General features: G+C 38.4%; 1 long non-coding RNA gene across 1 annotated transcript; it reads right to left on the bottom strand.

Annotated features, from left to right (window-relative positions):
• Positions 1 to 27,620: 27,620 nt before the first annotated feature.
• LOC140746659 (uncharacterized) lies at positions 27,621 to 29,009 on the bottom strand. The gene is made up of 2 exons (XR_012102793.1): positions 28,455 to 29,009; positions 27,621 to 28,277 (listed from the first exon to the last, which is right to left on the bottom strand). It is a non-coding gene; the product is annotated as an uncharacterized LOC140746659 (long non-coding RNA).
• Between the last annotated feature and the right edge of the window lie 43,080 nt (positions 29,010 to 72,089).

Genomic DNA, 72,089 nt, shown 5'->3' with positions numbered 1-72,089 from the left:
GATTGAACATACTTGTATAGAAATAAAAGATACTAAAGGGCAAACTTAATGCCTGATGGCATTCTCTACCAGTCAATTTCGGCGGTATATTCTTTACGTTATTCTTCGTTAGGCGCACCATGACGTTCGATTTTTGAAGCGGAAACGATATCTACGCCAGAGAGTTACGTTAGAATGATAATATTAAGATATTATCGATTTATCATAATTATGATGATATGATGTAATAGTTTTTTTTATTTCTAATATATTTTTAATTAGGAATTTCAAAGAAGTATTAATTTTTATGGGCATAATTTCTTTATGATTTAGTAATGAAATTCTGTCTAAATCCGATTAACCGATTTCAACATTACCTCGCAAAGACGTTGGTAGAAAAACTAAAAATAAAAACTAATCATTTTTGCATGAGCAAATTACCGACATAACAAAGTAAGCAATTTATTTTAGAACACTATCATATAAAAATATATATTAACTTTTATATTTGATATACTTAAACTGGTTTTCCCTTAAACATCTTCTCCGGTTTTGTATTGGACTTGCGTGCAACTGCACGTCACAAAATATTCAATCGGCGACATGAAAGGGGTTGTAAATTGCAATTTATTTCGCTTCCGCTGCAAATACTGTTTCATAAATAACATCATAAGGTACTTTAAAATGTAGGAGACATGATTTTACATTTTGTATGTGTTTTATTGGTTAAAAGCTTCCGTTAGCTCTTTTATGCATGGTTTTAGGGTTCCCTACAAAAACAAATAATTCGCCAAGTACGAGTCAAACTCGCACAAGGAGGCTTCCGTACCACCAAATGTTCATTATTTTTTACTTATATTTATTCATTTTATTATTTTCAATAATACTTAGTTATATCACACAACGATAGATGGCGTTGGGGTGATTATGAATGATACGCAATCAGCGTATAATAAAATTAAAATAACTATATTAAATATGTTTTATGGTTCTTATTTGTATTTATTACTAGCTGACCCGGCAAACGTTGTGTTGCCATATAAATAAAAAAAATGTTAAGGGTGAACAACCCTTATCACTCAGGGGTATGATTTCTATGATTCTTTGGTATGAAATAGTTAATACTGGTAACTTTTTTAATTAGGGATGACTGAGAGTGTTATAAACGTAGGAGTAGACAAATATAATCCGAAAGCTTCGAACTGCTAAGCTATCGGGAGTTACACGTGTTATTGTGAGTCAACCATAAAAGATAGACATATGCTGTCGTGGGATAAGTTTTATATAATTTTAAGGAGAACATTTCCGTCATACATGATTTCTGTGTAGCTTTAACCATTTAGGTTGCACACGCGACGGAAGCTTAAAAAATGGAGTAACTTCTCCCGTTTTCCCAACATTTCCCTTCACTGCTCTGCTCCTACTGATTGTAGCGTGATTAAAAGTATACTATACTACTCATACCAGCTCAGGAGTATGAAAAATAATTGTACCAAGTTTCGTTAAAATCCGTCTAGTAGTTTTTGTTTCTATAGCGGTTATACATACAAACAGACTGACAGACAGACAGACAGACAAAAATTTTACTGATTGCATTTTTGGCATCAGTATCGATCCCTAATCACCCCTTGATAGTTATTTTGGAAATATATTTCATGTACAGAATTGACCTCTCTACAGATTTATTATAAGTATAAATAATACCAGTTAATAGTACACGGATTGTAAACATTTCAACCGTCTTCCTAGTACGGTTTAACAGTTAGATCGAAAAATGCCGAAAAAATCCGGTTTATTGTATGGAGACTCCCTTTAATATTCAAATTTATTTTATTTTTAGTATTTGTTGTTATAGCTGCCACCGTTATGCATCCTCTGTAAAAATTCATGTGTCTATCTATTACGGTTCCAGAGATATAGCCCTGTGACAGACGGACAGACAGCAAAGTCTTAGTAATAGCGTTCCGTTTTTACCCTTTGGGTACGGAACCCTAAAAACGGAACACTTATAGGATAACTCTTGTTTGTCCGTTCGCCTGTCACAGCAAATTTGGTCCAAACTACTGAACCAAATGTGTTGAAATTTTAAACTCATATGCATTTCAGTGACCCAAAAATAAATGCATAATGTAAACAACTAAATATTGAATTGCAATTTGGGAATAAAATATCTTAAAAAGAATATGAATATTGACCATCCCTCTTCCTATCTTCGAAACTACTGAGGCTATAATGTTGAAATAAATATGTAAATAGTTTATTACTACATAGTATAAAACAAAGTCGCTTTCTCTGTCCCTATGTATGCTTAAATCTTTAAAACTACGCAACGGATTTTGATGCAGTTTTTTTTTTAATAAATAGAGTGATTCAACTGGAAGGTTTGTATGAATAATACAAGCATAACATACAAGAAAACAATGATAATTTTACAGATTTCGTAAATAAATACATTTTTTTGGGCTTACATTGGAAACGCTGGCAGAACCCTACAAGATAAATTAAAATAATGTTCTACAGTATTGTACACCTTGAAAATATCTATCTGGAGGCACGGTAGTGCCTCCGCCAAATCGAGCCAAAAGAAGCGGCATGGCCGTACCATCCTTTTCCCAAAGCAATTCGGCCCATTTTTGACCCCCTGTAACTTCGTTGCATATGAAGCTAGAAGCCTGAATTTTCAGGAGCCAAGCAAGTATTGTATAGACACGGTGTATTACCAATTTCATTTAATTTGAACCAGTAGTTTAAGAATTACAAGTAGTCAAAGTTCGTAATTTTGTCACTCACTGACTGACCGATCATCAAAATGTTAAGGCACTTCTAGCAGACATAGAAGGTTAAGATTGAGAATACAATTAGTGTTTAGTATATAACTCACGGAAAAACTAAAATATTTTGCAATTTCTGTCCGGTTATCTAGATACACCAAGTACATAAAATAACTTTGTATCCTATATAAGTATTACAAAGTTACATTTGCAGTTAATGAATCTGTGTTCCTGTCCGCGAAATGTACGAGTAGTAGGGGAGCCCATGATGCTAAATGGGTAGAAACTCGAGCGTCGTTTGGACCTATACGATTGTATAGATTACACTTTAGTGAGTGAAGAAAAGTTTTTTTTTTTTATAATATAAGAGTAGCAGACGAGCATGCAGTCCACCTGATGGTAAGTGGCTACTGCTGCCCATGGACATCTGTAATCAACCCCAGATAGGATTAGATATTCCTACCTGAGGTCGGCCACAGATGCGCCGCTACCCCTGAGGACTAAGCTGGAATGCCTCGGAAAAGTCTTTCTCCCTTACCACACCCTTCAAACCGGAACACAGCAGTACCTAACACTGCAGTTATTAGGTAGAAATAGGTGTGGCGGTGGTGCCGCCGGAGTCGAACCACAAAGGGTTCTACCACCTTCAGGATATGTTGATTCATGATATGTATGATGTTTGTATGATATTTTTCGATTCACGGTGGGAATAGCTTCTAGAGGATTCGAAAGATGTAAAAAAAAATGAGTCAGATGGACATACTCAAGGCGCAGCAGAAATATATTTATCTGCTGGTTTGCAGCCATACGAGAGGTAAAAATGAAGAAAAAAAATTACACCATTGCATTAGATTTTCAAAAGGGGATACTAAGTTACCCCAGGTGAGTCGCCCATTCGAAAGACTGACGATTCGATTCAAAAGACTGTTAGTGACTCTTCGAAAATGCAAAAAAAATTTCGTTATCTTGACACACTCGAGGGCGTAAAATTATTATACAGGAAATTCCAGCTGATGTTTTACTTCTCATAACCCTTCATCTGACGATTTAGTGGAGGGGTCTTTTTATACCGACGATTTGAAAAAAAAATGTATTTTCCATAAATTTTGGCTTTTTCTTTAGTTTGTTATACACCATTACTTTCCAGGGATTCATGCTAATAAGTGACGCTATCAGATAGTGTATGTACATATTCTCTTATTAAATGACTGTTTTTTCACTACATCAACGTGTGGTATGATTATGATGTAACCCGTTTTCTAGCATTATTTTCTTTATATTTAAAAAAAATACCGCCCTCAAGTATGTCCAGGTAACGACTTTTTTGCAACATTATTACTATTTACTAACGCCACCCTCAAATCTTCAGATTGTCATAAATTTATTGTTTTCAGCATGTAATTAAGCTGCTATACATTTCACGATATTTTCCCCGTGCGAACCCCCCAAATGGATGGTTTAAGATACTCTATAGGATGTAAGGTATCTCCCATATCTTAATCTGCCGCGTTCGAGTCACTCTCGAAATCCCCTCTTGGGCTCCCCTACTATTATTGGCGACGTCAATTGTTTTTATTCTCGAGGCAAAAGAAGTTTTCAATTCCAACTTCAATTTAACTTCAATACAAATAATGGGTGATGTGCGAATCGAACTCGTACACTGAGGGTTCCGTACCAAAAAAACATGCGTTTTACTACTAATTTACTAATTGATATTATAGCAGCCATAGAATGCATTGTGAAAATGTCAACTGTAACATCTATTACGGTTCAATAGATAAAGTGAAAAACGCCAAAAAATAGTAGGTCCTTATATGTTTGACCCTGTAGTTCCTGGACTAAAAACGAAAACTGCTCCCCCAGGGCAGAGCTCGATCGGGGCATCGCGCTTGGAGGACTTCGGTTGCGTTCCGTCGGAGATCCCGGAGTTCTCCAACAAACATTGAGGACGGCCACCGGGGGGTTTTAGTGCGGTAAAAGTCCCACATAACCCCGCGTCACTTCCACGTCATCGGGTACCTTTTGAAGATTTCCTCCTCATAAAGAAAAAAAAAACTCTCCTTTATTTGAAAGTTTTTCTTTTTATTTTTAGTACTTGTTGTTAAAGTGGCCATCATTATACATATTCCGTAAAAAAATTAAGTTTCTAATATTAAGGTTCCAGAAATAGAGCTCTATGTCAGACAGACAAACGGACAGCTTAGTAATAGGTTCCGTTTTTACCCTTTAGGTACGGAACCCTAAAAAGTAATATAATATCAAAAACATTCCGAATTTCTGACAAATGTCATGAGAATAAAACTATATGGTACGGCTTATGTGCCTAATCAGTTAAAACGCAGATTAGCTTGCCCATTACCTAAAGTACAAAACGAAGATTGTATCAATTTTCACCCCTTGACGTCGTTTCGTGCATGCCATGATGCGTCGTCATGTCATGAATTTACGACAAACATTGCATATTTTCAAGAAACAATATCGCTTTGCTGTGCTTCCTTCCAAATGAATGGATTATATAAAACCTGTTTCAACCCTTACTTAACGACCTTAAGTAATGATTTTCCAAAAACGGTGAAATAAGTGTCCTATTACTTTAATCAGAAAGCCAAATATTAATTTTCATAGACGTTACTTCAAAATCGGCTTACATTTAAACAAACTTTTAACCACTGTTTTACCCACATAGGGGTAGATTTTCCATAAATGGTGCAAAAAAATCTATAATTCCCAAACAGAAAGCCAATTGCAAATTTTCACAGCCCTTGCTTCCAAATTGACGGATTTTAAAATAAAGTTCCATCCCTTATTAAACGACCTTAAGGGATGATTTTCCAAGAACAATGAAATAGATGTTTAACTATTTTCTACCAAAAAGCCAAATACCAATCTTCAAACAGATTACATCAAAACTGGGGGACTTCCATACAAACTTTCAACCCCTTTTTTACCCTCTTAAGCGTAGATTTTCCATAAAAGGTAGTAAAGAAGGTCTATTATTACGAACCAGAAAAATAAATGCTATTTTTACAGTCCTTGTTTCCAAAATACCGGATTTTAAAATAAAGTACCATCCCCTATTAAACCACCTTAAGGGTTGATTTTCCAAAAACGGTGAAATAGGTATTCTATTATTTCCAACCAGAAAGCCAAATGCAAGTTTTTACAGTCCTTGCTTCCAAATTAACGGAGTTTGAAATAAAATTCCAACCCTCATTAAACGACCTTAAGGGATGATTTTCATAACACAATGAAATAGGTGTTTAATTATTTTCTACCGAAAAGCCAAATACCGATTTTCAAAGAGATTACATCAAAACTGGGGGACTTTCATTCAAGCTTACAACCCGTATTTAACCCACATTAGGGTTGATTGTCCATAAACGGTAGAAATTAAGTTCCACTATATCTAACCAGTAAAGCAATGGCTAACTTTCATAGTGCTGGCTTCCAAATTGGCAAATTTTAAAATAAGCTGTTAATTTGACCACCGTAAGGGTTGATTTTGGAAAACTCTTAAATAAGTTTTTTATTATTTTAAATTAGAAAGCTAAATATTAATGTTCATCGAGTTTGCTCTAAAACTGACGGACTTTCATACTAACTTTCAATCCCTATTGAACCCCCTTAACGGTGGAATATCCAAAAATACGTTCTTAGTGCGCATCTATGTTATAAAATGAAGCTACAGTCCAAATTTCATGATTCTAGCTTCAGTAGTTTAGTCAAAACCTTGATTAATACGTTTTGAACGTGAGTATCTTTTCGCTTTTATATTTCGGCGCTCAATATATTTCGTTGGATAACGATGTAAACAGCGTGTCTAATATGAGCGCCGACTTCAGAAATATGTGCTAAACCAACATTTATTTCAATTATTTTTTACTTTGTAGTGACATAGAAGTCGGTTGTATTTTTTGTTAAAAATTTTTTTTCACCCTTTTTAGTGATGACATACTAACATTTATATTAATACAATATAAAATTGTATAAACGTGATCATAAATGAAGGTAAGGTCTGAATTTACATTGATTGAAACAGCCCGCTCGCAGGGCGCTGCCGCGCCCTGCTCGCTTAGTTTTATATTGTCTTATACGTTCCAACCTAACCTAAATAGTCAATGATGAACTGGCTTTGCAATTTCATTAGAACCTACACCAAATATCTTCAAACACAACTCAATTATTCCCATCGGTTGAGGAGTTACATACTTTGTCTCCAAGCCACATTATCAAACCCTTAAATGGTCAATGATGAACTGGCTTTGCAATTTCATTAGAACCTACACCAAATATCTTCAAACACAACTCAATTATTCCCATCGGTTGAGGAGTTACATATTTTGTCTCCGAGCCACATTATCAGACCCTTAAATAGTCAATGATGAACTGGCTTTGTAATTTCATTAGAACCTATACCAAATATCTTCAAACACAACTTAATTATTCCCGTCGGTTGAGGAGTTACATATTTTGACTCCGAGCCACATTATCAGACCCCTAAATAGTCAATGATGAACTGGCTTTGTAATTTCATTAGAACCTACACCAAATATCTTCAAACACAACTCAATTATTCCCATCGGTTGAGGAGTTACATATTTCGTCTCCGAGCCACATTATCAGACCCTTAAATAGTTAATGATGAACTGGCCTTGCAATTTCATTAGAACCTACACCAAATATCTTCAAACACAACTCAATTATTCCCATCGGTTGAGGAGTTACATATTTTGTCTCCGAGCCACATTATCAGACCCTTAAATAGTCAATGATGAACTGGCTTTGTAATTTCATTAGAACCTACACCCAATATCTTCAAACACAACTCAATTATTCCCATCGGTTGAGGAGTTACATATTTTGTCTCCGAGCCACATTATCAGACCCTTAAATAGTCAATGATAAACTGGTTTTGCAATTTCATTAGAACCTACACCAAATATCTTCAAACAAAACTCAATTATACCCATCGGTTGAGGAGTTACATATTTTGTCTCCAGAACCCGCTCTGATCATTATCATATTTAAATGGGACCAACTTGTAGCAATTGTACACACACGAAATGAAAGGCATTATAATAGGTTCATAAACAGCGAAGTTATGGCTGTTATATTTACATGGGTGGAGGAGTTCCCCTCATTTTCTCCAGAACCCATCGATGGATCCTAACCATATTTAAATGGGACCAACTTCCAGCTCGTCTCTATACAATAAAAAAAGAATTATTAAAATCGGTCCACTAACGGCGGAGTAATTCGTGTACATACATAAAAAAAAAAAAAAGATACCGGCCGAATTGATAACCTCCTCCTTTTTGAAGTCGGTTAAAAACTAAAAATCTGACTGCTTAAGATTATTTTACTGTAAAGCAGCCTATGTTACTTACACAATTTAGACGAATCCAACAAGATATCACATGTAAATATTCAGTTAACGGTATGCCAAAGAAAACACAAACAAAATATATACGTCGACAAACATTACACTTTACCGTAGGATAAAATCAGTAGTCCCATTCCGTCTCAAAGATTTCTCAGCAACAGGTAGACAACAATGAAGTTCGTTTAGAGGGTAGAGTGGCGCAAAGGGTGGGGCTGTTGTAAGCCGACCGGAAAATCTTAGGCTAGCGACGTAGAAAATTATGACGGCTTGTTTGAAATATTTTCAAATTCGTATTCCCGCACGCAAATTGGTTAAGTTCTTTTCAAGTAACTCTTAAAAAGTTTGATTGGAAATTGAAGTAAATGTCCTTGAACCTATTTTTACTAGCTTTTATTGTATTATTATTGGAAAACACCGTGACGAAACCTGCATACCTGAGAGATTTACAAAAAAACAATCTCAAAGGTATTTGAATTAATTTAGAAATTTGTTCTGGTCTGGGTGTTTGTGTATTCATCTTTGTATGATCCATGGCACCAACTAGACGGAATCCTAGTGGGGCTGTGAGTGTCTTTAATTTTTAACCGCTTTGTAAGTTCGTACGAATGCGAGGGTTGAAATCTTGCATCTTAATTTTAAACCAGTTATTCAAACGATTGAGCTGTAATTTCGCATACACGTTTAGTTTGGATAATGCATAATGATGACGCCATTCTAAATCCAGTAGGAATTGTAGACCAATTGCTTTTCATGCACATTACATGGGTATCATTTTACAGGATTTTTTAAAAGTATACGAAAAGTAAAATAACATTACTTAAAAACTTATTTTTAAAACCTTTTTTATATAAATTTCACGCTAAGCAATTGCCCGCTTTGACATGGCATTATTGGTAGATGTTGTGTGGGTAGAGAATCCAATGAAATTTTCCAATTTATAAGCATTTTGCGTCGCTACTTACTTGAAAATAGACATTATCCCCTCGTTATATCTGAGGCATCTAATGAGCGATGGCGCAAATATTCTGCGTATTTTTAAGGGTGCTTCATAAGCTCCAATTGATTGAACCTTTTTAAGAGCTTGTAACGACTCAAGCACTCATTACATGCCACCTACGCGATGTATTCTGAGAAATGAAAATGATTTTTGTGATATTGAAATGATACTGCCGTGACTTTGTGCGTAGCTGTAGCTACATATTTTGTACGCTCCACCTCGAAATTTAGATAACGTCCGGTTCGTATACCACAAAAGATTGTAGGTTGCGGGTTCGTCCACGCTTTCCTAACAATATATAGTATGTATGGGCTGTATGGTGTGTAAATATACTCGTAATAATTTAAGATAGCGAGCATAGTTTGAAAAATACAAAAGCAGCCAATTGGTGTGTCGACTCAAGTCGCTCTCGCATGTGTGTGTCAATGCGCTCGCGTTTCGCTCACTTTTTTGTGTTGTTTAGTGGGCATATAACGTATCTATAGTTTGAATATATCATTACGTGTTTGATAGTAAGAGATATGACCCAATCCTCTTCCCAGCAAATGAGTAGATAAAACCACCAACCTTGCCCTCCAACTCGATCTGCGTACTCGAATTGTGTCAGGGGTGACGCGCACGACGCTTTCACGGGGCTCAAGGAAGTAAGCACGGCCTGATCTTCCTGAGGAGCTTTGCACTTTACAATGCACACGCGGTAGCACGACTAGACCGTGGAAAACAGGAGCGAGAGCACGTACAGAACGTCTGTATGTTCTCGCCGAGCGCAAGACGACGACTGGTCGCACGAAGCGACATTGACAAGACAACTGCGGTGAAATATTTACCTACCCTAAAGCTGACAAGAATTGATCATATTTATTAAGGATTGAACATACTTGTATAGAAATAAAAGATACTAAAGGGCAAACTTAATGCCTGATGGCATTCTCTACCAGTCAATTTCGGCGGTATATTCTTTACGTTATTCTTCGTTAGGCGCACCATGACGTTCGATTTTTGAAGCGGAAACGATATCTACGCCAGAGAGTTACGTTAGAATGATAATATTAAGATATTATCGATTTATCATAATTATGATGATATGATGTAATAGTTTTTTTTATTTCTAATATATTTTTAATTAGGAATTTCAAAGAAGTATTAATTTTTATGGGCATAATTTCTTTATGATTTAGTAATGAAATTCTGTCTAAATCCGATTAACCGATTTCAACATTACCTCGCAAAGACGTTGGTAGAAAAACTAAAAATAAAAACTAATCATTTTTGCATGAGCAAATTACCGACATAACAAAGTAAGCAATTTATTTTAGAACACTATCATATAAAAATATATATTAACTTTTATATTTGATATACTTAAACTGGTTTTCCCTTAAACATCTTCTCCGGTTTTGTATTGGACTTGCGTGCAACTGCACGTCACAAAATATTCAATCGGCGACATGAAAGGGGTTGTAAATTGCAATTTATTTCGCTTCCGCTGCAAATACTGTTTCATAAATAACATCATAAGGTACTTTAAAATGTAGGAGACATGATTTTACATTTTGTATGTGTTTTATTGGTTAAAAGCTTCCGTTAGCTCTTTTATGCATGGTTTTAGGGTTCCCTACAAAAACAAATAATTCGCCAAGTACGAGTCAAACTCGCACAAGGAGGCTTCCGTACCACCAAATGTTCATTATTTTTTACTTATATTTATTCATTTTATTATTTTCAATAATACTTAGTTATATCACACAACGATAGATGGCGTTGGGGTGATTATGAATGATACGCAATCAGCGTATAATAAAATTAAAATAACTATATTAAATATGTTTTATGGTTCTTATTTGTATTTATTACTAGCTGACCCGGCAAACGTTGTGTTGCCATATAAATAAAAAAAATGTTAAGGGTGAACAACCCTTATCACTCAGGGGTATGATTTCTATGATTCTTTGGTATGAAATAGTTAATACTGGTAACTTTTTTAATTAGGGATGACTGAGAGTGTTATAAACGTAGGAGTAGACAAATATAATCCGAAAGCTTCGAACTGCTAAGCTATCGGGAGTTACACGTGTTATTGTGAGTCAACCATAAAAGATAGACATATGCTGTCGTGGGATAAGTTTTATATAATTTTAAGGAGAACATTTCCGTCATACATGATTTCTGTGTAGCTTTAACCATTTAGGTTGCACACGCGACGGAAGCTTAAAAAATGGAGTAACTTCTCCCGTTTTCCCAACATTTCCCTTCACTGCTCTGCTCCTACTGATTGTAGCGTGATTAAAAGTATACTATACTACTCATACCAGCTCAGGAGTATGAAAAATAATTGTACCAAGTTTCGTTAAAATCCGTCTAGTAGTTTTTGTTTCTATAGCGGTTATACATACAAACAGACTGACAGACAGACAGACAGACAAAAATTTTACTGATTGCATTTTTGGCATCAGTATCGATCCCTAATCACCCCTTGATAGTTATTTTGGAAATATATTTCATGTACAGAATTGACCTCTCTACAGATTTATTATAAGTATAAATAATACCAGTTAATAGTACACGGATTGTAAACATTTCAACCGTCTTCCTAGTACGGTTTAACAGTTAGATCGAAAAATGCCGAAAAAATCCGGTTTATTGTATGGAGACTCCCTTTAATATTCAAATTTATTTTATTTTTAGTATTTGTTGTTATAGCTGCCACCGTTATGCATCCTCTGTAAAAATTCATGTGTCTATCTATTACGGTTCCAGAGATATAGCCCTGTGACAGACGGACAGACAGCAAAGTCTTAGTAATAGCGTTCCGTTTTTACCCTTTGGGTACGGAACCCTAAAAACGGAACACTTATAGGATAACTCTTGTTTGTCCGTTCGCCTGTCACAGCAAATTTGGTCCAAACTACTGAACCAAATGTGTTGAAATTTTAAACTCATATGCATTTCAGTGACCCAAAAATAAATGCATAATGTAAACAACTAAATATTGAATTGCAATTTGGGAATAAAATATCTTAAAAAGAATATGAATATTGACCATCCCTCTTCCTATCTTCGAAACTACTGAGGCTATAATGTTGAAATAAATATGTAAATAGTTTATTACTACATAGTATAAAACAAAGTCGCTTTCTCTGTCCCTATGTATGCTTAAATCTTTAAAACTACGCAACGGATTTTGATGCAGTTTTTTTTTTAATAAATAGAGTGATTCAACTGGAAGGTTTGTATGAATAATACAAGCATAACATACAAGAAAACAATGATAATTTTACAGATTTCGTAAATAAATACATTTTTTTGGGCTTACATTGGAAACGCTGGCAGAACCCTACAAGATAAATTAAAATAATGTTCTACAGTATTGTACACCTTGAAAATATCTATCTGGAGGCACGGTAGTGCCTCCGCCAAATCGAGCCAAAAGAAGCGGCATGGCCGTACCATCCTTTTCCCAAAGCAATTCGGCCCATTTTTGACCCCCTGTAACTTCGTTGCATATGAAGCTAGAAGCCTGAATTTTCAGGAGCCAAGCAAGTATTGTATAGACACGGTGTATTACCAATTTCATTTAATTTGAACCAGTAGTTTAAGAATTACAAGTAGTCAAAGTTCGTAATTTTGTCACTCACTGACTGACCGATCATCAAAATGTTAAGGCACTTCTAGCAGACATAGAAGGTTAAGATTGAGAATACAATTAGTGTTTAGTATATAACTCACGGAAAAACTAAAATATTTTGCAATTTCTGTCCGGTTATCTAGATACACCAAGTACATAAAATAACTTTGTATCCTATATAAGTATTACAAAGTTACATTTGCAGTTAATGAATCTGTGTTCCTGTCCGCGAAATGTACGAGTAGTAGGGGAGCCCATGATGCTAAATGGGTAGAAACTCGAGCGTCGTTTGGACCTATACGATTGTATAGATTACACTTTAGTGAGTGAAGAAAAGTTTTTTTTTTTTATAATATAAGAGTAGCAGACGAGCATGCAGTCCACCTGATGGTAAGTGGCTACTGCTGCCCATGGACATCTGTAATCAACCCCAGATAGGATTAGATATTCCTACCTGAGGTCGGCCACAGATGCGCCGCTACCCCTGAGGACTAAGCTGGAATGCCTCGGAAAAGTCTTTCTCCCTTACCACACCCTTCAAACCGGAACACAGCAGTACCTAACACTGCAGTTATTAGGTAGAAATAGGTGTGGCGGTGGTGCCGCCGGAGTCGAACCACAAAGGGTTCTACCACCTTCAGGATATGTTGATTCATGATATGTATGATGTTTGTATGATATTTTTCGATTCACGGTGGGAATAGCTTCTAGAGGATTCGAAAGATGTAAAAAAAAATGAGTCAGATGGACATACTCAAGGCGCAGCAGAAATATATTTATCTGCTGGTTTGCAGCCATACGAGAGGTAAAAATGAAGAAAAAAAATTACACCATTGCATTAGATTTTCAAAAGGGGATACTAAGTTACCCCAGGTGAGTCGCCCATTCGAAAGACTGACGATTCGATTCAAAAGACTGTTAGTGACTCTTCGAAAATGCAAAAAAAATTTCGTTATCTTGACACACTCGAGGGCGTAAAATTATTATACAGGAAATTCCAGCTGATGTTTTACTTCTCATAACCCTTCATCTGACGATTTAGTGGAGGGGTCTTTTTATACCGACGATTTGAAAAAAAAATGTATTTTCCATAAATTTTGGCTTTTTCTTTAGTTTGTTATACACCATTACTTTCCAGGGATTCATGCTAATAAGTGACGCTATCAGATAGTGTATGTACATATTCTCTTATTAAATGACTGTTTTTTCACTACATCAACGTGTGGTATGATTATGATGTAACCCGTTTTCTAGCATTATTTTCTTTATATTTAAAAAAAATACCGCCCTCAAGTATGTCCAGGTAACGACTTTTTTGCAACATTATTACTATTTACTAACGCCACCCTCAAATCTTCAGATTGTCATAAATTTATTGTTTTCAGCATGTAATTAAGCTGCTATACATTTCACGATATTTTCCCCGTGCGAACCCCCCAAATGGATGGTTTAAGATACTCTATAGGATGTAAGGTATCTCCCATATCTTAATCTGCCGCGTTCGAGTCACTCTCGAAATCCCCTCTTGGGCTCCCCTACTATTATTGGCGACGTCAATTGTTTTTATTCTCGAGGCAAAAGAAGTTTTCAATTCCAACTTCAATTTAACTTCAATACAAATAATGGGTGAAGTGCGAATCGAACTCGTACACTGAGGGTTCCGTACCAAAAAAACATGCGTTTTACTACTAATTTACTAATTGATATTATAGCAGCCATAGAATGCATTGTGAAAATGTCAACTGTAACATCTATTACGGTTCAATAGATAAAGTGAAAAACGCCAAAAAATAGTAGGTCCTTATATGTTTGACCCTGTAGTTCCTGGACTAAAAACGAAAACTGCTCCCCCAGGGCAGAGCTCGATCGGGGCATCGCGCTTGGAGGACTTCGGTTGCGTTCCGTCGGAGATCCCGGAGTTCTCCAACAAACATTGAGGACGGCCACCGGGGGGTTTTAGTGCGGTAAAAGTCCCACATAACCCCGCGTCACTTCCACGTCATCGGGTACCTTTTGAAGATTTCCTCCTCATAAAGAAAAAAAAAACTCTCCTTTATTTGAAAGTTTTTCTTTTTATTTTTAGTACTTGTTGTTAAAGTGGCCATCATTATACATATTCCGTAAAAAAATTAAGTTTCTAATATTAAGGTTCCAGAAATAGAGCTCTATGTCAGACAGACAAACGGACAGCTTAGTAATAGGTTCCGTTTTTACCCTTTAGGTACGGAACCCTAAAAAGTAATATAATATCAAAAACATTCCGAATTTCTGACAAATGTCATGAGAATAAAACTATATGGTACGGCTTATGTGCCTAATCAGTTAAAACGCAGATTAGCTTGCCCATTACCTAAAGTACAAAACGAAGATTGTATCAATTTTCACCCCTTGACGTCGTTTCGTGCATGCCATGATGCGTCGTCATGTCATGAATTTACGACAAACATTGCATATTTTCAAGAAACAATATCGCTTTGCGGCATGATGTCGCTATGTGTCACGATACGTCGTTATGTCGTAAAAAGGCATATGTTTTAGCCCTAAGAACAAGTCTGAAAAGATGTTTCGAATTTTACTACATAGTTAATCTGCATATTATTATCTTCTAGCTAATCTTGAGACTAACTAGTTAATGTGTATGCTAACGTATTCTGCAATCTAACGGTAACATAGACAAAATAAAATAACTGTCGTGAGGTAAAGCAACTGTCACCGTATTATAAAATAATAATAAGTTTGTTTCCAAGGAAACAAATGTTTAAGCAAATTTCGCCCTTGTTGCGCTTAAATAAATGTCTGTATGAAAATAAGCATACATATAAAATTTTACAAAGTTCACAATGTAAAATCCTTAATAACTTTTAAACGGATTACCCTAATTACACAATTCTTTTTGCTCTATCCGTTTTAGACCTAAACCTACCAAATGTCATTAAAGACAAACCAATATCTACACAAACAAAAAATCATGTTTTCAACTTACGTAATATTTGAAAAAAAAAATACACCCTCTATATTATTCCACTACCTCATAGTGTTGCTTATAAGGATAAAATTATTGAAAGTAATGATAAATGACAAAGTAAAGGAAAAGCCTCATTTTTAAGAAAATTCAAATTTTTTCATAATAATTTGGCAGTTAAGTTACCGCCATTCATTAATTTAAACATTTCGCATATTAACAATTTTTTGACCTTATGTTTTAAATCATTCGAAAGCGGACGTTTTGTTCTCCAAGAATTTATATTTTTATGTTCGACTTAGTTAAGCTTATTTTTAGGACCATTATTATAGATTTGTAAATTGCTATGCGTTTGTACTCGTAACTTGCTATGCATATGCGGAGTTTACATACAGATGTAAAGTTGACAATTTGCGAGAATGACTTTTTCGAGTCAAATCCGAGTGATTACTTAACAAAGAGATATTTAAAACCATATTCAACGTTATTACGAAGTTGTAAACAACAAAAAATAAGAATTTACTAATTAATCAGTTATCTATTTTTATTAAAAAATAAATCCTCGGCGAGTACTTAGTTGCCAACCTATTACTTTCTCATACTAAGCCGTAAGTCATGGCCATAACATCGAAGAATTAGTTGATTAACCAACAAATTCTTCAATTTTATGACTTATGTATAGTCCTAAAGAATTATACATAAGTCATATGTTATGTATAATCCTTAAGGATTAATATGCCAAGGTATGAAAATATATGTATTTTCTTCAAAATTTTCCTTTTACTTTAATTTGTCACATAACATTACTTTCCAGAATTTTATCCTTATAAGCGACACTATCATATAGTGGAATAATATAGAGGGTGTATTTTTTTAAAACTGAACTCGTTCGATTCCAGGCCAAGGAAAATGATATTTTAAAAACTAATGATGCAGTTATAGTTTTTATCAAAATCGGCCTCGTAACCCCTTTCAGCACTTTTCGCTAATGCACCTTTCGATATTGTTCGGTGAAAAATATGGTCTAGCTGAAAATATGTATTATTAATATACTTTGCAAGTAATAATTTTAAAAATAACTACAGGTTGAATGCAGAAGACAAATACAGACTAATAATTTAAGTATGATTTCGTTATTGGTGAGTAAACTTACTGAAAAAGGATTTACTGTTAATTTCCTAAAAAACGGTTGCACTATTAGTAACTCTATGGATAATATCATCGCAACTGGCCACAACGTCCATGATATACATAAATTTAAACAATTTGTCAAATCACCGATGTGTAATTTGACAATGTCAAATAAATATTGGCATAGCAGACTAGCCCGTACTAATCCGGAATATATGCGAATTTTAAAGAATATTGTGACTCGTCTTGATGATGTGAACATTACGACGGATATGTCGACTAGTAAGAAACCATTTCCAAAACTCTGAACGGGAGCGAACGATATACTGGAGATCGTACATACAGGTTTATGTGGTCCCATGGAAGCTACTTCATTAACGGTTCAAGGTACACGTTATTATTTATCGACAAATATACTCGAATGACACATGTTAATTTTCTCAAACATAAGAGTGAGACTTTACGAAATTTAAAAAATATAAAGTTCGCGTTGAAAAGGCAACTAGCAAGTCGAACAAGTGTATGAAATCAGATGGTGGAACGAAGTTTTGTAATAGAGCTTACGATATTTTTTTGTCAACAAATGAAATTCTACATCAGAAGGCGATATATAGTATATACCACCAAACAGAATGGTATGGTTGAAAGAGCTAACAGAACTATTATCGTAAAATCGAGAAGTCTATTATAAATTGAAGCGAATTTGAGCAAGAGCGTTAAATACTGTGATTTATATCAAAAACCGGAGTCCAACGAAGGCAGTGAAAGACTGCGTGCCACTACAAAAATGGTCTGGGAAACGAGTAGATGTTACCCATTTATGCTTATTTGGATGTGCAGCATATACTCTTATACCAAACAGAAAAGACGAAAATTAGATGCAAAGTCAAGACCAATGATTTTTGTCGGATATTCATAAGAAGATTGCAATCTCTTCTAGCTTCATATAATCTTCAGATTCTGCCACTTGGGCCAACTCACCATTTTCCAAATTGCACCCCGTCTCTCCTCGATCTCATGATTGTCTCTTCACCTGGTAACGTCGATACACATGGGCAAATCACTTCTTCTTTTTCATATCACGATCTTGTGTATTTATCTTATCATATTCGTACTTCTAAGCGTAGATCGCAATATCTCACACTTCGCAGTTACAAGGGCATCGACTTGGAGGCATTGCGGCGTGATGCTGATGCTATTGACTGGACACCACTCGTAAATAGCGTCAGCATAGACGACAAAGTGCGTGAATTCAATCACCAGATTCTCAAACTCTATGACAGCCATGCACCTCTTAAACGCGTTAAAGTTAGGCATGCTCCAGCTCCGTGGCTTACCTCGGATATCAAAGAGTGTATGGCCCTTAGAGATAAGGCCAAAAAGAAGTTTAAACGTTGTCCTTCCGAGCAGAATCTGGCCACGTTTAAGCGCTTACGGAATCGCTGTAGTCGTCTGTGTAGGGATGCAAAGAGACGCTATTTCCATGACTCTCTTGTCAACCGTAGCTCCGCTGAGGTTTGGAAGTTTCTTAAATCTGTAGGAATTTGCAAGCCTGCATCTATTGTTAATAGTGGCTTGGATCTAAACCAATTAAATAAATATTTCTAACTCTTGCCTTGTTGTTTGGATCCCGTCACTAAAAACAAAACATTATTTACACTTACAAATATCCCCAAACCATCTTGTTCACCATTTAGCCTCACGGTAGCTACGGAAGAAGACGTTAAAAAATCAATTAAATCTATAACTTCGACCGCGGTTGGAAATGACAATTTGTGCTCAAAGATGATCTTATTAATCCTTGACAATATCCTTCCTATAATGTCCCATATATTTAATTTTTCTTTATCCTCCTGTACCTTTCCTGTTGTCTGGAAGCAGGCGAACATTACCCCTTTGCCGAAAAACACGAACCACGTTTCTTTTTCGGATTTCCGTCCTATCTCTATCCTGCCATTTCTTTCAAAAGTACTTGAGCACATTGTCCGCAAGCAACTTTCCACTTTCCTAATTAATAATTCTCTTCTTAGCCCCTACCAGTCTGGTTTCCGGCCCGGTCATAGCACCGTAACTGCGCTGCTGAATGTCACTGATGATGTTCGGTGGGCAATTGAGAACAAATCTCTTACCGTACTGGTTCTGTTAGACTTCAGCAGTGCTTTTACTTCCGTAGACTTCGACATCCTTTCTGGAGTTCTCAGTTCCATTAATGTCTCATCTTCTGCCGTTACATGGCTTAATTCTTATCTTCGAGGACGATCACAGCGAGTCCGCCAAGGGGAGTATTTCTCGGACTGGTGTGAGCTCACTGCTGGTGTTCCTCAGGGTGGCGTTCTCTCTCCATTACTTTTCTCTATTTTCATAAACTCCATTACAAAAATTATTTCCTCAAATTTCCATCTTTACGCAGATGATTTACAACTATACCGTCACTTCACTGTACCTAACGCCGTTAGCGAAATTAATGTATTGAATAATGACCTCTCGCGGATAAGTGAGTGGGCTAAAGCATTTGGCATTTTGGTAAATCCCAGAAAATCACAAGCTATTATTATTGGTAGTAAATACCATCGAAATTTACTAAATTTTAGTACATTACCAACCATAATCATTGATGGCGTTCAAATCCCCTTATCTAACACAGTACAAAACCTTGGTGTTACTTTGGATGCTAATTTATCATGGGATACACACGTGCGAGAAGTAAGCCGCAAGGTCCACTTCTCTCTACACTCGCTTAAATGTCTTCAAGGTTTCCTGCCCTTTAAAACAAAAATTTCCCTAACTCAAACTCTTATTCAGCCGATATTAGACTACGCGGACGCTTGCTATTTGGATGCCACAGAGGAGCTATTAAATAAACTTGAGCGCTTGCAAAATCTCTGTATTAGATTCATCTTTGGTTTAAGGAAGTTCGATCGTGTCTCTCATTTTCGCAAGGATCTCAAGTGGCTCCCAAGTGATCCGTTCTCGCAGGAATACTCGTATCCTCTGTCTCCTTCATAATATCCTGAAAAGTCCATCCTCTCCCTCGTATCTGAAACACCGTTTTTCGTATACACGGCCTTCTCTGGCACCCTGTAGATCCCATCTGAAATCCCTCCTTAACTATCCTTCTCACAAAACTTCTTTCTACTCCCACTTCTTTTCCGTTCATGCAGTTAGACTGTGGAATTCACTTCCGCCTCATATTCGTCTCACTAACAATGTTTCTTTGTTTAAACGAAAAGTAAAAGAGCACTATTTATCTCTTTCATAATTAGGTATATATGTGTATTTATATATTATGTTTATATATTATGTGTATTTATTTGTATATATTTATATGTCTTTGTTATCTATTTATTTTTGTGCACACTATGTTTGCCTATTACATAAACTTTCCGACCATAGGGGCTGCTGGAAGAAATTTCAGGTTGAAATAAGTAGTCCTCTGTACTACATCTCTTTTTAATGCCGTATTTTTGTTATGTTTTCTGTGTACACAAATTTGTAAAAAAATAAAAAAAAAAAAAAAAAAGATATCGATTCTTTAATACGAAGACACGTGAAATCACAATCAGTCGAGTTGTTAAGTTTTTAGACGATGTTTTTCCTGAGGATAACGGGAGTAATTCCAGTTGTCAAAATATTAACTTTTTCGATTTAATTTATTGTCATGTTCGAATGAAAGTGATGATGAATGAAAAGAGTACATGACTGATGCTGGTGTTACAGGTGATATCGGTGTACGTGTGCCTGCGGTTACAGATACAAGTGATGTAATGTAAGTAATGTGACTAATGCTATGACGGATGTAAGCGAGTCTGAAGTAATGGAACGTGAATCTGTTGATATAAGTAATGATAGTAATAGGCGTTATCCTGTTAGAGAGAGGAAATAAACTGAATTTTACAACTTTTTAACATATGATTTAATTTCAGAGAGTGGTCCTGTAACGGCCTGAGTGTAGGCCTGATCGTAATTTGTGCTAAAATAAAATCAAACTTGAGTTCTTGTTGGACCTCCGCGTGATAGCATGCTTATAGATGACTGAGTGATTATTTGAGACCAAAAATAATGTATTTTAAAATTATTGCAAGCGTTTGGTATGTCCGTTTGTAAGTCCGTGTCAACTTCAATGGAGGTTGATTTGAAATAAACAAAAGGTAACTCAGATAGTAACAGTAGTCTACCGTGTCAGAGTTTAGTGGGGAGATTCAACTATTTAGCCAGTTCCACGAAAGAGTTATGTTTGGTAGTATTTATGTACAGTTTTGTTATAGGTGGGTAATATAGATAAAGGGGGCGTATTGAAAGAACCTTTTTAATATAAATTGTAATCTATATTACTGGTTGTGTATAAAATGATATTGTTCGGTGACTCAAGATTAAAATAGAAATGAATAAAAACGTGGTCTAGCGGAAAATATGTTTTATTAATATACTCTTCAAATAATAATTCTTACAATAACTACAAATATTACCTACAAAAAAGAACGCTCATTCTCGTAAGACAGTGAGGGGGCTTTAAAAAAATCTGTTGCTGACATTCAAGTAATAGAAGGTCCCGGAAAGGAAAAAAAGTAGGCATACCTACAAAAAGGAATGAGATGCCATCAAAAACACTGCTTGTAAAAAAATCCAAGCCTCGCCATTTAGCTCTTCCACCGTAAAAAGTCGTGAGATCCATGGAATCCAAGTCGGTTGATTCATGCAGTCTCTACTTAAGAGACCTTCTGTCTTAAGGTATTATCTCACTATCTAACCTAACAAAATCTCATGGGACCATATCAATATTAAAAATATTTTATGTTTCAAATAAATAGATTGGACTTGGCAATCGTAGTAATGTTACTCGTGTGCTGCGATATGATGCGATTAAAACAAAATGTGAACTGTTTGTGGTATCACCGCTTCCAGTGGCACCACCGCTAGATCAATTTTTGCGTCTTAAGCGCTGCTATGTTCTAGTTTCAAGAGTGCGGTAAGGAAGATATACTATTCCGAGGCGTTCCAGCTTAGTCAGCTTCCTCTATATTACAAAAAAAAACAATGTATATCAGAAGAAAGAAAGAAAGAAAGAAAGAAACATTTATTCGGATAATTGCAACACAAATGAGATACTATAATAGAGAGAAACAAAAAAAAATAACAATAACCTAAAACAAAAGAAAAAAATAATAAATAAAACAACAACAAAAGGACAATAAAATGTACAATCAGTTTTTACAATAATATGTGTTGCAACGACCACGAAAAGGGACAATCTCAGCATGTGCCACGTGCAGGTAAACTGCGTCATGGCTCTGATTTTCAGTTTGCCCCCTGCGTCTGGGCTGCTCGGACGGCTGACTCACACATGCCGTCTGTGCCTTTTTATTTGCTAGTCTTTTTTATCGTTATGATTCATAGAATTTGTGTTATTTGTGAATTGACGAATACTGCGTAAAATGTTAATTATTATAATACAATTTGTAATGAAAGCAATATGGTGAGTATTTCAGATTGTAGTATCTTTTAGTGTATAAAAATATATAATAATATTTGAGTAAATCATCCCAAATACCACTTGTTATTCCCAGAAAAGTTCAGCAAGCCAGATGGGAATTAAACATGTACCCCCATGTTACGATAACCCAGTGGACCACTACTATCACTAGTACCGCGCCCGAAATATGATAACCTGCTACGATGCCTAAGAGCTATAAATTTTGGGTAAGTAAGGAAAACGTTATGTAAATATCTCAACTATTTTAAAGTCATATAATGTGTTATGCTTAATATAATTACTCAATTTGGAATTAAATTAAAATTAAAAGTTATTTTAGTTACGATTTTGTTTTTGACTTTCAAGTAATATAGCTTTATATGTATACTTAAATCTTTGTACTGTTTTTAGGCTGCGAAGAGGCGGAGGCAGGTTATTCCAACATTTCGTGGTGCTGTACCGGAAGCTACCCCTGAAGGCAGCTGAGCAGTATGACGGGTACCATAATTTATCCGGAGCTGACCGGGTTCTATCATTTAAATAATCCCTAGCCCATGTCAGCTTATTGAATAGATATAAGGGTTCCTTATTTTTTATAACACCGAATATAAATGTGGCTAGATGTAGTTGCCTGCGGAGGTCCATTTTTAAAATGTTAGCGGCATTAATATAAGGAGTTACGTGAGAGCGCGGCGGAATGCTAAAACAAAAGCGTGCACAGGCGTTTTGGACTCGCTGGACGACTTTCTTTGTCCGTGTCAGTAGTCGTGGCTCTATGAGGGTATACGCGTAGCTAAACTTAGATAAAACAAGGGCTTCACATACGTTGATGCGTAAGGTCCCACTGAGGTAATTTCTCATACGGTAAAAACTTTTAATCTATAAAAGCAATTACGTACAATATTATTTATGTGCTTCTCGAATCTAAGGTTTTCATCCATGACTACCCCCAGGTTACGTGCCTCTGATACCCTATCTAATAATTTTCCGTTTAAAATAATAGACGGATTTTTACCACTAATTTTGCGAACCTGTGTAGTTGTTCCCATGATCAAAAACTTAGATTTTTCCGGATTTAATACTAAGGAATTGCGTTCAGACCACAGAGAAATACGATCGAGTTCCGAGTTTAGTCTAGACACTGCCTCATCTGTGTCACAAGGTTTAAATGAAGTATATACTTGTATATCATCCGCGTATATGTGATATCTACAATATTTTATATTATTTATCACATCAGCACTGTACAGTATAAAAAGGAGAGGTCCTAAAATAGACCCCTGAGGAACTCCTCGTCTTATATTTTGAGATGTTGATTGACTTTTTATACCGTTATTGCTATTTTGAAGTTCGACCTTCTGAGTTCGGTTAAAAAAATAACTGTTAAACCAATTTACTGTTTGAACACTAAGGCCATAGAACGACAGTTTTGTTATCACAAGTATATGTATATTAAATTAAATTAGTTTGTTTAGTACGATTGCCAAATCTTATCTATTTATTTGAAACATAAAATATTTTTAATATTGATATGGTCCCATGAGATGTTGTTAGGTTAGATAGTGAGATAATACCTTAAGACAGAAGGTCTCTTAAGTAGAGACTGCATGAATCAACCGACTTGGATTCTATGGATCTCACGACTTTTTACGGTGGAAGAGCTAAATGGCGAGGCTTGGATTTTTTTACAAGCAGTGTTTTTGATGGCATACTAATATTACTAGCAAAAAGCGCAGCTTTATAAGGGCTCGCGTATCGTGAATGGTATATTCAGTTTAAGATCCTATATCAAAGATGATGTGGTCACTTATTAATTAACAATAAATTATTAAATCTACCTTTCGTCAGAAGACCTATGAAGAGCAAAGCTACCTTTGATCCAGAACCAGAACCACTTTAAATGCTTGTGGTGGATAACTTATATTAGATCCATTTTTTGGGATTGTAATTTTTTTGATATTTATCCTTGGTATCTTTTTACTCTTGAATTTAAACTCCGCCATACTTATAAAATTATTGCGTCTGATTTGCAAAAAATATTTTTAAGTATATATAGGTATAAGCTATTGTGGATGTCTGAAACGCAGTACATTATAAGCTAATCTGGAGTCTGTTACCAATCAACAAGATGGTGAATGACCTTTATTATTCTCTTCATGTCGATTTGGGTCATTTATCAGTGAATGTTGAATTCACCACGACTTCTTTAATTTACTAAAGCTCCGAGGGATACATTCCGTAAAGCTGCGAATGAGCTACTAATTAATTCTATTAAATAACATTTTTATTAATTGTTAAATTAACTATTAAATTTATGAATTAAATTAATGAATTATGTGTGTGGCCTGCTCAATTAGTTTTGTATTTTCTTTTATGTTTCTACCTAACATAACCAATTCTATACAATACAGGAACGAATTTCCGTAAAACACAATGTGATAGTCGCTAAATTGTAAATTTGTCACTGGGCTTTTTGTCACAAACAAAGTATTTTTTGACGATGGAAATGAAATTTGCGGATGGATTCTAAACGGGTAGTATTTAAACGAGTGACTGCAAATAAAAGTTTTGAACGACAAAAATAATGAATTTTGGTTATAGTATTACTAAGGGAGCAACTGACTGCGAGTGACGAGAAATCAACAGAACAGCAACTTACAAACATTAATTTGAGCGACCTAATATTTTTCTAAGTGTAAACATTACGTCCTGCGTTTTATTCAATATTTAGCAAATGTTTTTTTTTAATACCGAGCAGCATTTTATTTTAAATGAAGTGTTTCGAATACAAAAATCACTTTGAAAAATACTATAGTAAGTAGAATATTGTGTGCTCATGTCATTGATCATGAATAAGTGTAAGGTCTGAATTCATACAGATTGGGCCCACCCGCTCGCTGGGCGCTGTCGCGCCCTGCTCGCTTCGTTTTATATTGTCTTATATGTTCCAACCTAACCTAACCAATTCAATTTTTTTTTTATTTATTTATTTATTCTTAAAACACCATTACATCTATCCTTACAGGCTAAACACCCAATACGATAGAGAGGCCTTATTTTAAATACTTAACTAAATTCTTACCTACATTCCTACTTCATTAAACATATTATATGAAGCACAACTATTGCGAATTCACTCAAGTTGCATGAAAATACGTCAAGTTGTTCATGCGCCTGGTTGAGTGTACAGAGTGCTCGAGTAAGAGGTGACTTAGCCAATAGCTCGGTCCTGGCTGTCGGCACGGCCAGCAGGGGCGGGCGCCGGCGTCTACACACATAGTCCTCTGGAGCACAGGGCTCCAGGCGACACAGTACCTCCGGATTATGAGCTACACCGCGCAACAATTTGACTAAATACGCGATTAGTGCGAACTCTCGGCGTACTCTGAGTTGATTTGTCAACCTCAGGTAGGAATATGTAATCCTATCTGGGTTTGATTGCAGATGTCCATGGACGGCTTTAGCCACTTACTGGTGGACTGCATGCTCGTCTGCTACTCATATATTATTAAAAAAAAAACTTATCTGAGACGTTCCAGTTTAGTCCTCAGGGGAGCGGCGCTTCTGTGGCCGACCTGTTAATTACAGATGTCCATGGGTGGCAGTAGCCACTTACCATCATATGGACTGTATGCTCGTCGGCTACTCCTATATTATAAAACAAAGAAAAACTTGAAACAAAACGCTTTTAAAATACACCGGTGAAACCTCGGTGAAACGCTGCCACGTTAGCATTTTCATATTTTTGATTGACATAATTATGTCATAAATGTCTGCATTCATCATGACGTTTTTTTATTCTGCCATTATTTAAACTAAAATAATCCAAGTCATACAGCCATCAATGTTACACTAAATTTAAATTTGATAAAAAAGTGTTTTTTTTTTGTGTACAAAACCTTATTTCAATCGTGTTGGTCCAATCTAGACATGACCTTAAGTAACTATGTTAAGTTTCAAATTTATAAGCCCTGTAGTTTTTTCAAAAAAGGGATGGAAAGCTTGCAAGATTTTCGAATTATAGAGGACTCGCTTCGCTCGCCCTAATAAAAAGGAAAGGTTTGATTTTTTTGTTTCTTTGTTTGAAATGAATGGGCTCCGAAACTACTGGACCGATTTTAAAAATTCTTTCACCATTCGAAAGCTACATTATCTACGAGTAACATAGGCTATATTTTATTTTGGAAAAAAATAGGGTTCCGTAAGATATTTCAGAAAAGTTACTTATATTGCGTACGCTGCTTGAACTATAAAAGATAGAACCATAAAATGTTCTAATTAATTGTAGATCTTTGGAATATAGATTTATTTTATGATGTAGATCCGCAATAAGAACGGATTTTTTCATATTCCACCGTTGAGGGGGTTAAATAGGGGTTGAAAGTTAGTATGAAAATCCGTCAATTTTAAACCAAACTCGATGAAAATTCAAATTTAGCTTACGGATTTAAAATAATAAAAATATAATTAAAGAGTTTTCCCAAAATCAACCCTTAAGGTGGTTAAATAGGGGTTGACAGGTTATTTTAAAATTTGCCATTTTGGAAGTCAGCACTATGAAAGTGAGCCATTGCCTTACTGGTTAGATATAGTGCAACTTTAATTGGCTACTTGACACTTTTTGGGAAAGTGTTTTAATGAATTAGTATACGTATTATATATGCCTTTCATTGATCACTTTTTCGAAAAAAGGGCTATTTATTAATAAAAAACAAAGTTTCTTTACGGTGAACGGAACGTCGCGTTAAATCAGGCGGTCAAGTGTCATTTTATGGCGAAACGTCATTATACTGTAAACAAACAACGCTCGGAAGAAAATAGGGAGTTATTTAGCTTTTATAATTAAAATTGAAATAAATGACAAGTTATAAGACGTGTGCAGTGACGATGTGTACAAGTACGATCGCTAAATATCCTAACAAATTTGCTTATACACGTTCCTAAACCGAAATCTCATAAACGTTAAAAGAACTTGCAGACAGAGGATTCAAACATATAATAGAAGTATTAATGAGAAAAAAGAATAAGGAGTGATTCATCTACTCTAAATCATCAAACCCGGATGTAATCAGAACAAAACAGCAAGTTAAAGTATTCATATATTATAAAGATGTCTACGATAAGAATAGAGTTAGAATAGTATTAGTTAAGAATAAAATAAATGAATTAAAAGACGTCTACGAGAATTCTCTATTTTAAGGCCTCATTCTGTAATTAATAAGAAACAAACTATTTCGATGACTGAGTTATTATTACTTGTGCACGGATTAACTTACAGGACTGTATAATTAAAAATACATGATTTGCTAATTTTAATCTTTTATTAACCGACTGCTTTGTTTGTTAGGTTTATATGGGTCTATTATTGACTACACACCGTAGAACTTTTGTATATATTTATACACTTTTGTGAACTACTACAGATAACCTCAAAGCATTTTGAAGCTGTTATTTTCTTGTATATTGAAGCTCTTACTACGCTGAATTTTTGTGCTGCTTGAGTGTGTACTTTCTTCATTTTTAAAAGTATTTTCTGTAACAACTAGATATATAATTTTTATCATTGTCATTTTGAGAAATCTGTAGTGCAATAACAGCAACTGTATGGTCATTTTCCTTCCTTCATCTTGTTGCGTAGGTTACTCAAGTAAAGAACTACTATTTCCCATTTCCTTTACTTTATGTACTTCAGTGCTGACCACCTTTGAAACTTTTGGTTCCTCACTTTCTATGACTCCACATTAAAAATGCTACTGCATGTTTGCTGCCTCCTTGGGAGGCAGGACAGTCATCACATTTAATAATACTTTGTTTTTCATATACAGTCATGGACACTGAGCATGACTTTTGATGTACCTTGTATTCAGGACAACTTTTACTTTTCATGAAACACAAACTTGCCTGCCTCTTAAACTGCACATAGCCTATAGCGTCGTCACTATACGACTGTCGCGAAGATCTGAAAATATAAATATAACCAATAAATAACCTTAAAGCAGTTCACATAAGAATATAAGTATAGTTTAAAAAGCTTGATAATCACTTAAACACAACCTTTCTTCTATCGGAAATCGGTTAAGAAATGTTTTAACTGTCCGAAATGATTAAATGTAAATATAAAGAATATTTTACTTACGTTGTTTATTTGTGATTTCCATAGGTTATTTCACGGAAGTTTTTGTATTCATTTTTATTTATTGCATTGTATATCTTCTTTAAGCAGATTCACGCTATCAGCTTTAATATACTGTGGATTCATTTCGGTTCACAACATAAATTCAACCAACTCTAACAGCAAACGATATCATTTTTATTTGTCTTGTTTATTATGCATGTGGTGACGTCACATGACATTTAAGGCAGCACTGTCGCCGTTTTGGGATTTAAAATCCACAGATAAAAAATCGAAAATTTCTTTTAAAAAAATAAAATACTTAGAACGTATTAAAATTAAACTAAATACTGCATAATTTATGTTTACTTATAAGCTATCATATTGGATATATTTCATATTTTATTGTTATAACTGTCAAGTACCCAATTCTACCGTTTTTGGAAAATCAACCCTTATGTGGGTTAAATAAGGGTTGTAAGTTTGTGTGAAAGTCCCCCAGTTTTAATGTAAACTGTATGAAAATCGGTATTTGGGTTTACGATAGAAAATAATTAAACACCTATTTCATTGTTTTTGAAAAATCAACCCTTTAGTTCATAAAATAGGTATTGAAAACTAATTTTAAAATTTGCCAATTTGAAAGCCAGTACTATGAAAGTTAGCCATTACCTTACTGGTTAGATATAGTGGAGCTTTAATTCTATTTAGGGGAAATCAACCCTTATGTGGCTTAAATAAGGGTTGTAAGATTGTATGAAAGTCCCCCAGTTTTAATGTAATCTCTCTGAAAATCGGTTTTTGGCTTTTCGGTAGAAAATAATTAAATACCTATTTCATTGTTTTTAGAAAATCATCCCTTAAGGTCGTTAAATGGGGGTTGGAATTTTATTTCAAAATTCGTTAATTTGGAAGCAAGGACTGCAAAAACTTGCAATTGGCTTTCTGTTTGAGAATGATAGAATTTTTTTTGCACCATTTATGGAAAATCTACCCCTAAGTGGGTAAAATAGGGGTAAATAAGTTTGTTTAAAACTAAGCCGATGATGAAGCAAAGTCTATGAAAATTAATACTTGGCTTTCTGATTGGAAATAATAGGACACTTATTTCACCGTTTTTGAAAAATCAACCCTTAAGGTAATTTAATAGGGGTTGGAACTTTTTTATAATCCGTTAATTTGGAAGGTAGCATTATGAAAATTATCATGAGACACAATCTGAGATCTGAGTCATTGTTTTTATTAGATCAACCCTTGAGACGGCTATAAAAGGGTGTACGCTATATGCCGTTCTATTTACACACCTGTATCAGCATTTTGAGCTACTCTGTTGACTCTGTTGACAAATCAACCCCATCAGGGTACTATAAGTAAAGAAAGTTTCTTTAAAAACCGTTATTGAAGTTATAATTCTTTTGGCGTGTCTGGATAAAGAACAAAGTGCAGAGAGGTTTAGTGTAGGGCGATATTCTACGGGCCGCCGTAACGTATAAAGTTTTTAACATGGGAATGTATTGCGCGTGCTGAAGTGCAGAACAACAGTTTTTTAGTAACGCGCAGACCCGCGGGCCACAAGGGAGAGTCGCGGGCCACACTACACCCATGGCTCACGGGTTACCGACCGCTGGTGTTGAATACTAGCTTTCAGAAATTAGCTGATGAAATATTTATTGATACATATGTACATAGGAATGTTTTGATAAAATAATTGTTATACGGTATATGTATTATACGTGAATCTTTTAGGTTCGAAGTTAGAAACGAAATTTCCGACAGGTCTGTTCACACGTAAGCACAACGTGGACGGGTACAAATGTTATATATGATAATGCGTAATTTTATTCACATTGAGCATTTTGGTATACTGATTACATCCCAACCACTTAGATACATTGCTTGCCGACATTTTGTTCCTGCCGTGGGGTATAGTTGTGGTTATACGTGGATTAGTGATGGTGAAGTGGTCGACACATAGACTTTGGATTAAAATTTTGGGCTAGAACAGACCTAGAGTATCCCCTGCCTGTAGTAAGAGACTAAAGGGGGACTTCTGGGGTTGCGGCAATTTTGGGAGCTCTAACCGCCCAGCCAGCGACCTTGAAAAAAACCACTGTATGTGAGGCCGCTTACCTTAAGCTAAGTACCAAAAGTTGTGAGAGGGGGTTTTAGTGCGTTAACAACTTGCCATACGGTTGCCACCAAACAGTTGCCATACGGTTACCATGAATACGTTTGTGTTTTGTTTTTCACATACCAAGGGATAGTTATGATTTTTGCATAGTGGTTAGTACTTTATGGATCAGAGAATAACATGGACGGTTCCTATGAAATAGTGTAAATAATGATTATTGTATCCTACATGAAACTTATATTTTAACGAAATTTCATTACAGGCCGCTAATTAAAGTTTTAGTGTATGTTTCTGAAGAAAACTTGACCAATTTAGGTACACAGTGACGAAAAAATTATTTAATAAAGCTTTTATAAATGAAATATTAAAGCTACTTTATCGTTAAAATGGTTAGAGGTGCAAATTTGCAATTACAGTTATTTGTATGTCATATTCTATTTTTGTACGCGGGCGAAGCCACGGGTTCTGCTAGTCTACAAATAAGTCCGCGATGGCATATGTCTATCTTTGTTGCGTACTCCAAATAACTGTTTTTATGATTTAAAAAGGAGCATTAAGAAAAATTTAGTTTATAATAAAATGGTTTTAATAGATAGCAAATATTAATCTTTATCGAAATAAATTATTTCAAAAAATCAAGCGTTTAATGTAGATAAAATTTGCTCCTTGTTTAATCATAACAGGAAAACGAGCAAACTTATATTTTCAGTTGGTAAAAATATAATTTAAATTCGCTACTCGCCCGGGTTTTCTTTATTTTTTAACCTAACCCTAATATGACATTTCGATACATTATACATATTATTATTTACTTTACAACGAGGTTTACATATTTCACTTAACACCCAGATCGATCTAGGATATATAACCTATTCCACTTACCACTTTAATAATAATTGACCTAGGATTTATCATCGATTTTCAGAATAATGACGTCATAACACTTTAACTGGAGTTGCAAAATGTGCGCTCTAACGCTCACCATTTCCCTTGAAAATACATTTCGACGCTACGTTCCGATAAGCTGATTAGTTACGCTGTCCAAAATTGAATCCAACCTCTGATCTAATAGTTTTCGGTCAAGAGTTATTGGTTTGTAAAATACTTGCAAATAAGTATTATGAAGGTAAGGACTATTATTGAAGTTATATTTCTTTTGGGCCGTCTAGAAAATGATGAAAGACATTTATCAAAAACGACACCAAAATGTAGTTTCAAATGTTTTGTTCTATAAGTATTGTATCAATATATGAATATATTATGATAAGATACGACATGTTAAACGTTGTATGTTCTTGTTTGCAAGTTTTTTGAAAGGGAGAGAATAACGAGGGGATTTAGCGCTCAGGGGTAAACACTGTCTCGTCTTACCTGGGGTTGATTATTGATGTACATAGTTGACAGTGGCTACTTATTTTTTGCTATTCCAATATTATAAAAAAACAAGCTACGTTTTTTCCATTTAGTGTGATTAAATTAAATTTAGTACACAGATAAGTGAACCATAAAAACGTTTTAAACGCTTTCTACACTCACAGCCTCATACTAGGATTCTCTGTATCGTGGCTGCCATGGGCCCACACAAAGACGAATACACGAAACACCCAGACCCAGAACACATATCTAAGTTCGTCATGCAGATATCTGTGTTGCCGGGGATCGAACCCGGAGCCCTTTGCGTGTTGGACTGGTGCGATGACCGCTCCGCCACGCGGGAGGTCAAATAAAAAGTCCTTAGACATCAAAATCAAAAATTTTGGGTAATTATGCAGTTTGGCTACTTTTCCGAAAATCAATGCAATATTTTTTTTTAGCATGGGTGGCTTTAATTAGTCACCATTGATGATATTCCGTCAGGGGAGGCTTTAGCGATTAAATAGTATTTAACGCGACTACCAAAAGTGACTCGGTTCGCGCAACGAGCTACTAAATAATGTAGCTCGTTGCGCGAATCGAATTAACGCCCAGAGGACACGACGCGCAATCTCATTACTCTCTGAGGGATAAACTTCGGAAAACTGACGGTAGATTCTAATGTATGGTATTGAAAATATTATGGTATTATTTTTAAAACAGCGTAATTAATAAATGTCTTGAAAAATTCTTTAAAAAACAAGTCGTTACGCTTTGTCGTAGTTACCGTTTAGTAAAATCGGAGCTTAAGTGCCTATTTAAATACTACAGCAAGCATTACTATTTTCTATTTTTGTAACGGAATTCGATTTCGAGATTTCATGGTATTCGTCAAAATTTTTACAGTAAAATTTTATCATTTTTAGGGTTCCGTACCAAAGGGCAAAAACGGAACACTATTACTAAGACTTCGCTGGCTGTCCGTCTATCCGTCTGTCCGTCTGTCACAGGGCTATATCTCCGGAACCGTAATGAATGACACATGAATTGAATTTTTACAGAAGATGCATAATGGTGGCCGCTATAACAACAAATACTAAAAATAAAATAAAGTTGAATATTAGAGGGGGTCTCCATACAACAAACCGGTATTTCTTGATCTAACTGTTAAACCGTACTAGAAAGACTGTTGATTTTTTTACAATCCGTTAACTACTATAACTGGTATTATAATAAATACAAATTAGAACCATAAAACATTTTTAATAAAGTTATTTTAATTTTATTATACGTTGTTTACGTATCATTCATTATCACCCCAACGCCATTTATTGTTGTGTCTTATAACTATTGTTGAAAATAATAAAATGAATAAAAATAAGTTAAAAATAATTTGGTGGTACGGAAGCCTCCATGTACGAGTTCGACTCGTACTTATTAGAATAGTTGCTTTCAATTTAGAATAATTTATTATGCACATGGCTTTAATATGATAAATATTTCCTATATGTTTTGCCACAAATATTCTTGTATAAACTGGAAACTATACCTATTGTTTTATTTTCTAATCAAAACAAGTTACATACTTCTATGTATTTCTTCCCATTTATCGCTGGTCAATCAAGGTAAAAGCTTATTGCCTTTTCTGATAAATTTGATACACCTTTGATGCAGTTGTAAGCTGAAACTGCAGCCCATTGTGTAGATTGACTGCAGCCCTTTGTATCGCCGACAACTGATGTTCACGTAATGAAATTGAAACCTGATCCTGCCTTTCAAACGATATCATATTATCGGGAATAATGGATGCCTGTTATGATGGTTTATAATATTAAGCCGAGACTAGACAGCTTTTTTCATATATTAAATTTACAATGTTAGTTTTTTATATATATTAAAGAGGCAGTCCACCTAATGTTAAGCTACAGCTACTGCTCTATTTTGAATTAAACTTAACGTTCAAAGTGGATAGAAATCGGGCTCAAAGATTCCGTTACTATATGTAAGTACTATTACTATAAAATGTTAGTTATTAAACAATACGGTGGTTATTTTTAATTCCCAAAAACGTCAATTTAATTCCATTTATCTTTGACGGAGTGTAGACTTTAGATTTTTTTAGAACAACTACTGTCCACGCGGCATGATAAATCTGATGTTTTACCGCCGCCATTTAGGTTTTCGTTTTTGATATGATGGATATGACGGATTGGGTTGATCCATCATCTGTCCCTGTAAATGACTGATATGCATGTTCGATTGCTAAATGAAACGTGAATGATGGGCACAAAATTGTATAGTAGACTTTTATTTAGAAACATCGCGTTAAGTAAATAAGAGTTTTTTTTTCGAGATGGTTACCAAGTTATAGGTAGTATCAGTAAAAGCCAAATCCTTTGGAGTATCAAAAAGCAGGAAATTTGATTTATGACATTACATACTTATTTAAATAAAACAGACGATGAAAGAGAACATCGTGACGAAACCTAAATGCCTAGATTTATCAAAAAAATCAGAGCCTGACTGACAAGCCCGAAAGACAGAGCCGACCGAATCATTGAAATCTAATAAAAATACAAATTCCCACCGTGATCTAAAACATAAATTGCATACACACTCATTGATCTTAACTAGCTCTTATAAAACTTGTAACTTCCTTGTAAACTTTATTTCAATCCACGGTATAATTTATTCAGAGCAAGCCTTGATTCAGGGCACTCAGTGCATACGTATTGATTTTCACCTGTAGCTGGAAATAGCTCGCCCGGCTATCCGGGCTCTACAGCCTGCAGCGGATTTACGTGTGTTTGTAAACTACAACTTTGCATGTAAATCGTATAGGATTCGTCTTCATCAGGTTTGCTGATAGAAAAAATATGTTGAAGAGTAAAGAGTTGGTAAAAAAACATATCGTAATGAAACAAGTATTGATGTATAGGTAATATTTGTAGACATTATTTATAAACAGAAAATAAAAGAAGTCCAAAAGCATATTCCGGCGTGCTCCTTCGATAGATCATTGCGTATAGACTTTGCTTATACTTTTTTTTATGTCGTTGGAAGTGTACTGTTAAGCCAAAAATAATTTGACAACAAAAATAATTATAGTTTAGTGAAAAAATATTTTTTTCAACTACATATGTCTCACGATTTTTAACGAACGATATCAGCCGACAACAGTCGCCGCCTGTTGTCGACGTCAAGCAACGACAGTGAACAGTCGTAGCCGACGTTCACTGACTGTTGCGGACTGTTGCCAGCGACTGTCGGTGGTGATCGCTGACATGAACTTTCCCCCGTTCACTATCGTTTGTGTGTTATCTCATTTAAATTTAAGAACGTATTATACGGAATACAGTACCCTTTAGTATGAGTTCTTACGTTTTTACAAAAATGACTGTTTTGGTATTTGTTTATGTCTTATGTGTAAATGTATGAGAAATACATAAACAAAAACAAAAACTCTCAATTTTGTCAAAACGTAAAAACTCATACTAAGGGTACAGTACGGTTTAGTACGTTAACGTGTTTATTATTTATTTGTTTAGTTTGTCTTTTTTCCATTTTTTTATTTGTTTTATTTCTCATCTTTGTATTTTTATAAAAAGATTGTACTGTGTGCTGCAATTGTCTTGGATATATGATGTTATTTTTATTAAAAGCCATTAGCGATCACACAACGTACTCCTGATGCATGACGTCACTTAACTGATTTTTACTATCCATATAGGCCGCGGCTCGACGTCGCTTACTTTTGTACATCTAGACTATAAGCCGCGGGGCTATGCATTTAGTCTATCAGAGGTGGCAATTAAAACGTGTACTCATCTCTCATCGATAGAATCCATTCGGTTCCACGCGTTTCAAAATATTCAGAATTTTCATTCCTATTTTCCGATTGCCAGTCGAGTTGGGGGAGGTATCCACTTACACGGATTATTACCCCTTGTTGAGATTCTGTTTTATTTGTCAGTCCGTTTATGTTTTGTCCGTGTTTTTATATACATAATGTAGTTATTTCAAAATTATGTTGCTAAATCATAATTGATTGATTTATAAAATATTATAAACCGATCAAACAAGCTGATAATTTATAACAGTAGCTTGAAATTATTCATTATTAATAATAATAATTAACAATAACAATTAATAATAATAATAACAATTAAATTATCAGCTGGTTTGATTTGATAATGTTAATAGGCTTCATATTCTACATTTGTAGTATCTATCTGCTGTAATATAAAAAGACAATATAATTTAATTGACGGTTTTTGAACGCATATTGGCGCTTTTATATGTATCTTCAGATACGGCTCGCGGCAAAAAAGATGTCTAATACGTCACGTCTTTCTGGCCGGGGACTATAGCCGGAATCCTTTAAGAGCTTCGATCACTAATAAAAACTAGATACACAATCAGCGACAAAAAAACGGCGCGACGAAAAGAGCGCCCAAATAGACATTTGGGTGAGCTTTTAGGTTAGTAGTGTTTGAACGATCGGAGAATAAACACGCCTCAGTGCTCGTTTAAAAACTGCAAAAATAACACGTCTAGGACGCTAAAAAAGGATGGAATATCGTATTTTCGGTAAGTATTATTATTATAAGTAGGTAATTGCTATCACTCAATTATAAATACTGCTATTTCGTTCGTAAATAATTTATTTTTAAGGTTTAGAAATTATCAACAAAAATCAACAGAATGTATAAACCATCTAAATTGTAAAGTCTGTTACTAAACGTACAATTCTTACTATTGTATGCCCACTTGATTTGTTCGGGTAACATGTTGACTCTGTTCTAACTTGAATGGAGACGCTATTATTTTATATTTTTTTCTTTAATTTAATTATTTTTTTCTTTTTTTTGTTTTATAAAAATATTTGTTTTGTATAATAATCAAACATATGCCTGTATTACCGAAAAGGTTAGGCAAAGGTTTTAGATACCAAATGTAAATAGTAAATGAGTAAAATTAAATTATTAAGTAAATTATTATTTAATATATTTTATGATCCTTTCTTCTATGAGTCTTTTCATCCAACTGCCGCGACAATAGTCATAGAATTATTATAATAAAGTATATTGTCGAACGATACACAAAATAAGATTGCTTAACATAGCCAAAAAAGATACGGAAAAAAAATAAAAATCCATCGAAAAGACTGTTTTCCAATAAACTCACTTTATTCAAGGGAATTAATGGCATCCTGTTGATTCCGTATTTTTATTTTTACTCGACTGCCAAGGAAGGGTTATGTTTTTTTCACGTAACTTGCATTTTATTCCCTCGGATCTAACTTCACCCAGCCGTTTGGCTGGGTGAATTTCGACAGTTAAGGTGTCATTATATTCGTCTCAAATATTCAAATGTCCTTAGATAGGTGTTGGAAGAAAATCTAAATTTAACAAAAATATACAACGGATTTCTGTCACTACAAAGTAAGCAAGTAATTTAATCAAAAATCCGACTGCACTATAAAGGCTGAAGTAGAATTTTCAAAAACAGTGAAATAGGCGTTTCATTATTTTTAGCAATAGCTTTCGCCGTGTGGTTCCGGCTGCGAATAGACCACCCCATACTTGCCCGTGGGTGTCGTAGAAGCCGACTAAGGGTATCTACCGGGTAGATGGGCAGCAGCGTCTACTCGGGCATTTAACATCCTATTGCGACGGTCCTACTGGTTGCTGGGTCTGACACCGCCTGGCGTAATCCCCAAAGGTGTCCCGCTTGGTGGTAAGGTCTCTTCGTGGGATCTGCCTGGCTAGCTACCACCCTCAGGCCGGAGTCTACCGTTAATAACGACTCGTCGTGTTTCGGTAGTGCGCCTGGGAGCCAGTCCATCTCCTTATCCCCTCATTCCCATCCTCTTGTAGTGCTTCCGACGGCGCACTTCTCGGGTCCGGTGGGTCTCTTTAAGCGTCATTGCCCCCGGTGGCGTGGTGCGTTGGCGCGGGGGCCAGGGAGACCCGGTGAAACGGATTTCCGCTGGCCGCCCGCCGGTTAGTTGGGGACCCGAACCCGGGCAACACTGTTAACCTCTGGCCCGGGAGGCTGTCCTGCCAACCGGCGAAAAATCCCGTTGCACGATTACGCTGCCGGAGTAAGAGACCGGAGTGGAGTCGGGTAGTCGTGCACGGGGGGACCGGGGGCCCTTCCGTCCCCCGCGCCAGCATCCCACATTACCACTGTGAGCATGGTGCTACGAGACCCGCACTTTGTCCCGTGAGGCGTCGAAGGAACATCGCAAATCCCTTCTAGTTCCTTCTCTTTCTATATACAACACCATGAAAAGGCAGATTAATAAGAAGAAAGTTTACTCAGCGGCGACCTCCTCTACACTTACTGTGGACATGTGCAACATCAGGGGGCTCCATTCCAATCTGGATGCCGTCCATCACCACCTTGAGACGGCAAAGCCGGATTTCCTCTTTTTGACGGAGACGCAGATATCGCCCTTGGGCGATACCTCGTATTTAGATTACCCTGGCTATAGTTTAGAACATGCCTTTAGGCGTCGAGCCGGGGTATGTGTGTATGTTCGGGGCGATATCTGCTGCCGCCGTCTCAGCTGCCTTGAAGACAAGTACCTATCCTTGTTGTAGGTGCGCGTGGATATTGGGGGGCAGACCCGCGTCTACGCGTGCCTATATAGGTCCTACAGCGGAGATGTTGAGACAACTCGACTATTTGAGCACGTCAAGTGGGGGACTGACAAAATGCTGCAGCAGTGTCCATAGGCGGAGTTGGTGATTCTGGGTGACTTTAATGCCCACCATATCGAATGGCTAGGCTCCCGAATTACGGACTTCGCCGGAAGAACTGCGTATGACTTCTCCTTGGCATATGGGCTCTCCCATGTCGTACCCGGTCATACTAGGGGACCTGATATAGAGACCCATACTGCGTCTTTGCTGGATCTTCTGCTGACCAACCATCCCGATGACTACCAAGTGATGGTCAAGGCTCCTCTTGGATCTTCTCACCATTGCTTGGTAAGTTCCTCTGTGCCCTTGTCGCGTCCCGCGGGGGCTCAACCTCCGGGGAAGCGACAAGTTTGGCACTACAGGTCAGCAGATTGGGACGGGTTCCGGGAATTCCTGGCCTCGTACCCGTGGAGGCAGCTATGCTTCGTCTCGGGTGATCCTGGCACGTGCGCTGACTCTGTGGCCGACGTAATACGGCAGGGTATGGAATGCTTCATTTTTTTTTTTTTTTTTTTTTTTTATAATATAAGAATAGCAGACGAGCATGCAGTCCACCTGATGTGGCTACTGCCGCCCATGGACATCTGTAATCAACCCCAGATAGGATTAGATATTCCTACCTGAGGTCGGCCACAGATGCGCCGCTACCCCTGAGGACTAAGCTGGAACGCCTCGGAAAAGTCTGTCTCCCTTACCACACCCTTCAAACCGGAACACAGCAGCGCCTAACACTGCTGTTATTAGGTAGAAATAGGTGTGGCGGTGGTGCCGCCGGAGTTGAACCACAAAGGGTTCTACCACCTTTCAAAACCACATTTCAAACTCTGTCGTGTCTGTCGGTGGGCGGAGTCAGCCCTGGTTTGATAGGTCTTGCGCTAAGGCATCACGCCATAAGCAAGAGGCCTATCAAGCCTGAGCGTCAGCGCACGCGTGCAAGGATCCTCAAGATCCGCAAGACCTCCGAGCTACGAACCGCCCTTAACGCTACCTCCCGTTCAGCAAAGAAGCATATGGCCAAGGCGAAGTCTAGGCACGTTGGCAGGATTGGCGAGCGACTACTCGGTTACCCCTCCGGGAGTCGAGCCTTCTGGTCGCTGGCCAAAGCTGTCGAGGGTAATTTCTGTCGCTCCTCACTACCACCCCTGCGAAAATCAGATGATTCTCTGGCCCACACGGCAAGGGAGAAAGCCAATCTTCTGGGCACTCTCTTTGCCTCAAACTCGACTCTCGATGACAAGGGGGCCACACCGCCGACCATCCCGCGGTGTGAGAGTTTTATGCCTAATATACGCTTTACGCAGAAAGCTGTCAGGCGAGCCGTATTGTCCCTTGATGTCACGAAGTTGAGTGGGCCGGATGAAATCCCCGCAGTGGTGCTGAGGACGTGTGCTCCCGAGTTGACTCCCATCTTAACGCGCTTATTCTCGCTTTCCTATACCACAGGACAAGTACCGTCTTCGTGGAAGGTAGCCCTCGTTCACCCGATTCCCAAACAGGGTGACCGCAGTGACCCGGCCAATTACAGCCAATTCATTGCTATGCAGATGATAGTACGGGAGATGCTGTCTACACAGGCCGTGCAAACACCTCTCGGACTCTCGTGGAGGAAAGCAGAATCCGACTTGTGTCTGAAATCGAAGACTCTCTGGTGCAGGTCTCGACATGGGATCGACTTAACCTTGTTGAGTTTAACCCCACAAAGACACAAGTCTGCGCGTTTCCCGCTAAAAAAACCCCCTTCGTCATAGCGCCACGGTTCCAAGGTATTCCACTCACCATTGATAAAAGTGTGGGGATCCTGGGAGTTGACATATCGTGTGACGTGCAGTTCCGGGGTCATTTGGACGTTAAGGCCAAGTTGGCGTCTAGAAAGTTGGGCGTCCTGAACAGGGCGAAGCAGTACTTCACTGCGAGGCAACTCCTTCTGCTGTACAAGGCACAAGTGAGACCTCACATGGAGTACTGCTCCCATCTCTGGGCAGGGGCGCCCCAATACCAACTTAACCCACTTGACTCCGTGCAGAGACGCGCTATCCTCAGATAAGAAGGGTCAGCCGGCAGCCGCATTCCTCAGATAAGAAGGGTCTTGTTTACTTCAATATTAATTACGAACAGTTTTTTGTGCATAATATCGCCATTTTACGACTGGGGCCTTTGTTCTGTTTTACCTGACACGTGCTGCGTTTTATTAAGAAGATAAATATCATTAACTATGTCTCAAGAAAGAATTCAAACTACTGCGGAACAAGATAGATGTTTATCTACATTGCATGACATCGCGAATATAATACAAAAGACGCAGATTAATTTGAAGAAGTGTCCAAAACAAAGATTAACGAAGGGTTATGTACAAGCAAGATTAAAAAGTCTGGAAGATTATTGGAGTACATTCAAGCAAGCTCACAACAACCTTACATTATGCACGCCGCGGGAACAGAAGGGTATGCTGCCTTATTTTTTGAATGAAGACTTCTACCAAGTCGAAGATCTATATCTGGTGTTACAAGCGGATTTAACGGATCATTTATTAAAATTGGAATCGACGAATACTAGTAATACGTCAACAGTAAGTAATGATACTCAGCTCTTAAGAAAGCCTTAAGCCCGTAAGAAAAACCCGACCATTACTAAACCTTTTGAAAGTCACACGAAAACTATAATTCATTTATCAGAAACTTCTCTTGAGGCTGATGTAATTAATGCTATAAAAAATTTTGTGAATCCAAAGATTAGAACAGGTTTATTTGTTCAACCACCACTAGCTATGTACAAAATTATTCCCATCATTCAAAGGCAATTTAAAAGTTCTGCCATGAATTTAGTGTTTACAAAGTCTGAAGTAGAAAATGTCACAGAATATTTACAGCAACAGGTATTAATAAAGAATTATCATTTTGGTAAAACTAACCACCGTGGAATTAATGAAACGTATTTGGCTTTATCTCGAAGATATTATTGGCCAAAAATGAAAGATCAAATTGCAAAGTATATTCATGAATGTAGTATCTGCGGCCAAGCCAAATATGATCGTAATCCCATTAAACAAAAATTTCATGTTGTACCACCGCCTACCAATCCTTTCGAAATTCTTCATGTCGATCTTTTTACAGTACAAAACGAAAAATATTTGACTGCCGTTGATGCGTTCTCCAAATATGCTCAAGCATATTTATTAAGAGATGGAACAGCATTAAGCGTAGTTCAAGCTCTACTTCAGTTTTTTACTCATCATGGCGTACCTTTGACTATAGTAACAGATCAGGGACCAGAATTTTGTAATCAAGTATTTCTTGAATTTATTAGAGTCCATAAAACACAGCATCATAAGATCCTTGCACATGCGCCCAATGAGAACGGCATAGTCGAACGTTTTCATTCGACTATACTGGAACATTTGAGAATATTAAAACTGGAACATCCAAATGATAATGTTAAAACTCTCATGCCTTATGCCATTTTAGGTTACAATAGCTCTATTCATAGTTTTACCCAGTGCCGTCCATTAGAATTAATTACAGGCCATTTCGATCCTCGAGATCCTATAGACACCGACTTGACTCAACATTTAACACAACAGTACATACAAGATCACAAGAGTCGCATGAAACTAGTATTTGAATTAATTAATAAATCCTCCCTGAACGAACGAACCCAACTAATTGAGAATAGAAATAGAAATCGCGAACCTGAACAACAATTTTCTACTGGTCAGCAAATCTTTATACGTAATCCAACGGCCGGCCGGCAGAAATTAGCACCACGTTTTAATGCGGACAATGTATTAGCAGATTTGCCCATTCATATATATACCAAACGAAATCGGGGTCCTGTTGCCAAGCACCGTTTGAAAAGACTTCCTAAAAATCGCGTATTGTTACAGGATACCAGTGCTAGTCTTCCCACTACTTCAACTGATTCAAGGACAAGATCTAATGATTGACTCATTACAGGATGGGCCAGGGTTACTCCCATTCAAACTAGAACCAGCTAAAGTAATATCCCATTTTCATTCCTTTTTACAAAATATCGACCTTACAGATGTTCAAACACAAATAAGATCATTTCAGGTAAAGTTGCTAGATCTTAAAAATCAAATAGATAATAACACTTTATCTTTTTATGATCCACATATATCATTTTTGAACTTAAAAATACAAAAAATATCCAATAAATTAGAAAGCTTTGAACCGACACGAAATAAGAGAGGTCTCATTGATGGATTGGGTTCTATAATCAAAAGTATTTCTGAAAATCTGGATTATACCGACGCATTAAAATACAATCAGGCTATTAAAAATTTACAGGATAATGAAAGGAAAATAGAATTAGAGTTTAACAATCATATGAGTTTGTCGAAGGAATGGATGTCTCGACATTCAAATTTACTTGATAGTGTAGTTGAAAATCAAAAAAGAATTATTGAAGCTATAGATAGGATAGTTAATAAAAAAGATACAGACGTAGGAAAATATTCCCGTCTAGTACAGTACTTATTAATGTTAAGTGATAGTATAGAAAGCCTTTACGAAGAAATTAATCAGTTAGAAATTAATCTTGCATTTATACGTGCATCAAGCACTCCCCATTCCATTATAAGTTTAGATCCTCTGAGGAAAATGTTAGATAGATTAAAGACGATATATGCAAAGGATGAAATTCTTGATATTGACCTAAGAGAGTATTACGATACGATAAAATTAGGGTACTTTTACGTGGATAATAAAATAGTAGTAGTTTTCAAAATTCCTCTAGTTTTGCCTATAACGTACGATTTTTACAAGTTATCCATAATTCCGAATAAAACCCATGCAGCCCTTATACCTGTCCATCCATACGTAGCCATTCATAGTACTGATTCTTTGTACATAGACACAGAATGTCCGAAGACCAATTCATGGTATCTCTGTGAAAACAAGCACAATCATATCTCTCCTCATAATCCAGACTGCGTAAATCAGCTAATTACCAATCAGGAACTTCATCCAACTTGCCACCTCACACCAGTAATCTTAACCAGAGAAGCACTTGAACAACTCGACGATAGACATTATACTATAAGTTTTCCCGTACCAACCAAAGTCAAGATATCTTGTGGGCAAGAACAATATAAGACCCTGAATGGAAGTTTTCTAGCAGTAATACCTTACAACTGCTATCTTTCTGCACCTGGATTTACCATTATGAATAGTCATGACCATGTAACAGGAAGAGCCTTGAAGATTACTGAGCTACCACTTCTACAGAACAACCATAATTATGAAATGACTCCGGTCAAACTCAATTCCATCAACCTTGAGAATCTTCACGACGTCAATACGAAGATAGCACTCCAATCGCCGATGAAACTTGAGCCAATGTCTGATCTTACCATCTATCACACTACAATACCCATCTATACAATTGTAGTTGTTGCTGCTCTCCTTGGAGCTATAATTCTTAGTCGAAGGATTGTCAAAGAGAAGAAGCTGCAAGCTAATAAGCCTAATGCCTCAGCCACTTCTTTCGAAGAAGAACTTGACCCAAAACTCATAAGAGTTAACCATGCAGCTATTTCAGCAACTATGTCGTCTAAAGTTCGCCAATAGTTGCTTGTCTTCAGGAGGGAGATGTTACACAATGCAGCGAGTATATCGCCCATCGCCCATCGCACTGTAGTGTGTAGTCTACCTATTACTTTGTAATCTGCCTTATTTCACATGTAATCCTATAAATTGGTGTATTCCTTATAATAAAGAGTTAGTATTGATTCAAGACTCGCCTTTTAAATATATCTCCAATATCCCGCCTTACATGGCGACCCTGCCAAAGCGCGTGGCAGCGGCCCGGTTTATTTAAAAATCCGTTACCATATTCGGAGTTCGGACTTTATTTGGCAATGATAGTCGGTTTGGTGAATCTGCGTTGCGCGCTGTTAAATTCCGTTACATCCAGGGTGGTACATTTTTGTAAAAGATGGGTACTACCAAATCTAAGGAGGAAGTAATCATAGCCCAGAACGCTGCTGGAGGCAACAACCAGGCTTCGGTAGAGGAAATCCGAACTCATTTGGGGGCTACAAACATTAGATTACTGTTGATACTCACTTTGATGGCGATTGTAATACTCTATGGCATATACAGAGTATATAGAAAATGCCACCTACAGTGGATCGAGCAACAAATACACCACCATACTCTTCGGCGTTCGTTCCTGCGCAGACTTCCTAAGGCGGCCGTAGATGAGGGAGAAGTTTAACTACCTATGCTACAGTCTAATCCAGTGTGCTAAGGTTGTGCAGTGTTGTGCAGTGTTATAAAATAAAAGTGCGGTATTAAAGTTCAGATATATGGATCAGTTCGGATATCACGGTGAACTATCTATTCGCATGTATTAATTCGTACTTCTATGGACATGTAACTTAACTCTTTCATTTACTACGCAGTGTGATGATTCAAAGACTATGAACATTATATTAAGATAACATAGGTACTTGGTATAAAATTACGATTTCATATGTAAATGTTTACTATTTTTTTTTTATATGAAGATGTATTCGTATATAGGAATAAGCTTATATTATGGTGAGTTATGGCCTCTGAATTAGAAATATTATGTGATGATATTAAGGATATAAGAGTTTATTTAATTAAAATTGGCTCAGGTCGTAGGACAGGGAATATATTAAACAAAAAGCTTTGTGAAGCAAATGATGTTTTTATGAAATATTCTTACTATGTAACTAAAATAACGGATGATATTATTAAAGGTAAAGTAACACATACAGATACGGAATTAATTTATAAGTATATTGAGAGATTTCAGAAAATTTATACAGAAGTAATCGAATTGTGTAAATCTAGTAAATCTATAACAATGTCTACCTTTGACCTAAAAACTGCTTTAAATTTATTGCCACTCATGACGGATGAGGAGGCTAACAACAATTAATTGATAACATTGAGTATTACAGCTCTACTTTATTGGCAACAGATTGTAAGAAACAGTTAATTAATTTTGTACTAAAGAGTAGATTATCCCAAGCTGCTAAATTGCGATTAAGTTCAAGTTATTCTGATGTAGATAGCTTAGTGCATGATATGAAAAAGGTGTTATTAACCCAAAAATCTGCTACGGCATTGCAATCTAGATTAACTTCAATGAAACAAAATGAATCATCTATACAGGACTATGGTAAAGAGATATCTGAACTTTTCATATAACGTTTATGTTTTCCAATAAACTCACTTTATTCAAGGGAATTAATGGCATCCTGTTGATTCCGTATTTTTATTTTTACTCGACTGCCAAGGAAGGGTTATGTTTTTTTCACGTAACTTGCATTTTATTCCCTCGGATCTAACTTCACCCAGCCGTTTGGCTGGGTGAATTTCGACAGTTAAGGTGTCATTATATTCGTCTCAAATATTCAAATGTCCTTAGATAGGTGTTGGAAGAAAATCTAAATTTAACAAAAATATACAACGGATTTCTGTCACTACAAAGTAAGCAAGTAATTTAATCAAAAATCCGACTGCACTATAAAGGCTGAAGTAGAATTTTCAAAAACAGTGAAATAGGCGTTTCATTATTTTTAGCAATAGCTTTCGCCGTGTGGTTCCGGCTGCGAATAGACCACCCCATACTTGCCCGTGGGTGTCGTAGAAGCCGACTAAGGGTATCTACCGGGTAGATGGGCAGCAGCGTCTACTCGGGCATTTAACATCCTATTGCGACGGTCCTACTGGTTGCTGGGTCTGACACCGCCTGGCGTAATCCCCAAAGGTGTCCCGCTTGGTGGTAAGGTCTCTTCGTGGGATCTGCCTGGCTAGCTACCACCCTCAGGCCGGAGTCTACCGTTAATAACGACTCGTCGTGTTTCGGTAGTGCGCCTGGGAGCCAGTCCATCTCCTTATCCCCTCATTCCCATCCTCTTGTAGTGCTTCCGACGGCGCACTTCTCGGGTCCGGTGGGTCTCTTTAAGCGTCATTGCCCCCGGTGGCGTGGTGCGTTGGCGCGGGGGCCAGGGAGACCCGGTGAAACGGATTTCCGCTGGCCGCCCGCCGGTTAGTTGGGGACCCGAACCCGGGCAACACTGTTAACCTCTGGCCCGGGAGGCTGTCCTGCCAACCGGCGAAAAATCCCGTTGCACGATTACGCTGCCGGAGTAAGAGACCGGAGTGGAGTCGGGTAGTCGTGCACGGGGGGACCGGGGGCCCTTCCGTCCCCCGCGCCAGCATCCCACATTACCACTGTGAGCATGGTGCTACGAGACCCGCACCTTGTCCCGTGAGGCGTCGAAGGAACATCGCAAATCCCTTCTAGTTCCTTCTCTTTCTATATACAACACCATGAAAAGGCAGATTAATAAGAAGAAAGTTTACTCAGCGGCGACCTCCTCTACACTTACTGTGGACATGTGCAACATCAGGGGGCTCCATTCCAATCTGGATGCCGTCCATCACCACCTTGAGACGGCAAAGCCGGATTTCCTCTTTTTGACGGAGACGCAGATATCGCCCTTGGGCGATACCTCGTATTTAGATTACCCTGGCTATAGTTTAGAACATGCCTTTAGGCGTCGAGCCGGGGTATGTGTGTATGTTCGGGGCGATATCTGCTGCCGCCGTCTCAGCTGCCTTGAAGACAAGTACCTATCCTTGTTGTAGGTGCGCGTGGATATTGGGGGGCAGACCCGCGTCTACGCGTGCCTATATAGGTCCTACAGCGGAGATGTTGAGACAACTCGACTATTTGAGCACGTCAAGTGGGGGACTGACAAAATGCTGCAGCAGTGTCCATAGGCGGAGTTGGTGATTCTGGGTGACTTTAATGCCCACCATATCGAATGGCTAGGCTCCCGAATTACGGACTTCGCCGGAAGAACTGCGTATGACTTCTCCTTGGCATATGGGCTCTCCCATGTCGTACCCGGTCATACTAGGGGACCTGATATAGAGACCCATACTGCGTCTTTGCTGGATCTTCTGCTGACCAACCATCCCGATGACTACCAAGTGATGGTCAAGGCTCCTCTTGGATCTTCTCACCATTGCTTGGTAAGTTCCTCTGTGCCCTTGTCGCGTCCCGCGGGGGCTCAACCTCCGGGGAAGCGACAAGTTTGGCACTACAGGTCAGCAGATTGGGACGGGTTCCGGGAATTCCTGGCCTCGTACCCGTGGAGGCAGCTATGCTTCGTCTCGGGTGATCCTGGCACGTGCGCTGACTCTGTGGCCGACGTAATACGGCAGGGTATGGAATGCTTCATTTTTTTTTTTTTTTTTTTTTTTTATAATATAAGAATAGCAGACGAGCATGCAGTCCACCTGATGTGGCTACTGCCGCCCATGGACATCTGTAATCAACCCCAGATAGGATTAGATATTCCTACCTGAGGTCGGCCACAGATGCGCCGCTACCCCTGAGGACTAAGCTGGAACGCCTCGGAAAAGTCTGTCTCCCTTACCACACCCTTCAAACCGGAACACAGCAGCGCCTAACACTGCTGTTATTAGGTAGAAATAGGTGTGGCGGTGGTGCCGCCGGAGTTGAACCACAAAGGGTTCTACCACCTTTCAAAACCACATTTCAAACTCTGTCGTGTCTGTCGGTGGGCGGAGTCAGCCCTGGTTTGATAGGTCTTGCGCTAAGGCATCACGCCATAAGCAAGAGGCCTATCAAGCCTGAGCGTCAGCGCACGCGTGCAAGGATCCTCAAGATCCGCAAGACCTCCGAGCTACGAACCGCCCTTAACGCTACCTCCCGTTCAGCAAAGAAGCATATGGCCAAGGCGAAGTCTAGGCACGTTGGCAGGATTGGCGAGCGACTACTCGGTTACCCCTCCGGGAGTCGAGCCTTCTGGTCGCTGGCCAAAGCTGTCGAGGGTAATTTCTGTCGCTCCTCACTACCACCCCTGCGAAAATCAGATGATTCTCTGGCCCACACGGCAAGGGAGAAAGCCAATCTTCTGGGCACTCTCTTTGCCTCAAACTCGACTCTCGATGACAAGGGGGCCACACCGCCGACCATCCCGCGGTGTGAGAGTTTTATGCCTAATATACGCTTTACGCAGAAAGCTGTCAGGCGAGCCGTATTGTCCCTTGATGTCACGAAGTTGAGTGGGCCGGATGAAATCCCCGCAGTGGTGCTGAGGACGTGTGCTCCCGAGTTGACTCCCATCTTAACGCGCTTATTCTCGCTTTCCTATACCACAGGACAAGTACCGTCTTCGTGGAAGGTAGCCCTCGTTCACCCGATTCCCAAACAGGGTGACCGCAGTGACCCGGCCAATTACAGCCAATTCATTGCTATGCAGATGATAGTACGGGAGATGCTGTCTACACAGGCCGTGCAAACACCTCTCGGACTCTCGTGGAGGAAAGCAGAATCCGACTTGTGTCTGAAATCGAAGACTCTCTGGTGCAGGTCTCGACATGGGATCGACTTAACCTTGTTGAGTTTAACCCCACAAAGACACAAGTCTGCGCGTTTCCCGCTAAAAAAACCCCCTTCGTCATAGCGCCACGGTTCCAAGGTATTCCACTCACCATTGATAAAAGTGTGGGGATCCTGGGAGTTGACATATCGTGTGACGTGCAGTTCCGGGGTCATTTGGACGTTAAGGCCAAGTTGGCGTCTAGAAAGTTGGGCGTCCTGAACAGGGCGAAGCAGTACTTCACTGCGAGGCAACTCCTTCTGCTGTACAAGGCACAAGTGAGACCTCACATGGAGTACTGCTCCCATCTCTGGGCAGGGGCGCCCCAATACCAACTTAACCCACTTGACTCCGTGCAGAGACGCGCTATCCTCAGATAAGAAGGGTCAGCCGGCAGCCGCATTCCTCAGATAAGAAGGGTCTTGTTTACTTCAATATTAATTACGAACAGTTTTTTGTGCATAATATCGCCATTTTACGACTGGGGCCTTTGTTCTGTTTTACCTGACACGTGCTGCGTTTTATTAAGAAGATAAATATCATTAACTATGTCTCAAGAAAGAATTCAAACTACTGCGGAACAAGATAGATGTTTATCTACATTGCATGACATCGCGAATATAATACAAAAGACGCAGATTAATTTGAAGAAGTGTCCAAAACAAAGATTAACGAAGGGTTATGTACAAGCAAGATTAAAAAGTCTGGAAGATTATTGGAGTACATTCAAGCAAGCTCACAACAACCTTACATTATGCACGCCGCGGGAACAGAAGGGTATGCTGCCTTATTTTTTGAATGAAGACTTCTACCAAGTCGAAGATCTATATCTGGTGTTACAAGCGGATTTAACGGATCATTTATTAAAATTGGAATCGACGAATACTAGTAATACGTCAACAGTAAGTAATGATACTCAGCTCTTAAGAAAGCCTTAAGCCCGTAAGAAAAACCCGACCATTACTAAACCTTTTGAAAGTCACACGAAAACTATAATTCATTTATCAGAAACTTCTCTTGAGGCTGATGTAATTAATGCTATAAAAAATTTTGTGAATCCAAAGATTAGAACAGGTTTATTTGTTCAACCACCACTAGCTATGTACAAAATTATTCCCATCATTCAAAGGCAATTTAAAAGTTCTGCCATGAATTTAGTGTTTACAAAGTCTGAAGTAGAAAATGTCACAGAATATTTACAGCAACAGGTATTAATAAAGAATTATCATTTTGGTAAAACTAACCACCGTGGAATTAATGAAACGTATTTGGCTTTATCTCGAAGATATTATTGGCCAAAAATGAAAGATCAAATTGCAAAGTATATTCATGAATGTAGTATCTGCGGCCAAGCCAAATATGATCGTAATCCCATTAAACAAAAATTTCATGTTGTACCACCGCCTACCAATCCTTTCGAAATTCTTCATGTCGATCTTTTTACAGTACAAAACGAAAAATATTTGACTGCCGTTGATGCGTTCTCCAAATATGCTCAAGCATATTTATTAAGAGATGGAACAGCATTAAGCGTAGTTCAAGCTCTACTTCAGTTTTTTACTCATCATGGCGTACCTTTGACTATAGTAACAGATCAGGGACCAGAATTTTGTAATCAAGTATTTCTTGAATTTATTAGAGTCCATAAAACACAGCATCATAAGATCCTTGCACATGCGCCCAATGAGAACGGCATAGTCGAACGTTTTCATTCGACTATACTGGAACATTTGAGAATATTAAAACTGGAACATCCAAATGATAATGTTAAAACTCTCATGCCTTATGCCATTTTAGGTTACAATAGCTCTATTCATAGTTTTACCCAGTGCCGTCCATTAGAATTAATTACAGGCCATTTCGATCCTCGAGATCCTATAGACACCGACTTGACTCAACATTTAACACAACAGTACATACAAGATCACAAGAGTCGCATGAAACTAGTATTTGAATTAATTAATAAATCCTCCCTGAACGAACGAACCCAACTAATTGAGAATAGAAATAGAAATCGCGAACCTGAACAACAATTTTCTACTGGTCAGCAAATCTTTATACGTAATCCAACGGCCGGCCGGCAGAAATTAGCACCACGTTTTAATGCGGACAATGTATTAGCAGATTTGCCCATTCATATATATACCAAACGAAATCGGGGTCCTGTTGCCAAGCACCGTTTGAAAAGACTTCCTAAAAATCGCGTATTGTTACAGGATACCAGTGCTAGTCTTCCCACTACTTCAACTGATTCAAGGACAAGATCTAATGATTGACTCATTACAGGATGGGCCAGGGTTACTCCCATTCAAACTAGAACCAGCTAAAGTAATATCCCATTTTCATTCCTTTTTACAAAATATCGACCTTACAGATGTTCAAACACAAATAAGATCATTTCAGGTAAAGTTGCTAGATCTTAAAAATCAAATAGATAATAACACTTTATCTTTTTATGATCCACATATATCATTTTTGAACTTAAAAATACAAAAAATATCCAATAAATTAGAAAGCTTTGAACCGACACGAAATAAGAGAGGTCTCATTGATGGATTGGGTTCTATAATCAAAAGTATTTCTGAAAATCTGGATTATACCGACGCATTAAAATACAATCAGGCTATTAAAAATTTACAGGATAATGAAAGGAAAATAGAATTAGAGTTTAACAATCATATGAGTTTGTCGAAGGAATGGATGTCTCGACATTCAAATTTACTTGATAGTGTAGTTGAAAATCAAAAAAGAATTATTGAAGCTATAGATAGGATAGTTAATAAAAAAGATACAGACGTAGGAAAATATTCCCGTCTAGTACAGTACTTATTAATGTTAAGTGATAGTATAGAAAGCCTTTACGAAGAAATTAATCAGTTAGAAATTAATCTTGCATTTATACGTGCATCAAGCACTCCCCATTCCATTATAAGTTTAGATCCTCTGAGGAAAATGTTAGATAGATTAAAGACGATATATGCAAAGGATGAAATTCTTGATATTGACCTAAGAGAGTATTACGATACGATAAAATTAGGGTACTTTTACGTGGATAATAAAATAGTAGTAGTTTTCAAAATTCCTCTAGTTTTGCCTATAACGTACGATTTTTACAAGTTATCCATAATTCCGAATAAAACCCATGCAGCCCTTATACCTGTCCATCCATACGTAGCCATTCATAGTACTGATTCTTTGTACATAGACACAGAATGTCCGAAGACCAATTCATGGTATCTCTGTGAAAACAAGCACAATCATATCTCTCCTCATAATCCAGACTGCGTAAATCAGCTAATTACCAATCAGGAACTTCATCCAACTTGCCACCTCACACCAGTAATCTTAACCAGAGAAGCACTTGAACAACTCGACGATAGACATTATACTATAAGTTTTCCCGTACCAACCAAAGTCAAGATATCTTGTGGGCAAGAACAATATAAGACCCTGAATGGAAGTTTTCTAGCAGTAATACCTTACAACTGCTATCTTTCTGCACCTGGATTTACCATTATGAATAGTCATGACCATGTAACAGGAAGAGCCTTGAAGATTACTGAGCTACCACTTCTACAGAACAACCATAATTATGAAATGACTCCGGTCAAACTCAATTCCATCAACCTTGAGAATCTTCACGACGTCAATACGAAGATAGCACTCCAATCGCCGATGAAACTTGAGCCAATGTCTGATCTTACCATCTATCACACTACAATACCCATCTATACAATTGTAGTTGTTGCTGCTCTCCTTGGAGCTATAATTCTTAGTCGAAGGATTGTCAAAGAGAAGAAGCTGCAAGCTAATAAGCCTAATGCCTCAGCCACTTCTTTCGAAGAAGAACTTGACCCAAAACTCATAAGAGTTAACCATGCAGCTATTTCAGCAACTATGTCGTCTAAAGTTCGCCAATAGTTGCTTGTCTTCAGGAGGGAGATGTTACACAATGCAGCGAGTATATCGCCCATCGCCCATCGCACTGTAGTGTGTAGTCTACCTATTACTTTGTAATCTGCCTTATTTCACATGTAATCCTATAAATTGGTGTATTCCTTATAATAAAGAGTTAGTATTGATTCAAGACTCGCCTTTTAAATATATCTCCAATATCCCGCCTTACATGGCGACCCTGCCAAAGCGCGTGGCAGCGGCCCGGTTTATTTAAAAATCCGTTACCATATTCGGAGTTCGGACTTTATTTGGCAATGATAGTCGGTTTGGTGAATCTGCGTTGCGCGCTGTTAAATTCCGTTACATCCAGGGTGGTACATTTTTGTAAAAGATGGGTACTACCAAATCTAAGGAGGAAGTAATCATAGCCCAGAACGCTGCTGGAGGCAACAACCAGGCTTCGGTAGAGGAAATCCGAACTCATTTGGGGGCTACAAACATTAGATTACTGTTGATACTCACTTTGATGGCGATTGTAATACTCTATGGCATATACAGAGTATATAGAAAATGCCACCTACAGTGGATCGAGCAACAAATACACCACCATACTCTTCGGCGTTCGTTCCTGCGCAGACTTCCTAAGGCGGCCGTAGATGAGGGAGAAGTTTAACTACCTATGCTACAGTCTAATCCAGTGTGCTAAGGTTGTGCAGTGTTGTGCAGTGTTATAAAATAAAAGTGCGGTATTAAAGTTCAGATATATGGATCAGTTCGGATATCACGGTGAACTATCTATTCGCATGTATTAATTCGTACTTCTATGGACATGTAACTTAACTCTTTCATTTACTACGCAGTGTGATGATTCAAAGACTATGAACATTATATTAAGATAACATAGGTACTTGGTATAAAATTACGATTTCATATGTAAATGTTTACTATTTTTTTTTTATATGAAGATGTATTCGTATATAGGAATAAGCTTATATTATGGTGAGTTATGGCCTCTGAATTAGAAATATTATGTGATGATATTAAGGATATAAGAGTTTATTTAATTAAAATTGGCTCAGGTCGTAGGACAGGGAATATATTAAACAAAAAGCTTTGTGAAGCAAATGATGTTTTTATGAAATATTCTTACTATGTAACTAAAATAACGGATGATATTATTAAAGGTAAAGTAACACATACAGATACGGAATTAATTTATAAGTATATTGAGAGATTTCAGAAAATTTATACAGAAGTAATCGAATTGTGTAAATCTAGTAAATCTATAACAATGTCTACCTTTGACCTAAAAACTGCTTTAAATTTATTGCCACTCATGACGGATGAGGAGGCTAACAACAATTAATTGATAACATTGAGTATTACAGCTCTACTTTATTGGCAACAGATTGTAAGAAACAGTTAATTAATTTTGTACTAAAGAGTAGATTATCCCAAGCTGCTAAATTGCGATTAAGTTCAAGTTATTCTGATGTAGATAGCTTAGTGCATGATATGAAAAAGGTGTTATTAACCCAAAAATCTGCTACGGCATTGCAATCTAGATTAACTTCAATGAAACAAAATGAATCATCTATACAGGACTATGGTAAAGAGATATCTGAACTTTTCATATAACGTTTATGTTTTCCAATAAACTCACTTTATTCAAGGGAATTAATGGCATCCTGTTGATTCCGTATTTTTATTTTTACTCGACTGCCAAGGAAGGGTTATGTTTTTTTCACGTAACTTGCATTTTATTCCCTCGGATCTAACTTCACCCAGCCGTTTGGCTGGGTGAATTTCGACAGTTAAGGTGTCATTATATTCGTCTCAAATATTCAAATGTCCTTAGATAGGTGTTGGAAGAAAATCTAAATTTAACAAAAATATACAACGGATTTCTGTCACTACAAAGTAAGCAAGTAATTTAATCAAAAATCCGACTGCACTATAAAGGCTGAAGTAGAATTTTCAAAAACAGTGAAATAGGCGTTTCATTATTTTTAGCAATAGCTTTCGCCGTGTGGTTCCGGCTGCGAATAGACCACCCCATACTTGCCCGTGGGTGTCGTAGAAGCCGACTAAGGGTATCTACCGGGTAGATGGGCAGCAGCGTCTACTCGGGCATTTAACATCCTATTGCGACGGTCCTACTGGTTGCTGGGTCTGACACCGCCTGGCGTAATCCCCAAAGGTGTCCCGCTTGGTGGTAAGGTCTCTTCGTGGGATCTGCCTGGCTAGCTACCACCCTCAGGCCGGAGTCTACCGTTAATAACGACTCGTCGTGTTTCGGTAGTGCGCCTGGGAGCCAGTCCATCTCCTTATCCCCTCATTCCCATCCTCTTGTAGTGCTTCCGACGGCGCACTTCTCGGGTCCGGTGGGTCTCTTTAAGCGTCATTGCCCCCGGTGGCGTGGTGCGTTGGCGCGGGGGCCAGGGAGACCCGGTGAAACGGATTTCCGCTGGCCGCCCGCCGGTTAGTTGGGGACCCGAACCCGGGCAACACTGTTAACCTCTGGCCCGGGAGGCTGTCCTGCCAACCGGCGAAAAATCCCGTTGCACGATTACGCTGCCGGAGTAAGAGACCGGAGTGGAGTCGGGTAGTCGTGCACGGGGGGACCGGGGGCCCTTCCGTCCCCCGCGCCAGCATCCCACATTACCACTGTGAGCATGGTGCTACGAGACCCGCACTTTGTCCCGTGAGGCGTCGAAGGAACATCGCAAATCCCTTCTAGTTCCTTCTCTTTCTATATACAACACCATGAAAAGGCAGATTAATAAGAAGAAAGTTTACTCAGCGGCGACCTCCTCTACACTTACTGTGGACATGTGCAACATCAGGGGGCTCCATTCCAATCTGGATGCCGTCCATCACCACCTTGAGACGGCAAAGCCGGATTTCCTCTTTTTGACGGAGACGCAGATATCGCCCTTGGGCGATACCTCGTATTTAGATTACCCTGGCTATAGTTTAGAACATGCCTTTAGGCGTCGAGCCGGGGTATGTGTGTATGTTCGGGGCGATATCTGCTGCCGCCGTCTCAGCTGCCTTGAAGACAAGTACCTATCCTTGTTGTAGGTGCGCGTGGATATTGGGGGGCAGACCCGCGTCTACGCGTGCCTATATAGGTCCTACAGCGGAGATGTTGAGACAACTCGACTATTTGAGCACGTCAAGTGGGGGACTGACAAAATGCTGCAGCAGTGTCCATAGGCGGAGTTGGTGATTCTGGGTGACTTTAATGCCCACCATATCGAATGGCTAGGCTCCCGAATTACGGACTTCGCCGGAAGAACTGCGTATGACTTCTCCTTGGCATATGGGCTCTCCCATGTCGTACCCGGTCATACTAGGGGACCTGATATAGAGACCCATACTGCGTCTTTGCTGGATCTTCTGCTGACCAACCATCCCGATGACTACCAAGTGATGGTCAAGGCTCCTCTTGGATCTTCTCACCATTGCTTGGTAAGTTCCTCTGTGCCCTTGTCGCGTCCCGCGGGGGCTCAACCTCCGGGGAAGCGACAAGTTTGGCACTACAGGTCAGCAGATTGGGACGGGTTCCGGGAATTCCTGGCCTCGTACCCGTGGAGGCAGCTATGCTTCGTCTCGGGTGATCCTGGCACGTGCGCTGACTCTGTGGCCGACGTAATACGGCAGGGTATGGAATGCTTCATTTTTTTTTTTTTTTTTTTTTTTATAATATAAGAATAGCAGACGAGCATGCAGTCCACCTGATGTGGCTACTGCCGCCCATGGACATCTGTAATCAACCCCAGATAGGATTAGATATTCCTACCTGAGGTCGGCCACAGATGCGCCGCTACCCCTGAGGACTAAGCTGGAACGCCTCGGAAAAGTCTGTCTCCCTTACCACACCCTTCAAACCGGAACACAGCAGCGCCTAACACTGCTGTTATTAGGTAGAAATAGGTGTGGCGGTGGTGCCGCCGGAGTTGAACCACAAAGGGTTCTACCACCTTTCAAAACCACATTTCAAACTCTGTCGTGTCTGTCGGTGGGCGGAGTCAGCCCTGGTTTGATAGGTCTTGCGCTAAGGCATCACGCCATAAGCAAGAGGCCTATCAAGCCTGAGCGTCAGCGCACGCGTGCAAGGATCCTCAAGATCCGCAAGACCTCCGAGCTACGAACCGCCCTTAACGCTACCTCCCGTTCAGCAAAGAAGCATATGGCCAAGGCGAAGTCTAGGCACGTTGGCAGGATTGGCGAGCGACTACTCGGTTACCCCTCCGGGAGTCGAGCCTTCTGGTCGCTGGCCAAAGCTGTCGAGGGTAATTTCTGTCGCTCCTCACTACCACCCCTGCGAAAATCAGATGATTCTCTGGCCCACACGGCAAGGGAGAAAGCCAATCTTCTGGGCACTCTCTTTGCCTCAAACTCGACTCTCGATGACAAGGGGGCCACACCGCCGACCATCCCGCGGTGTGAGAGTTTTATGCCTAATATACGCTTTACGCAGAAAGCTGTCAGGCGAGCCGTATTGTCCCTTGATGTCACGAAGTTGAGTGGGCCGGATGAAATCCCCGCAGTGGTGCTGAGGACGTGTGCTCCCGAGTTGACTCCCATCTTAACGCGCTTATTCTCGCTTTCCTATACCACAGGACAAGTACCGTCTTCGTGGAAGGTAGCCCTCGTTCACCCGATTCCCAAACAGGGTGACCGCAGTGACCCGGCCAATTACAGCCAATTCATTGCTATGCAGATGATAGTACGGGAGATGCTGTCTACACAGGCCGTGCAAACACCTCTCGGACTCTCGTGGAGGAAAGCAGAATCCGACTTGTGTCTGAAATCGAAGACTCTCTGGTGCAGGTCTCGACATGGGATCGACTTAACCTTGTTGAGTTTAACCCCACAAAGACACAAGTCTGCGCGTTTCCCGCTAAAAAAACCCCCTTCGTCATAGCGCCACGGTTCCAAGGTATTCCACTCACCATTGATAAAAGTGTGGGGATCCTGGGAGTTGACATATCGTGTGACGTGCAGTTCCGGGGTCATTTGGACGTTAAGGCCAAGTTGGCGTCTAGAAAGTTGGGCGTCCTGAACAGGGCGAAGCAGTACTTCACTGCGAGGCAACTCCTTCTGCTGTACAAGGCACAAGTGAGACCTCACATGGAGTACTGCTCCCATCTCTGGGCAGGGGCGCCCCAATACCAACTTAACCCACTTGACTCCGTGCAGAGACGCGCTATCCTCAGATAAGAAGGGTCAGCCGGCAGCCGCATTCCTCAGATAAGAAGGGTCTTGTTTACTTCAATATTAATTACGAACAGTTTTTTGTGCATAATATCGCCATTTTACGACTGGGGCCTTTGTTCTGTTTTACCTGACACGTGCTGCGTTTTATTAAGAAGATAAATATCATTAACTATGTCTCAAGAAAGAATTCAAACTACTGCGGAACAAGATAGATGTTTATCTACATTGCATGACATCGCGAATATAATACAAAAGACGCAGATTAATTTGAAGAAGTGTCCAAAACAAAGATTAACGAAGGGTTATGTACAAGCAAGATTAAAAAGTCTGGAAGATTATTGGAGTACATTCAAGCAAGCTCACAACAACCTTACATTATGCACGCCGCGGGAACAGAAGGGTATGCTGCCTTATTTTTTGAATGAAGACTTCTACCAAGTCGAAGATCTATATCTGGTGTTACAAGCGGATTTAACGGATCATTTATTAAAATTGGAATCGACGAATACTAGTAATACGTCAACAGTAAGTAATGATACTCAGCTCTTAAGAAAGCCTTAAGCCCGTAAGAAAAACCCGACCATTACTAAACCTTTTGAAAGTCACACGAAAACTATAATTCATTTATCAGAAACTTCTCTTGAGGCTGATGTAATTAATGCTATAAAAAATTTTGTGAATCCAAAGATTAGAACAGGTTTATTTGTTCAACCACCACTAGCTATGTACAAAATTATTCCCATCATTCAAAGGCAATTTAAAAGTTCTGCCATGAATTTAGTGTTTACAAAGTCTGAAGTAGAAAATGTCACAGAATATTTACAGCAACAGGTATTAATAAAGAATTATCATTTTGGTAAAACTAACCACCGTGGAATTAATGAAACGTATTTGGCTTTATCTCGAAGATATTATTGGCCAAAAATGAAAGATCAAATTGCAAAGTATATTCATGAATGTAGTATCTGCGGCCAAGCCAAATATGATCGTAATCCCATTAAACAAAAATTTCATGTTGTACCACCGCCTACCAATCCTTTCGAAATTCTTCATGTCGATCTTTTTACAGTACAAAACGAAAAATATTTGACTGCCGTTGATGCGTTCTCCAAATATGCTCAAGCATATTTATTAAGAGATGGAACAGCATTAAGCGTAGTTCAAGCTCTACTTCAGTTTTTTACTCATCATGGCGTACCTTTGACTATAGTAACAGATCAGGGACCAGAATTTTGTAATCAAGTATTTCTTGAATTTATTAGAGTCCATAAAACACAGCATCATAAGATCCTTGCACATGCGCCCAATGAGAACGGCATAGTCGAACGTTTTCATTCGACTATACTGGAACATTTGAGAATATTAAAACTGGAACATCCAAATGATAATGTTAAAACTCTCATGCCTTATGCCATTTTAGGTTACAATAGCTCTATTCATAGTTTTACCCAGTGCCGTCCATTAGAATTAATTACAGGCCATTTCGATCCTCGAGATCCTATAGACACCGACTTGACTCAACATTTAACACAACAGTACATACAAGATCACAAGAGTCGCATGAAACTAGTATTTGAATTAATTAATAAATCCTCCCTGAACGAACGAACCCAACTAATTGAGAATAGAAATAGAAATCGCGAACCTGAACAACAATTTTCTACTGGTCAGCAAATCTTTATACGTAATCCAACGGCCGGCCGGCAGAAATTAGCACCACGTTTTAATGCGGACAATGTATTAGCAGATTTGCCCATTCATATATATACCAAACGAAATCGGGGTCCTGTTGCCAAGCACCGTTTGAAAAGACTTCCTAAAAATCGCGTATTGTTACAGGATACCAGTGCTAGTCTTCCCACTACTTCAACTGATTCAAGGACAAGATCTAATGATTGACTCATTACAGGATGGGCCAGGGTTACTCCCATTCAAACTAGAACCAGCTAAAGTAATATCCCATTTTCATTCCTTTTTACAAAATATCGACCTTACAGATGTTCAAACACAAATAAGATCATTTCAGGTAAAGTTGCTAGATCTTAAAAATCAAATAGATAATAACACTTTATCTTTTTATGATCCACATATATCATTTTTGAACTTAAAAATACAAAAAATATCCAATAAATTAGAAAGCTTTGAACCGACACGAAATAAGAGAGGTCTCATTGATGGATTGGGTTCTATAATCAAAAGTATTTCTGAAAATCTGGATTATACCGACGCATTAAAATACAATCAGGCTATTAAAAATTTACAGGATAATGAAAGGAAAATAGAATTAGAGTTTAACAATCATATGAGTTTGTCGAAGGAATGGATGTCTCGACATTCAAATTTACTTGATAGTGTAGTTGAAAATCAAAAAAGAATTATTGAAGCTATAGATAGGATAGTTAATAAAAAAGATACAGACGTAGGAAAATATTCCCGTCTAGTACAGTACTTATTAATGTTAAGTGATAGTATAGAAAGCCTTTACGAAGAAATTAATCAGTTAGAAATTAATCTTGCATTTATACGTGCATCAAGCACTCCCCATTCCATTATAAGTTTAGATCCTCTGAGGAAAATGTTAGATAGATTAAAGACGATATATGCAAAGGATGAAATTCTTGATATTGACCTAAGAGAGTATTACGATACGATAAAATTAGGGTACTTTTACGTGGATAATAAAATAGTAGTAGTTTTCAAAATTCCTCTAGTTTTGCCTATAACGTACGATTTTTACAAGTTATCCATAATTCCGAATAAAACCCATGCAGCCCTTATACCTGTCCATCCATACGTAGCCATTCATAGTACTGATTCTTTGTACATAGACACAGAATGTCCGAAGACCAATTCATGGTATCTCTGTGAAAACAAGCACAATCATATCTCTCCTCATAATCCAGACTGCGTAAATCAGCTAATTACCAATCAGGAACTTCATCCAACTTGCCACCTCACACCAGTAATCTTAACCAGAGAAGCACTTGAACAACTCGACGATAGACATTATACTATAAGTTTTCCCGTACCAACCAAAGTCAAGATATCTTGTGGGCAAGAACAATATAAGACCCTGAATGGAAGTTTTCTAGCAGTAATACCTTACAACTGCTATCTTTCTGCACCTGGATTTACCATTATGAATAGTCATGACCATGTAACAGGAAGAGCCTTGAAGATTACTGAGCTACCACTTCTACAGAACAACCATAATTATGAAATGACTCCGGTCAAACTCAATTCCATCAACCTTGAGAATCTTCACGACGTCAATACGAAGATAGCACTCCAATCGCCGATGAAACTTGAGCCAATGTCTGATCTTACCATCTATCACACTACAATACCCATCTATACAATTGTAGTTGTTGCTGCTCTCCTTGGAGCTATAATTCTTAGTCGAAGGATTGTCAAAGAGAAGAAGCTGCAAGCTAATAAGCCTAATGCCTCAGCCACTTCTTTCGAAGAAGAACTTGACCCAAAACTCATAAGAGTTAACCATGCAGCTATTTCAGCAACTATGTCGTCTAAAGTTCGCCAATAGTTGCTTGTCTTCAGGAGGGAGATGTTACACAATGCAGCGAGTATATCGCCCATCGCCCATCGCACTGTAGTGTGTAGTCTACCTATTACTTTGTAATCTGCCTTATTTCACATGTAATCCTATAAATTGGTGTATTCCTTATAATAAAGAGTTAGTATTGATTCAAGACTCGCCTTTTAAATATATCTCCAATATCCCGCCTTACATGGCGACCCTGCCAAAGCGCGTGGCAGCGGCCCGGTTTATTTAAAAATCCGTTACCATATTCGGAGTTCGGACTTTATTTGGCAATGATAGTCGGTTTGGTGAATCTGCGTTGCGCGCTGTTAAATTCCGTTACATCCAGGGTGGTACATTTTTGTAAAAGATGGGTACTACCAAATCTAAGGAGGAAGTAATCATAGCCCAGAACGCTGCTGGAGGCAACAACCAGGCTTCGGTAGAGGAAATCCGAACTCATTTGGGGGCTACAAACATTAGATTACTGTTGATACTCACTTTGATGGCGATTGTAATACTCTATGGCATATACAGAGTATATAGAAAATGCCACCTACAGTGGATCGAGCAACAAATACACCACCATACTCTTCGGCGTTCGTTCCTGCGCAGACTTCCTAAGGCGGCCGTAGATGAGGGAGAAGTTTAACTACCTATGCTACAGTCTAATCCAGTGTGCTAAGGTTGTGCAGTGTTGTGCAGTGTTATAAAATAAAAGTGCGGTATTAAAGTTCAGATATATGGATCAGTTCGGATATCACGGTGAACTATCTATTCGCATGTATTAATTCGTACTTCTATGGACATGTAACTTAACTCTTTCATTTACTACGCAGTGTGATGATTCAAAGACTATGAACATTATATTAAGATAACATAGGTACTTGGTATAAAATTACGATTTCATATGTAAATGTTTACTATTTTTTTTTTATATGAAGATGTATTCGTATATAGGAATAAGCTTATATTATGGTGAGTTATGGCCTCTGAATTAGAAATATTATGTGATGATATTAAGGATATAAGAGTTTATTTAATTAAAATTGGCTCAGGTCGTAGGACAGGGAATATATTAAACAAAAAGCTTTGTGAAGCAAATGATGTTTTTATGAAATATTCTTACTATGTAACTAAAATAACGGATGATATTATTAAAGGTAAAGTAACACATACAGATACGGAATTAATTTATAAGTATATTGAGAGATTTCAGAAAATTTATACAGAAGTAATCGAATTGTGTAAATCTAGTAAATCTATAACAATGTCTACCTTTGACCTAAAAACTGCTTTAAATTTATTGCCACTCATGACGGATGAGGAGGCTAACAACAATTAATTGATAACATTGAGTATTACAGCTCTACTTTATTGGCAACAGATTGTAAGAAACAGTTAATTAATTTTGTACTAAAGAGTAGATTATCCCAAGCTGCTAAATTGCGATTAAGTTCAAGTTATTCTGATGTAGATAGCTTAGTGCATGATATGAAAAAGGTGTTATTAACCCAAAAATCTGCTACGGCATTGCAATCTAGATTAACTTCAATGAAACAAAATGAATCATCTATACAGGACTATGGTAAAGAGATATCTGAACTTTTCGTTCAGTTAACGGTTTCACAGGCCAACGGAAATTCCGATAATTATAAAGTTTTAAAACCTTTGAATGAACAATATGCAATTAAAAAATTCTCCGATGGGCTGCGAAATCGTAGATTAAGTACTATAATAGCAGCAAGGAATTACAGCTCGCTCAAGGACGCGATCCAGGCGGCGCAAGATGAGGAGATCGCCTCCACTTCAGGTTCAGAAATATTTGGTATGTATAGTAACAACAATAGATTCCAAAGGGGTTTCAGGCATAATTACGGAAGAGGTTATCGAGGTCACGCTAGCCAAAAATATTTGCAGCGTAGGCCGCACCGAGGTGGATACCACAACAACAATGGGCATCGCAGTGATTGGAACGGACACCGCGAGCAGCAGCACGACCAGACCCCTGCCCGCAACCGCCCCGGATATAGAGGTAAGTTTTATTATAATAACAACCGAAATAAAGGGATGAGTAACAGCAACTCTTGTAAAGTTAACGTCATATCGGAACCGGAAGTAAATGTAGAACCGTCTAATTCTAACAATAATAGTAGAAAGTTTTTTCGAGACTAAAATTTTGTCATGTAATAGTAATTGTTCAATTAGTTTGCCAATAAATAACCGTACATTTCAGTGGTTACTTGATACGGGTGCATCGATTTCAGCGTTAAAATATAAACATGTTCTAGAACAACAGATTTCGTATTACAAAGAAAACATCTCTATAAATGGTATTGGAGGTAAAGTAACAACAATCGGATATTGTTATTTGAATTTCAATGTAAATGGTTATCATTTGAGACACAAGTTTTATATATTTGAATTATTACCGATTAGGGCACGTGGCATCATCGGTCAGGACTTTCTGACTAACTATAATGCGGTGTTGGACTTTAGTCAGAACGTCATTACGTTGTCCGTTCATAATAATAAGTTTGACTTACCTATTAATACAGGTAGAAATTATTTAGAGATTCCGCCAAGATGCGAGTCCATTCATTACGTTTCGACAGACATTAAAGACGAATGCTTAGTGTGCGCGTCAGATATCAGGGATGGAGTTTATTTAGCGAGTTCCTTAGTAAAGCCAATGTGCGGCAAGATACCCGTAAAGATATTAAATACTACTGAGGATTATGTTACAATTGAAGAAATAAAACCAACTATACATAGCCTTAGTGACTACAACTTTTGTTCGTTTTCACAAAGTGAATCGAACGCGCAACGGGTTAAGCAACGCAACGCAAAACTTTATAATTATCGGAATTTCCGTTGGCCTGTGAAACCGTTAACTGAACGAAAAGTTCAGATATCTCTTTACCATAGTCCTGTATAGATGATTCATTTTGTTTCATTGAAGTTAATCTAGATTGCAATGCCGTAGCAGATTTTTGGGTTAATAACACCTTTTTCATATCATGCACTAAGCTATCTACATCAGAATAACTTGAACTTAATCGCAATTTAGCAGCTTGGGATAATCTACTCTTTAGTACAAAATTAATTAACTGTTTCTTACAATCTGTTGCCAATAAAGTAGAGCTGTAATACTCAATGTTATCAATTAATTGTTGTTAGCCTCCTCATCCGTCATGAGTGGCAATAAATTTAAAGCAGTTTTTAGGTCAAAGGTAGACATTGTTATAGATTTACTAGATTTACACAATTCGATTACTTCTGTATAAATTTTCTGAAATCTCTCAATATACTTATAAATTAATTCCGTATCTGTATGTGTTACTTTACCTTTAATAATATCATCCGTTATTTTAGTTACATAGTAAGAATATTTCATAAAAACATCATTTGCTTCACAAAGCTTTTTGTTTAATATATTCCCTGTCCTACGACCTGAGCCAATTTTAATTAAATAAACTCTTATATCCTTAATATCATCACATAATATTTCTAATTCAGAGGCCATAACTCACCATAATATAAGCTTATTCCTATATACGAATACATCTTCATATAAAAAAAAAATAGTAAACATTTACATATGAAATCGTAATTTTATACCAAGTACCTATGTTATCTTAATATAATGTTCATAGTCTTTGAATCATCACACTGCGTAGTAAATGAAAGAGTTAAGTTACATGTCCATAGAAGTACGAATTAATACATGCGAATAGATAGTTCACCGTGATATCCGAACTGATCCATATATCTGAACTTTAATACCGCACTTTTATTTTATAACACTGCACAACACTGCACAACCTTAGCACACTGGATTAGACTGTAGCATAGGTAGTTAAACTTCTCCCTCATCTACGGCCGCCTTAGGAAGTCTGCGCAGGAACGAACGCCGAAGAGTATGGTGGTGTATTTGTTGCTCGATCCACTGTAGGTGGCATTTTCTATATACTCTGTATATGCCATAGAGTATTACAATCGCCATCAAAGTGAGTATCAACAGTAATCTAATGTTTGTAGCCCCCAAATGAGTTCGGATTTCCTCTACCGAAGCCTGGTTGTTGCCTCCAGCAGCGTTCTGGGCTATGATTACTTCCTCCTTAGATTTGGTAGTACCCATCTTTTACAAAAATGTACCACCCTGGATGTAACGGAATTTAACAGCGCGCAACGCAGATTCACCAAACCGACTATCATTGCCAAATAAAGTCCGAACTCCGAATATGGTAACGGATTTTTAAATAAACCGGGCCGCTGCCACGCGCTTTGGCAGGGTCGCCATGTAAGGCGGGATATTGGAGATATATTTAAAAGGCGAGTCTTGAATCAATACTAACTCTTTATTATAAGGAATACACCAATTTATAGGATTACATGTGAAATAAGGCAGATTACAAAGTAATAGGTAGACTACACACTACAGTGCGATGGGCGATGGGCGATATACTCGCTGCATTGTGTAACATCTCCCTCCTGAAGACAAGCAACTATTGGCGAACTTTAGACGACATAGTTGCTGAAATAGCTGCATGGTTAACTCTTATGAGTTTTGGGTCAAGTTCTTCTTCGAAAGAAGTGGCTGAGGCATTAGGCTTATTAGCTTGCAGCTTCTTCTCTTTGACAATCCTTCGACTAAGAATTATAGCTCCAAGGAGAGCAGCAACAACTACAATTGTATAGATGGGTATTGTAGTGTGATAGATGGTAAGATCAGACATTGGCTCAAGTTTCATCGGCGATTGGAGTGCTATCTTCGTATTGACGTCGTGAAGATTCTCAAGGTTGATGGAATTGAGTTTGACCGGAGTCATTTCATAATTATGGTTGTTCTGTAGAAGTGGTAGCTCAGTAATCTTCAAGGCTCTTCCTGTTACATGGTCATGACTATTCATAATGGTAAATCCAGGTGCAGAAAGATAGCAGTTGTAAGGTATTACTGCTAGAAAACTTCCATTCAGGGTCTTATATTGTTCTTGCCCACAAGATATCTTGACTTTGGTTGGTACGGGAAAACTTATAGTATAATGTCTATCGTCGAGTTGTTCAAGTGCTTCTCTGGTTAAGATTACTGGTGTGAGGTGGCAAGTTGGATGAAGTTCCTGATTGGTAATTAGCTGATTTACGCAGTCTGGATTATGAGGAGAGATATGATTGTGCTTGTTTTCACAGAGATACCATGAATTGGTCTTCGGACATTCTGTGTCTATGTACAAAGAATCAGTACTATGAATGGCTACGTATGGATGGACAGGTATAAGGGCTGCATGGGTTTTATTCGGAATTATGGATAACTTGTAAAAATCGTACGTTATAGGCAAAACTAGAGGAATTTTGAAAACTACTACTATTTTATTATCCACGTAAAAGTACCCTAATTTTATCGTATCGTAATACTCTCTTAGGTCAATATCAAGAATTTCATCCTTTGCATATATCGTCTTTAATCTATCTAACATTTTCCTCAGAGGATCTAAACTTATAATGGAATGGGGAGTGCTTGATGCACGTATAAATGCAAGATTAATTTCTAACTGATTAATTTCTTCGTAAAGGCTTTCTATACTATCACTTAACATTAATAAGTACTGTACTAGACGGGAATATTTTCCTACGTCTGTATCTTTTTTATTAACTATCCTATCTATAGCTTCAATAATTCTTTTTTGATTTTCAACTACACTATCAAGTAAATTTGAATGTCGAGACATCCATTCCTTCGACAAACTCATATGATTGTTAAACTCTAATTCTATTTTCCTTTCATTATCCTGTAAATTTTTAATAGCCTGATTGTATTTTAATGCGTCGGTATAATCCAGATTTTCAGAAATACTTTTGATTATAGAACCCAATCCATCAATGAGACCTCTCTTATTTCGTGTCGGTTCAAAGCTTTCTAATTTATTGGATATTTTTTGTATTTTTAAGTTCAAAAATGATATATGTGGATCATAAAAAGATAAAGTGTTATTATCTATTTGATTTTTAAGATCTAGCAACTTTACCTGAAATGATCTTATTTGTGTTTGAACATCTGTAAGGTCGATATTTTGTAAAAAGGAATGAAAATGGGATATTACTTTAGCTGGTTCTAGTTTGAATGGGAGTAACCCTGGCCCATCCTGTAATGAGTCAATCATTAGATCTTGTCCTTGAATCAGTTGAAGTAGTGGGAAGACTAGCACTGGTATCCTGTAACAATACGCGATTTTTAGGAAGTCTTTTCAAACGGTGCTTGGCAACAGGACCCCGATTTCGTTTGGTATATATATGAATGGGCAAATCTGCTAATACATTGTCCGCATTAAAACGTGGTGCTAATTTCTGCCGGCCGGCCGTTGGATTACGTATAAAGATTTGCTGACCAGTAGAAAATTGTTGTTCAGGTTCGCGATTTCTATTTCTATTCTCAATTAGTTGGGTTCGTTCGTTCAGGGAGGATTTATTAATTAATTCAAATACTAGTTTCATGCGACTCTTGTGATCTTGTATGTACTGTTGTGTTAAATGTTGAGTCAAGTCGGTGTCTATAGGATCTCGAGGATCGAAATGGCCTGTAATTAATTCTAATGGACGGCACTGGGTAAAACTATGAATAGAGCTATTGTAACCTAAAATGGCATAAGGCATGAGAGTTTTAACATTATCATTTGGATGTTCCAGTTTTAATATTCTCAAATGTTCCAGTATAGTCGAATGAAAACGTTCGACTATGCCGTTCTCATTGGGCGCATGTGCAAGGATCTTATGATGCTGTGTTTTATGGACTCTAATAAATTCAAGAAATACTTGATTACAAAATTCTGGTCCCTGATCTGTTACTATAGTCAAAGGTACGCCATGATGAGTAAAAAACTGAAGTAGAGCTTGAACTACGCTTAATGCTGTTCCATCTCTTAATAAATATGCTTGAGCATATTTGGAGAACGCATCAACGGCAGTCAAATATTTTTCGTTTTGTACTGTAAAAAGATCGACATGAAGAATTTCGAAAGGATTGGTAGGCGGTGGTACAACATGAAATTTTTGTTTAATGGGATTACGATCATATTTGGCTTGGCCGCAGATACTACATTCATGAATATACTTTGCAATTTGATCTTTCATTTTTGGCCAATAATATCTTCGAGATAAAGCCAAATACGTTTCATTAATTCCACGGTGGTTAGTTTTACCAAAATGATAATTCTTTATTAATACCTGTTGCTGTAAATATTCTGTGACATTTTCTACTTCAGACTTTGTAAACACTAAATTCATGGCAGAACTTTTAAATTGCCTTTGAATGATGGGAATAATTTTGTACATAGCTAGTGGTGGTTGAACAAATAAACCTGTTCTAATCTTTGGATTCACAAAATTTTTTATAGCATTAATTACATCAGCCTCAAGAGAAGTTTCTGATAAATGAATTATAGTTTTCGTGTGACTTTCAAAAGGTTTAGTAATGGTCGGGTTTTTCTTACGGGCTTAAGGCTTTCTTAAGAGCTGAGTATCATTACTTACTGTTGACGTATTACTAGTATTCGTCGATTCCAATTTTAATAAATGATCCGTTAAATCCGCTTGTAACACCAGATATAGATCTTCGACTTGGTAGAAGTCTTCATTCAAAAAATAAGGCAGCATACCCTTCTGTTCCCGCGGCGTGCATAATGTAAGGTTGTTGTGAGCTTGCTTGAATGTACTCCAATAATCTTCCAGACTTTTTAATCTTGCTTGTACATAACCCTTCGTTAATCTTTGTTTTGGACACTTCTTCAAATTAATCTGCGTCTTTTGTATTATATTCGCGATGTCATGCAATGTAGATAAACATCTATCTTGTTCCGCAGTAGTTTGAATTCTTTCTTGAGACATAGTTAATGATATTTATCTTCTTAATAAAACGCAGCACGTGTCAGGTAAAACAGAACAAAGGCCCCAGTCGTAAAATGGCGATATTATGCACAAAAAACTGTTCGTAATTAATATTGAAGTAAACAAGACCCTTCTTATCTGAGGAATGCGGCTGCCGGCTGACCCTTCTTATCTGAGGATAGCGCGTCTCTGCACGGAGTCAAGTGGGTTAAGTTGGTATTGGGGCGCCCCTGCCCAGAGATGGGAGCAGTACTCCATGTGAGGTCTCACTTGTGCCTTGTACAGCAGAAGGAGTTGCCTCGCAGTGAAGTACTGCTTCGCCCTGTTCAGGACGCCCAACTTTCTAGACGCCAACTTGGCCTTAACGTCCAAATGACCCCGGAACTGCACGTCACACGATATGTCAACTCCCAGGATCCCCACACTTTTATCAATGGTGAGTGGAATACCTTGGAACCGTGGCGCTATGACGAAGGGGGTTTTTTTAGCGGGAAACGCGCAGACTTGTGTCTTTGTGGGGTTAAACTCAACAAGGTTAAGTCGATCCCATGTCGAGACCTGCACCAGAGAGTCTTCGATTTCAGACACAAGTCGGATTCTGCTTTCCTCCACGAGAGTCCGAGAGGTGTTTGCACGGCCTGTGTAGACAGCATCTCCCGTACTATCATCTGCATAGCAATGAATTGGCTGTAATTGGCCGGGTCACTGCGGTCACCCTGTTTGGGAATCGGGTGAACGAGGGCTACCTTCCACGAAGACGGTACTTGTCCTGTGGTATAGGAAAGCGAGAATAAGCGCGTTAAGATGGGAGTCAACTCGGGAGCACACGTCCTCAGCACCACTGCGGGGATTTCATCCGGCCCACTCAACTTCGTGACATCAAGGGACAATACGGCTCGCCTGACAGCTTTCTGCGTAAAGCGTATATTAGGCATAAAACTCTCACACCGCGGGATGGTCGGCGGTGTGGCCCCCTTGTCATCGAGAGTCGAGTTTGAGGCAAAGAGAGTGCCCAGAAGATTGGCTTTCTCCCTTGCCGTGTGGGCCAGAGAATCATCTGATTTTCGCAGGGGTGGTAGTGAGGAGCGACAGAAATTACCCTCGACAGCTTTGGCCAGCGACCAGAAGGCTCGACTCCCGGAGGGGTAACCGAGTAGTCGCTCGCCAATCCTGCCAACGTGCCTAGACTTCGCCTTGGCCATATGCTTCTTTGCTGAACGGGAGGTAGCGTTAAGGGCGGTTCGTAGCTCGGAGGTCTTGCGGATCTTGAGGATCCTTGCACGCGTGCGCTGACGCTCAGGCTTGATAGGCCTCTTGCTTATGGCGTGATGCCTTAGCGCAAGACCTATCAAACCAGGGCTGACTCCGCCCACCGACAGACACGACAGAGTTTGAAATGTGGTTTTGAAAGGTGGTAGAACCCTTTGTGGTTCAACTCCGGCGGCACCACCGCCACACCTATTTCTACCTAATAACAGCAGTGTTAGGCGCTGCTGTGTTCCGGTTTGAAGGGTGTGGTAAGGGAGACAGACTTTTCCGAGGCGTTCCAGCTTAGTCCTCAGGGGTAGCGGCGCATCTGTGGCCGACCTCAGGTAGGAATATCTAATCCTATCTGGGGTTGATTACAGATGTCCATGGGCGGCAGTAGCCACATCAGGTGGACTGCATGCTCGTCTGCTATTCTTATATTATAAAAAAAAAAAAAAAAAAAAAAAATGAAGCATTCCATACCCTGCCGTATTACGTCGGCCACAGAGTCAGCGCACGTGCCAGGATCACCCGAGACGAAGCATAGCTGCCTCCACGGGTACGAGGCCAGGAATTCCCGGAACCCGTCCCAATCTGCTGACCTGTAGTGCCAAACTTGTCGCTTCCCCGGAGGTTGAGCCCCCGCGGGACGCGACAAGGGCACAGAGGAACTTACCAAGCAATGGTGAGAAGATCCAAGAGGAGCCTTGACCATCACTTGGTAGTCATCGGGATGGTTGGTCAGCAGAAGATCCAGCAAAGACGCAGTATGGGTCTCTATATCAGGTCCCCTAGTATGACCGGGTACGACATGGGAGAGCCCATATGCCAAGGAGAAGTCATACGCAGTTCTTCCGGCGAAGTCCGTAATTCGGGAGCCTAGCCATTCGATATGGTGGGCATTAAAGTCACCCAGAATCACCAACTCCGCCTATGGACACTGCTGCAGCATTTTGTCAGTCCCCCACTTGACGTGCTCAAATAGTCGAGTTGTCTCAACATCTCCGCTGTAGGACCTATATAGGCACGCGTAGACGCGGGTCTGCCCCCCAATATCCACGCGCACCTACAACAAGGATAGGTACTTGTCTTCAAGGCAGCTGAGACGGCGGCAGCAGATATCGCCCCGAACATACACACATACCCCGGCTCGACGCCTAAAGGCATGTTCTAAACTATAGCCAGGGTAATCTAAATACGAGGTATCGCCCAAGGGCGATATCTGCGTCTCCGTCAAAAAGAGGAAATCCGGCTTTGCCGT

The sequence above is a fragment of the Epargyreus clarus genome, unplaced genomic scaffold (assembly GCF_041222505.1).
Source record: "Epargyreus clarus isolate Ecla_fem2 unplaced genomic scaffold, WU_Ecla_fem_2.2 ptg000013l, whole genome shotgun sequence".
NCBI lineage: Eukaryota > Metazoa > Arthropoda > Insecta > Lepidoptera > Hesperiidae > Epargyreus > Epargyreus clarus.
Note: the sequence above shows the minus strand (reverse complement) of the source record. Positions and strands in the feature narration are given on the sequence as shown.